General features: G+C 42.3%; 3 protein-coding genes and 2 long non-coding RNA genes across 7 annotated transcripts; 3 read left to right on the forward strand and 2 right to left on the reverse strand.

Moving 5' to 3' along the window:
- The first annotated feature begins 348 nt into the window (after positions 1-348).
- On the forward strand, positions 349-25910 carry LOC110986494 (unhealthy ribosome biogenesis protein 2 homolog). 3 transcript variants are annotated; one of them, XR_015426734.1, is made up of 27 exons: positions 349-480; positions 2677-2827; positions 3573-3699; positions 4950-5069; positions 6626-6772; positions 6909-7054; positions 8506-8650; positions 8924-8988; positions 9219-9471; positions 10354-10436; positions 11220-11412; positions 11534-11628; positions 12133-12466; positions 13235-13465; positions 14459-14578; positions 14724-15058; positions 15557-15758; positions 17060-17329; positions 17526-17657; positions 17988-18627; positions 19080-19165; positions 19789-19920; positions 20732-20845; positions 21085-21270; positions 22204-22315; positions 23624-23735; positions 24288-24324. XR_015426734.1 is itself a non-coding variant. In XM_087142292.1 (27 exons), exons 1-27 carry the CDS (start codon positions 447-449, stop codon positions 24441-24443), a joined length of 4710 nt encoding a protein of 1569 aa, XP_086998418.1. In that variant the 5' UTR covers positions 351-446; the 3' UTR covers positions 24444-25910. The 3 variants fall into 3 exon arrangements, 2 of the variants coding, with proteins under 2 accessions (XP_086998418.1, XP_086998419.1); XM_087142292.1 differs by having other exon boundaries at positions 351-480; positions 22204-22304; positions 24288-25910; XM_087142293.1 differs by lacking the exon at positions 349-480 and adding an exon at positions 1105-1220 and having other exon boundaries at positions 22204-22304; positions 24288-25910.
- Positions 19789-22210, reverse strand: LOC110986496 (uncharacterized). The gene is made up of 4 exons (XR_015426735.1): positions 21394-22210; positions 21068-21276; positions 20619-20827; positions 19789-19927 (listed from the first exon to the last, which is right to left on the reverse strand). It is a non-coding gene; the product is annotated as an uncharacterized LOC110986496 (long non-coding RNA).
- Positions 25911-31803: 5893 nt separating the features above from the next.
- LOC147797602 (uncharacterized) lies at positions 31804-35130 on the reverse strand. The gene is made up of 3 exons (XR_015426736.1): positions 34703-35130; positions 32896-33046; positions 31804-32267 (listed from the first exon to the last, which is right to left on the reverse strand). It is a non-coding gene; the product is annotated as an uncharacterized LOC147797602 (long non-coding RNA).
- Positions 35131-39778: 4648 nt separating this feature from the next.
- LOC147797603 (uncharacterized) lies at positions 39779-43551 on the forward strand. Its single transcript, XM_087142779.1, has 3 exons — positions 39779-39935; positions 42289-42463; positions 42963-43551. Exons 2-3 carry the CDS (start codon positions 42307-42309, stop codon positions 43031-43033), a joined length of 228 nt encoding a protein of 75 aa, XP_086998905.1. The 5' UTR covers positions 39779-39935; positions 42289-42306; the 3' UTR covers positions 43034-43551.
- A 6206-nt stretch (positions 43552-49757) lies between these two features.
- Positions 49758-55542, forward strand: LOC110986500 (uncharacterized). Its single transcript, XM_022248406.2, has 3 exons — positions 49758-49914; positions 53150-53307; positions 54689-55542. Exons 1-3 carry the CDS (start codon positions 49769-49771, stop codon positions 54754-54756), a joined length of 372 nt encoding a protein of 123 aa, XP_022104098.2. The 5' UTR covers positions 49758-49768; the 3' UTR covers positions 54757-55542.
- The last annotated feature ends 2905 nt before the right edge of the window (positions 55543-58447 follow it).

The raw sequence follows: 58447 nt of genomic DNA on the forward strand, positions 1-58447 counted from the left end.
TTTTCCGAGTTGATTTTTTCCGAAGTAACTTAATGGTAAAATATTACAAATTCGAACTTATTGCACGTTATTTTTCCTATTCAAGGGTTCTGGAAGCGCGCCATCATGGAGTCAACTTTCAAGCTCTGTTAATGTGCATGAGCGCACTTTGAAAATCGGTGCGCAAGTCTAAACTTGCGCAGTTTAAACTTGCGCAGGGTGTTTGGGCTCAACAATGCATGCCAATAAGCGAAGTCATCTGACCTTTGCCATTGTTATTTAAATGTATGCGAAATACAGCAACGTCACAAATAAACATATCAAACGGAGGTACATGTATTTTCAATGTGAGAGCAATTTAATACGGAAAAATGATTAAACGTAGCCTACTCTGCTAACAATGACGGTAATATAAGATCCAGTTGGAGTACTGCGTGGGACAGGTTGTGTCGCAGCATGGGTCGCAGATGGGGATCACATGGGCTGCAACGTTGGTGGCCGGTGAAGATTGCATCATGAAATTGTCGTTTTTGTTAAATTGAGATTCTTGATTTAAGTTTTCTTGTTCATTTTTTAATGGCAGTACATGTATGTTGTGGGACAAAACAAAGACAGACGATCTTAATATCCAAAATCACTTGTCCTTAATGCACTTGTCATAATGCGCCACTGACAGTTGATCACATCATGGAGGAATATAAACACAGTTCCTCCATGATCACATCATCACAGAGCAAGGACAGGGTCCACTCACATATCAGTGCAGCTTGGATGATGAACGTTGCGTATAAAATTATGCACGTGTACTTATGTACATGTACATTGTACATGTACATGTACAAATGTACAGTACATGTACAGTACATGTACGTTCTCTGCAGTTATCATCAGGGGGCGTAGCCGAAACATAATGCTTCGTGGGCGTTGTTTAAACTGAAGTGGCGTCATGGGGCGTTTAAGAAACGAGTGGATTAGGCTTAGGCTGCATCTGAATCTGTTGTCTAGAGCTAGGTCTAGGTCTTCGCTCCATTGGAAATGTGTGGAGACGCGGAGACAATAGACCTAGCCGTAGCTCAGGAAGCCCGTTTCGGACACAGCCTAAGCCTGATCCACCCGTTTCATAAATGCCTTAATACTGCTTCATGAATACTCAATAACTACGCATGTACCTGTTGAGTATTCATTAGATAAATCATCTTATTAGCTTTGTCCCGGCCCCAACATGGCGATCCCCTACGCAGGTATGATTGTCACACGTGGAGTTTGTGTCGTGTGTTCCTCTGTGGTTGATCATGGTCATGATGGTGTTGGAATTTGCGTGTGATCGTTATCCTGTTTTGTACGCAGCTTGGGTACAATTTAAAGATTTTCGATGACAATGTTGGCCTAAAAAATGAAGATCTAACGTTGGAGTCTAGTGGCAGTGGCCAGCATAGCTCTGTACGGCCGTAGTGCACATGATTGATACATAATGTACCAGTGTGTACGTGTCTGTCATGCCTATTGCTGAGTGGTACTGCATTCGGCATGCCATGTGCACAGTGGTACTGTAGAAACTAGAAAGGCACTGTGGGAAGGGAAACGAGGCTTGAATTGAAATTACTTGAATCACACAATTGAATGTCTGTAATTTTCATAAAAACCAGAATATTTTTGGTTCCTAACGGAGGCCCTGAATCCCACGCTGCTAATAATAATATTACAACATAAGTCAACTTTTTCTGTGAAAATATTGAGGCACTCACTGAGAAAACACTGTAAAAAATTTACAGAGCATTAGGGTTAGAGCATGTTGGGTACTGAATGTTGGGAGTGAAAACGGCACCTCCATGTGCTTTGTTGGCCGTTTTCTTTAGACAGAGTCATACTGAGTATCTGCTTTTTGAATCCATTCTCTGAAGTAAACTACTGGCGACACAAATCCACTTTTTCAATCCAGTTTTCTAGTGAGATCAATCTTGAGCATGTTGAGCTTTTGTAGCTCTTGAAAACCATGTAATGTGGTATTTTATAACTTAAGAACAACTATTTTTTTAAATCTGAGCTTTTATGCTAGAAGTCCTCTACCTGATGACGATTGCACCTTACTGTACACTATGTGTCACATGGTACATCGTACACATGCTGTGGGCTGATGGCCAAGCCGCATGTACATGTAGCCCCACACGTCAATTTGATCGTTTTCGGAGGTGGGGGGGGAATCTTGTTTTTATCGTATGGCGATCCTAGATGTGTGACTGGACTGATACTTGCAGGATGCACCAGGTGCAGCCAGAAATGAGATGACAGAACCCACTCGGTCTTCCTTGTTTGCAGCACTGCTACACTGCTGCAGAACTGACCATGCGCATTAATGAGCACAAGTTCACTGGTAGACTTCAAAGCATCACACATTCGCGTAGAACAGTGCAGCACTGTGTAGCACTGAGTTTGTGCACAAGTTTACGGTGTAGCACTTTTTTGCTACAAGCCGTGGCCCCTTCCTCGTTTCCTCGAGCTCCTGTTGAAATGTGAACTTCAATTTTCAAAGGTTCAACTTTACATTTTAAGCCTTAAGTCTTGTTTTGACCCGTACTTTAATAATGTGTGGTACTGTCATTTTCAAAGGTGTTGATGGTGTGTTGACGTTAACGGTACGACTGTACTTGACATGGTTGGAGCGACTGGACAGAGTAAATGTTTTTCTTTTTCTTTCAGGGGTTCATCATAAGTTGAAAGATGCTGACACACCCTGGGAGACTAAAGTTGACCTGGCCAGGTTTGCTTGGGTGTCGCCCAGGTGCATCCTGCCCAACAAAGAGCAGGTGCTGATGGATTGGGCTGCCAACTCACTATCCAATGCAAGCAAGTACGGGCTTGTCCGAATTATTTGGCCACGACTTGAACTCATGCACCGACACATGAAAGTAGCTGCAGCCACTTCCCATTGAGTCATGTGTAATTGCCACAGCCAAGCCATTCCAGCATGGTTTATAAATGGTGATGTTGAAGCATCGGTACCAAGTATAGTTGGGATGACCCCAACTTTTATGCTGCAGTTTGCGAGCCCACGTTTGGTATAGCGTACCCAGCTATAGCAATTGCCATTGCCATGCATGTTATGCACGTTGGCAACACGTGCTACCTTAGTGCACCTTTTGTTACAAGGATGAGATATCTAATCAATATGTAGTTTTATGAATTCTACCAAGGGTGAGCCCCTAAACACTTGAAAAGGTTGAGAAATGTTTTTTTTCCTTTGGGCAGCCTAACTACAGCACTGTTTAGTTGGCACAATCCCAAATACTTGTACTGATTATGCATGTAGTTGGGGCTCAACACTCGGTACTGCAGTAATGGAGGCACTATGCACAGCTTACTTCATTAGTGGGAAATATCGGAAACCAGATTCCAAGGTTACCCATACAAGTAGATGTACCTGTGTAGGAGTCTGAAGTTGAGGAGTATGTAGGAGGCTTAAATATTTGATAAACATATATATTTTGAAGGTGTGTCGAGTTTGTTTAATACAAGAACAGTTGTAAATATAAGTACAATTTTCAAGTTTTGCTTTTGGTGAATACTTGTCACTTTTGGTGTTATTTTTCCTCAAGGCTCAGTGTTCCTGACCTTACAGTCCCCAGACTGTGGCAGTTTCTTGGAGATGCGCTGCGGAGCAAACGACTGAAGACCATGGGCAGCCGTGCGGAAGCCTTGTCTCTTAGGCCAAGTCTGTTCCCAGTAAGTGGAGCGAGAAATGATATTTGACATGGTTTCAGCACTAAAGTCATGCCGCTGACAGTTGCATGAATTCTGTTATCCAGCCCTATCACAGAGCCTTCCGAATCCAAAACGTTCCAAGGATCAGGGAAGTTTGGGCCAAGTAGACACAAGGTACCATCACTGTAAATGCAGTCCCTCTGAGTTGATGCATGCAATGGCACCCAAGTTCCATGCAGGTTTAAACATGTTCCCAGAATTGCAATTAATTTTTCCCAGAGGTGCATGTAATATGGGCGTTTCACAATAGTGTGCCACCAAGAGTTTCCGGTGCATTGGCCAATCGCAATGTGCGAAATGTGTTGACCCTTTCCAAATCCGCATTGCTGGTCGACATATCCCAACGTGTCAACCCATTCAAATGCGCATTGTGTACAGTGGCAACCGTATTGCAAACTCCAGGTGGCGCACCTTTGTGAAATGCCCGTATTGCATGCCCGAATCCTCCTGTAAATTTGTTAAATAAATTAAATAGATTATCTCGGTTACATATAATCTCTTGAAGTGACTTCATTTGTAGGCTAAGGTGAAACAATACTAGATGATCCCTGACTGCCTTTATGAAGACACCTGGCTTCAAGGGGCTCCCTAGCCTTGGTCCTAAGTCCTAGTTTCAGCTGGGGCCGCAGACGTGGCACTAGTGTGGAAAATGAAACCCTTGGAAGAATCCAAGAGTGCATATTTCCAGATAACATGATTAAAATTCAGAAAAACTGTACATGTGAATGGAGTTTGTTATCCCTTGAAAGTTCAAGTACAAAGAATGTGGCATTGGGTCACAAGTTCTTTGGGGGATTTTAGAAGATTCAGATTAGTTTTAGGTACATGGGTGTCACAAGGGGAGCAGGAAGGGTAACAGCCCCTTACCTCCTGAAAACAATAAGTAAACATATAAAAAAAGAAGGGGGAAAAATGAAAAGGAAATTTTAGAAACTGAAAAAAGAGATGAAAGGGGATCAAACTCAACGATTTTCTTGTTTACTGGGCCAAAAAATCCAACTTGACCCTCTTCCACTATTCCGGGTATCGCTGATGAGTTCTTTGCCCCCAACCCTGGAAATTTCCCTTCCTCAAAGTGTGCTTCCCCCCCCCTTGAAAAATCCTAGTGATGCCCATGTCAAGAGAATGTTTCCAGGGACTTGAAACGATTTGGTGTTTCTTGGATGAGTGACTCTCTTAATGGTACAGCTTTATGTTCAATTCTGTTCCAGGTGATCCTGAGGTGCCTACGACTGAAGGACGTCAATGTTGAACTCGTCATCGGATGTTGCCACTCCCTTGTGGCACACCCATCCTTGGGGCGCATCATCACTGGCACCTTAGACCACCAGGTACGTCCATCGTGGGCTGTTCCTAACACTCTTGTATCTGCATAAATCCCAGTGGTAGAGTCAAGGCCTGTTAAGACATCTCAAGACAGTGCTTGACCAGTGCAAGACCTCTAGTTAAATCAAACGTCATTCAAATGAGCTGCAGCAAAACCATTGATTTGTCATTATTCCCCTATTATTTTTGGTTTGTCTTGTGATGACTGATCTCTTACCCAGTCATGTGATGGTCTTGATTTACAAAACTGCTAAAATCTACCTGGAGATTTTAAAAGATTTTGCTAGGTAAAGTTTCAATACAACGAATATGCCATGGAGCACTGAAGTGAATGTGTCATCTTTTTGTCAGCTGCAAAGATAATGGTTCACTACCAAAGTCACTGATCCCTGTGCTTCTGCAATGGGTGTTTCAGCCACCTGGCCAGTGTGCAGAACCTACACCACTCTATTACTGTGCGGAATATCCGAATATTAAAATATTATTTTCCAAATTTGAACATTCAAATGCAAAATTCATGAAAGGGAAGGGAGAATTTTTTTTGTTTTAAATGAAAACAATTGCACTGTGAAGGCTTATTTCACGCCGATTCAAATGAAAAGAAACTGAAATCTTAGGACTCAAAAAGGAATAGAAATTTTTAACAGGGTGAGAAGTATTGTTCATCTTTTAAATCTTGCTAAATCATGGCTGGAGATACTCCTAGACGTGAGAAGCTATTATATTGATCATAATGTACAATTGTGTGCATTATTGCAAGTGATTTTTGTACATGTTTAATCATCAACAGTCGGCTGGTTTGTAAGACCGAACATTCGAACGAATATTCGAATAGTGAATTATTCAAATTGCTTAGCCCTACCATGGCAACTGAAGACTCACTTCATTTCTCCATTGAGCCCCTTGGCCATCAAGAAATCCCATTTTTCCAGTAACACCTAATGGTAAAATTGAGGTACCATGACCCCACCTCTCATTTGAACCGCTCACATTTTTAGGATTTTTCAAAAGGCCTGCCTCCATTATGAACATGAACAAAGAAACCGAGTCATTACATTAAATTATTGGACTGTTCCTCGTCCTCCCTGTGGACATACATGTAGGCCTACTTTGAAACTAAAGGCTTGTGCATAAATGCACATGGGCCCAGCAGGCTTCACTTTGGAGAGTGAGTTTGCACTTTGTAATTTAATATACATATAGAGCTCTAGAGACCTCTATTGTGGGGGCAGCCATCTTGCTTTTCTACCATTCAAACCAATATAACCAAACTGATCTCGGCTGGAAGGGAAAATAATCTGTTCCCTTTTATCACTATGTGAAGTTGTATTGCTTTTGCCAATCTGTCTACAGGGAACAAGACAAACATGGAGTATCATGATAAAGGTCTATAGTCAGACTCAGTAATTCCCGTGTACATGTATGTGCAGCCAGTGATCACACCCAAAGTCATTGGCAAACAGGGATCACTCTTAGAAAGAATCCTTTATTTTTCATATAAATCAAACAATTAACACATGTGTGGCTTCTTTGTTAATCTTTCTTTGTTTCACACCAACAGGTGCAGTTTCTGTCTGCAGTGATCTCCCTGCTGACCGAGTTCTTGAGGACAGGGCATGGCAGCATTCCTGCCTTGTTGAATTCGCTGGTCCAGAGGGCCTTTGCAAGTTTTGCTGTACTACAGCGACAGCAGCCCATCCCTAGAAAGGTGCCCGCCACTCGCTCAATATCACATGCTGTTATGACTTCAGAATTTATTTTAATTAAGGAAAAGTGCCTGCTTTTTTCCGTTGCCAACCAAACTTTTTGCTATATTACTTTTGTTCTTGTGTAAAAATGAATAGGTTTTCACCATCGTCTACGAGAGACTACTGGGACCATTATTGATGCTGAATCACACCATCTCAAGTGTCGACGAACCAATAAATGAGTCGTTTAATGACACATTAAAATGTATTCAAGATCTTGTAGCAAGCGGGCTTTTCAACAGGTTAGTAGGTTACAGTCTCTTCTCTTGGACTAATAGTCTACAAAAAGGTAATATCTGTTGTTGGTTGTTTATGAGAAATATGTAGGGCACCATTGATGGTCAGTCATTGCCAATTTATATGGTAATTTATACATAAAAATGAAATATCAAAGGAAAGTTTTCACAACTTTTCTTGAAATCTGGGGTTGCTACATTATGAAGCTTTGACACCGATTTGTGTTTTGCTTACTCATGTACGCATGGTGTAAGATTGTTTCTAGTTCTTAAAACTGGCTGCTGGCTTACTGCTGTATATTGTAATAAGTGAGATGTTGATGGCAAAGGTCTAACAGCGCCGAGAAGGGGAACTCTGCCAAATAGGTGTAATCACCATGGTAGCCATTTGAGCAGCGCAGTGGATGTTACTGCACAGGTGCAGACACGCACATGCTTTCCAGGTGTGCGCGCCTGGCACAGCGCGTGTGTCTGTGCATTAGCGTCCAGGAGTAGGCGTATTGCTTGCTCAAATGGTGCTTAGGTGATTACAACGCTTTATGGGTATTCACGTTGAAGTTCTCGATTTTGTGCCACTCTGCGGCGCTATATGATCTTTGGTTGACAGCCAACAATGCAGTCAACCTCAATTCAATCTTTGATTTACCAAATAGTTGGTTAGACCCGTCCAACCATTGTCAATCTACATCACGTAATCAGAACCATGTTGAACCACAAGTAATCATAGTTTGTGATTTGACTACTCGTGAATTGACACATGAGGCTGCATCTGAAATCAACCTGCAGAGCTGTGTGGCTCCATCTGTCGACGGCTTGTGCCTATCGTTATTTGCTACTGGTCAAGACCGAAGCTTGCTTCCCCTTGGCACATTTGGTATGGCCAAGCTTTCCAACAGAGGGTTTGCATGGCTGCCGTTCTGCTGGCCAGTGCTTTTGTTCCACTGGGTATGCACACAGGAGGTTTTGCTGTTGAATGAAAGAACTGCCCTGCAAGATGGCTACCATGTAAAGCCTCTATTGGGGCCCTGTCCACCAGAACACTGTTAAGAAAGACATCGGGAAACACTTCACTCAAAGCTGGGTAGCTTAGTCCCACATCACAAATTCTTCATTCATAACACACAACCCCCCCATCACTAGAGACTGCCGTTGCTATCTTTTATACGCTGTCATTGGATAGATTTTCGATTGACTAGTCAGGAGAAGCATATTCATATAGGTATGGTATGTGTACACACAATTAGGACAGATTGATCATTACATGAGACTACCCACAATACTTAGCATTTCACTCACATTATTTGTAACTTTGGTATTAGCCAGTGCCCATACCCATGATTAGGAGGGCGCACTGGTCCAACTGAAGACAATCCAGATGCCAGACATATGCCTTCCTCTATTCCACTTTCTTTTTCCTTACAAGGAGCCATTCTTTTGTTGTGTATTGTGCATTACAGAGACTTTGTGGAAGGTCACACTAAGTATCTGAGGTCGGTGCCAGGTCAGGTGGTCACCGAGAAGCGGATGGAAGTGCGGCTGTTACTTGAGTGTATCTCCTCCCTCTGGAAAAACATGGCTGCAAAAATTAGCACCAAGGAAGAGGTAATCAAAGTTTACTTTCTAGTGGTCCTGTTTGTTTCATATGGCTCGGGATCTCGATAAGTGATCCTGCATTGGTTCTCTGACACCAGAACCTGCTTAATGGATGGTGCAACCGGCATTGGGACCAATGGTCGAGATCCAGGTTCCTTTGAAACAAACAGTCCCAACATTTTGTGGTAAGTGGAAAATTTTTGCAACTTGTTTATCATGTTCACATTTGGAATGAGATATTTTTTTTTAAAGATTCTCTCGTTCTTAACCTCTTCATTTCAGGAAAATGTTTCCCTGAGCTATGTGACCGGTATGCCTGTTGTGTTCAGAGCATTTCTTAGTCAGAAGTAAGTTAACGTGTTTATTATTAAAATAGACATACGCATGTGCAAACACTGACCGTTGACACTCGTTATATAGTGTAACTATTCTCCATGATCGCAAGAATGTTCTATTTTATCATGGTGAAATGGTTAGAAAGAGGCCAGGGATTACCTCAGCAATTGTTAAAGTGTCCATGATAGATTAACAGTGTCAGTGCTTTCCTTGATCTTGAACTATTTTGTTTTTCACAAAGATACCCAAGTGATGTCACATTTGCCATGTTCTGCAAACTCTGTTGCATCATGGGTATTATGCCAGCTAAGGAGCATGATGGGAAGGCCATGACTGGAGTTGACAGTCAACAAACAACCTCAGGTGGTGTCGCAGACAGGGTGTCAGGAAAGATGTTCTCAGAGCTGGAAAAGAGTCTGTCTGACAAGTGGACTGCGGGCCAGCCAGCCCTCGGCAAACTCCTCAAAGTTCTCCTGGAAAAACGTATTTACGAGGTTAGATTTGTGCTCAGGCCTATGTTTCGCTTTTCGTCGCTGCGACAATTCTCGCTTGGATACTTAACACCCTTCACATGTTATAAGCACCGACTCATAAAAACTCCCTTTTAGTTCAATATTTACTCTGCAGTGTTTGACTTTTTTAATCATACTGTTTTTTTTGTCATTGGGGGACACATTTGTATAGGTATGCTTCATTTGTGTGCACATGTAATATTGTGCAGGCCCCAATCAATACCATAAACCCATTTCTGCTAAAATTCAGCAGAAAGAAAAAGTTATCCGAAGTTGCTGTTAATTGTTGGAGTTACGTGTAAGTAGTAGTTAGTACCAACAGCAGGAAGCAAGACGGACTACATAATTGTGTAGTGTGAAGGGTCATGTCTACTAACCAGCATGATACATGGTGCCGCATAATCCGCTGTGTTACGCATTGTTACATTACAATTAGGGATTGTCTTTGAGAATCTGCCCAGAGTTAAAGTGCTCCCTCACCTGTAAAGGAAAGACAGCTTGGTGGGAAGTGTTCCAATCAATCTGCTGCATGCACACGGTGCACACGCAACGACCATACACTCAAACAGAAATTGATTTCGCATGCTCATCATGTTCCATGAGTAATGTGACAAACCCCAATTCCCACCAAAGGACTTTTTTGGCTTCGTAAAATACACCCTCTGTCATTCCTGTCTGGAGCGGATACCCGATTGGGAATAGACGCATTTACCATCCAGTGCTATGTAGCAAATTGGCCTCATCATCCACACATGGAACCTACACCAGATCAACCTGAAAATGTTACTCAAAACCAGACGCTGATTTTTCAATTTTCGTTCTGTAACTGTTCAGTAACCAGGCTATCAACTGTTCTCTCCCCAGGTTGCCACTGATAACATGTCTGGTAAGACCCAGTTCAGTTGGCTCCATTCCCTCATCGGCAGACTCGTCAACTATGCTGATAGGTATTTCTTACATACGAACAAAAACTCTCTGAATTTTTTGTGTTCAAAACTATTAATACAAGTTTCACAATATTTCTGCCACATCTCAATGGGACAGGAATCATTTATTTTTGAAGAATTAACATAATCAAAGACTATGTGTGGTTGTATGTAAAAGTAGAAAAAGATGTATCTCGTTGACAGCTCCTGCCCCTTCTTAATCTTAATGCCAAGGGTTATTTTGTTTGGCAGCCTCTCAAATACGACAGCAAACAGCTGTCAAAGTGACAAGCATGCAGAGGGCAACAGTATTGCAGTAGGCTATAAACCATAGACAAAGAATGGCATTTCACTGGACATCTTCAATATGGCCCCTTTCATGGCAGAAAGCCACTGTGTTCGGTTTGGTGTGGAAGGACTGTCATGGAGCAGTTGCTCCGTACAATAGTCATTACAGTACTTACCACCAGTGTTGGGGTCCACGACAAGTTACCATTGATAGCATTACCAAGGATGCCAGATGAACCTACATCAAGCCAAAATGGCCCCAGAGTAAGTCTTTTAAACCTGCCAGCCAACATTAGACTGAGAGATTGTTTTGTGGAGAGAAATATAATTGGCCACTCATTGCAAAATGTGCTGCAGCTGTTGACAACCTAATTGAATAAAGTCCCTCAGAGTTTTACACTTTGCAACTTGCTGCCCATCTAGCAGGGCTCCGGATTAGGAAATTCCAGTTGCGCTTCTGGTTATATCTGTTGGATAAAATTTAACGCCAAAACGTCAACCATTTCTTATTCACAGTTCTCATCCAGCGTGGTACGTCAGTCTCAGCACAGCACTGGACATGAACCACCTCTTGCTGGAAGACCGACTGACGTCAGTCTTGAAGGAGGCCCTCTGTTGTTCCGATCAGGCCATCCTTGCGTCAACCACTCAACAGGAGAGGGACATTTTCCTGAAGAAGTTGCTGGCCACCTACACCAAACTGAGACAGGTTGGATTCTGAGCTTCAATTTTCTACCCATTTTGGAAGCACTTATTATGTGAAATGTGCAGTTTTATTGTACAAATTCCCGCTTCTAGCTGTGTAACCTTTTCTTTTTCGTCTTTGGCAGTTTGATCGGGTTATCTCTGCCATGATGGAAGTCTGCAGGACGTTGGCAGCAGCTGATGCAGAAGTGTTTGTGTATCCAACACAGTTTACTGCTGGGTAGGTACACTATAATTTGGTAACCAGAATTGGAAGCCATTACTGCGATGGCACCATGCTCATTGAGAGGTGGCACGGTACGCGCGCATTGCATGCCTCTTTGACTAATAGGGTGTCATGATTTACCAAAAGCCTGCTTCCGTCAAGCTTTAGCAAGCGTGCGAGTGCAGGGCCACCATAGTTATGGCATCTCCCAGGAGCAGTCTGTAGGGTTGTCTGGTCCATGCTTTGCACTCTCAGACAAGCTCGTTGGGACAGCAAGTCTAATCAAGAACTCTAGTAAGCCTTACTTCAGTCTAGCATCCAAGGCATGCTAATTCATGGTGGTTGGACTTGTCTAGTGGGCTGCTTGAGATCGGTCAATGGTACGGTTGTACCGCTGGTATTGGCGTACGAGTAATGAGCGTTTATGAGTGGTGATTGAGAACAATGATATCAGTTTACAGATAAAGCTGTAGTTTTCAGTTTGTGATATTCTGTTTCTTTCCTGCTGTTTTCCGGCAGTTTTTCAGAGAGTGTCCAGTTGTTACCCCCTGGGCTTACCCTGGACATCTGGAAACAGTTCCTGGATGAATTCCTCACCAACTACCTGCCAGAAATCACCCAGGATGCCCCGACTCACCCCTCTCCACCCCCACGCAAAAGGTCCAAGCCTGGCAACAGAAGGTCGGAGGTGAACCTGACAGCCATCACGGCGACTTTCAACCTTTTCCTGCGGAGCGTGCGATTGGTGGATGGAAGCCTGACCGTTCCATTACTGAAGCGGGTGGAGGAGCTGATGAGTGAAACCAAAGATGGAGTGCTTGCACCCCTGTTGCATTTCTGCAAGGAATCACAGGTAATGCACGTGTACACCTCAGATATTTTGTTTGGGATCTTATAGACGAATCTGGTGAAAATAATTAGAAGCCTTTACTGCAGAGCCATCCAGTTTTCACTCAGCTGATACGCATGTGTCACATTCCTCCCCGACCAATTGGGTGTCGTGACTTGCCAGAATGCTCATGCTTACTCAAGTTACAACGAGTGCGAGAGTTTGATGGCCCTTCAGGAATGCCATCTCCTTGGAGCTGTCTATATTAATGTTGTGAAATTACATGACATATGTTGGTTATTGACTATTAGTTAATGATTATTGGTTATCTCTAATATTGCCCCGATTGCGCCCACTGTGATGGGCAGTGTGTTCACGCTACGTTTGCACCTTCAAGACCTGCACCGGCAGTGCATTATACATTACTGCCATGTGAGCGCGAGCCAGAATCTCATGTAAATGGCACGGACATGCTTGGTCGTGCTAGCGCCCTCTTGTGGTGGAGCGCATAAAGTTGTTTTTGCCACACTACACACTGTATTTGTTCTTTCTTATGTTTTCCCTTTAAATGTTATGGTCAAATGCTTTGTTCTTAGTTAAAAGCAACCCAACAGGTGTAAATGGTCGCTCTAGATCACTAGATCTTGCGAGGGATGAACCCACCACACTATAAGCAGTGAATATTTGTGAGTCCAGTGGCAAGGATGATCACAGAGAATAGTATGTTCCACTTGTCATATAACGATGCAGCATTATACCGGTAACACTAATTTTGGTTGTAACCTTCTCCAGCCTTCAATTGGTCAGGTCCATGCCACCCTTCTCCTGTGTTACGTGTGGGGGGAGTTGCACCTTCTCTTGGGCCAACACACCAACTACCACGACAGGCACACGTTCTCGGCCGTGGTAGGCGAGGCGTTGACGTTTGGGGATTTCTCATTTGTGCATACCTACGGAACCTCCGCGGAATGGTCACACGTGTGTCGGCTGTTTGCTGAAAAGGAAAAGATAGCCCTGCTGCAGGTATTGGATGATGACCCACACGTCGTACTCTTTTAGCAGCATCTCTAGGCCTGTCTACTGATGACATCGATCTTTGTTTACGCATGCACTTTCCGACGAAGCCAGTGACGGTCCACGGTCTACTAAATAAGCACTATTGGAAAGTACATGCGTAATGCAAAATGTGGCGTCATCAGTACAGGGATATATGGAAACATGGCCCCTGTGCACAGGGAGGCCCTCGTTGATTACAGAGAGACAGGCTTGGGTTGACACTCGAGATCCATACAGGTAGACATCAATTGTGGCTTAGCGTAACAAACTGAGTCACAAGTTCCCAGAACGATTTTGAGTGAAAGGCCTTCCAGCAAATCTTGCACCGTGTAAATCAACACGAACCCTCAACATTTACAACCCATATATTGTCAATTTTCTTTGGTATGCCGAACCGGGTGACCCATCAAAACAAAGAACTCGTTTTGCTCTTTCTTGTGCAATGTAAAACAGGATTCCATGTATTGAAAATATGGCCCTGGCGCTCATTTTGTCAGATCCAGTCACTAATAGTTTTTGCACCACTCAATCATATTTTCCTTCATCCTTTCCTGTTGTAACTAAAAGGTACCACTCTCCCATAAACTAAGCCCAGGCACTTACTGCTGAGGACAGGAAGAAGGTTCTCATCCTTTGTGTGCCTATCCTCTGTGGTAAAGTAAAATGTACAAATAAGGCAAGCCCGGTATTTTGCATGATCAGTCAAATAAAACTGGTATAACTCGAGATAACTTTTTGCCAGTTTCATTCTTACGAAATGACAGGACAAAATGTTTTTTAATGTGGTCAGAATAAATTCTTTGACACCAGAAAGAACGTTTGTTTAAAATTAAAAACAATTACAATTTACGACATTTTGAAAATACAACGTAGCAAAGAGCACTTTACGCGACCATTCAGATAATTGTGATAAATGAATCGTGGTATCTGAACTTTTGTCTGACTTTCTGTTTTTTGCAGGTTTCCCTCGCTGTCCAGCAAGCACGTGCCTTGCTGCTCTACAGTGAGATAGGGTCTGATGTGGCACGACAATCTCTTATTGCCATGGCAACAGCAGCTTGCGACAAAGCCACAGAAAGTGTAAGTGAACATTCAGGACGTTTTTTTTTCTGCTCAGGAATGTAGTTCGAAAAGAAACAAGAATAACGTGTTCATTTTACAGAGTTTGTTCGTAATTTTGGGTTTGACTGTAATTTTTCCCTTATTTTTTTTATATCTTCTTTAGAAACCGAGCTCATCAAGAAAATCAATACTCATGGTTCTGCTGGAGAATCTCCCCTTTCTCCTGCCCTTTCTCCCCACTCACCAAATCACCACCCTTGCTAGTCTCCTCTGCCAAGTGCTGATGACCTGCGGTACAGACTCGAGGCTTGCTGGTAGTCTCCAAGACCAGCAGAAGCTTTTGTCTAACACTCACAGTGACATGAACCAAGATATGGAGTTGCACAGAATGTGTGAGGAATTTGTTGAAAGCGAATTCTTCATGGAGTCTAGGCAGCTTCAGATAGCCCTGGTGACCTCGGTGTTAGGTCAACTGTCAAAGGTCATTGGGTCACTGAGGTAAGTCTGTAGTGTTCGGACTCTGATACATTTTTCTGAAAGGTTTTGGAAAATGAGCATGATATGTGTAGGGATCAGAACACTGAGTTCTTATGTAAAGACACAATATTTCCCATCAAAAAATTTGCATGTTTATCTTATTCTGACCATGGAAATGCACACAAAATCGTTGTCATTCCTTCATCATCCTTGGACCTTGATGGAATATGGTCGGAGCATACTTCCAACAGATTTTAAGTGACAATCTGACTAAATGCATTTGAATGCTCTACATTGATCGTTACCCTTGGAATGACCTCAGAGAGATGGATTATTGCATTACAGCTTCTTAATTTAGCACTTGTGAAACAGCCTGTGAATTTACTTCTGACTTACTAGATACTGCCGTGGAATTCTCTGAGTTGACGTAATTGCTAGTTTTTTCTTGACTTTTTGAAAAGTGCATTTGTGATGAATGACACATAATTTTCCCCCCGCTTTTTCCACTCTGTTATTCAGTGTCGGCCCCGCTTGTGCAAGAATTCTTCTTGCATTGGCCGAGGCAGATGTCACGATTACCTGTGATGAGGGAGACACAGTAACGAAGAAATTGAGAGAAATCACCTTGGACTGTAACAAGTTGCTCTCTAGCGCTAAGAGGGGCAAGCCAGCTTACCATGGCAAGCCTAGCATTTGGAGATCATTGGAAGATGTGTTGAAGGTAGAAACGAGTGGTCTTAACCCATTGGGCTCTCTTGGACTAAGCTTGAAGGATTTTGGAAATTTTCATCTAGTGCTCCTAATGTTGTAATCTGATGACCCATGCTGTGTGCATGTTTTGTGGACATGGCGCAGCATGTGTTCCTGTCTTGGTAGAACTTTGTCAGAGTAGCTTGTGAATATTGTCATTTACATGATAAAATAGAAGCAGGGCACGCGAAATCTGAGACCAATAAAACTCAGTCTTCAAACCTCCACAGGGTTGTCTGAGGGGCTTGACCAACTTGTAAACAGCAATAGGTCAGTGCTGGGGAACCAGTGTGAAGGACATCTTTTAGCCAGTTGCCCTTCTGTGACTTTTCTACGCTAAAGCAATTTACTTCACAATGCCTGCATGACCTTTTTTTCATTCATGTCTCTTGCACGCTTGCGTCGCTTTGAGAAATTTCTTATCTTAACCACAGATTGATAAAGCTGCTTATCACACTGACTGTGCAAGGTAAAATTGCTCCTACATAAAGCAAATAGTAGGAATACATGAGGCGTCATTTGGTTGGAGTGAAGGCAGGTGTATTTTGACTTGTAAAAGGTCTCAGGCTCAGGTACATGTAAGTCTCTGTGACAGTGATGTGAACTTTAAGGGAAGTGGATAGTCCCTCTTGAAATATATATGAGTAATTCCAGAAATTAGTGGTCCATTTTATGTGTGTCCCTGTCACATCTGATGTATGATTTTATAAGTTCGGAACACATTTTCAAATTTCCAAGAGTGATGAATTAATGCAAATTACCTGCCAAACAAATAGCAATAGTTTGAAATCAATTCCGGGAATATTTCGTTGTCACGTAACAGAGGTCAGATGTAACAGGGACACAAAAATGTCACACTTTTGGACCATTAATTCTGGAATAACCCATGTATGCATACCGGTACATGTACCTGGGTAACCTCCAAAGTTCCAAATGAAAAATCAAGAAAAGCAAACATGAAGATGCATTCAAATGGCATACAACCCAAAATATTCAACAACCTGTGGACATAAACGTGAAACTTGTTTTTGCTTCCATGTAGCCCACATGGTGTAGAATTTAAAAATATCCCCACTAATGCTGCTTAAAATCTCTCCTTTTCTCTCTCTAAACAGTTCCTGAGTTACTTATATTGGTGTTTACGAGTATTAAGCTTCAGGATTTGGAACCAGACCCTGGTACTATTTATCCCATACATCGGTCTCTCAGCTTGGATGAACAGCCCCAACATCACCACTCACAAACCAAACCCTACATTTGTTTACTCTGCAGGTTTTGTGCTACTTGCCCCTCCAGCACCTGCTGCCTAACAACAAGATCAGATGCATGCTGGGACTGCTCACCACCGACTGCGCCCTCACCGTTGCTTCCCCGAAGGAGGCCCCGGGTTCTCCCTACCTGTCAGCCGTGTTGCTGTGCCGACAGCTACAGACAGCCATTTTGAAAAGCATCGCCAACAAGGCCGAATTTCTCACGGGCCTTGATGTCTGGAGTATTCTCTCTTCAGTGACCAAATCATTCATTGATTCCAACAAGAAGAAGGTGCACGCTTATAACAGTTGATAGGAGCCATTAAAAAGTACAGTTCATTCCAAAACTTATATATCAGGGTAGTCCTTAATTAAAAACAAGGTTTGACAGCATTCGGTTAAAGTGGCCATTGCGTGTTGGTATGAATTTTCAGGCAATGAAAGACTAGCCTGCCTTTGTCTGACTGTATCCTTTGATATCTTTTTAGATGAGCAGGAAAAGTGTTGAAGAGGTTGATGGCATATTGAACGACATCACAGAAGAGCTGCTCACCTGTTGGCTGAAACGACTGCGGCAGCTGCCCAATCAGGAAACTTCTTTCAAAGATTACTCTCATATGGTATTAATATCTGTTCCTTGTGAAGGATTATGATTGGACAATAACTTTTATGTATAAGTTTTCACTATGCAGTTTTTCTTCATAGTGAAGCAGGGTGGTACAGATGGCTAGTGCATATGCGGGGGGCTAGCATGGTCCTGGGTTCGATTCCCAGCTTGTACCATTTATGAGTAGGATTATTTTTTTATTCTCCCCCATGCCGAGGACAGAAAAAAACTCAATTGTTGATTTTTAACCTTGTAAACTCCTATGTTTAGGTTATATTCCCTCACAATGCACTATTTACTGGTATTTTTCTGGGTTTCTTGAAAAATTTTGCCTTGATTTCAGATCAAGTCTAAGTTGGAGGATCTCAGCCGACACCTTTCCCACGCAAGGAACTCTCAGCAAGTCCTGTCTGCAAATATTCCACTTCTAACAGTCGCCACGGCTCTTCTGAGCTCCCTGATTGCCAGCAGGGGCTCACCTGGGTCCCCGGGGAGCAATTGGTCATATGACTTGGAACAACCAATCATAAAGATGCTCAACGGTGTGCTTGGGCGCAATCGGGGTGCAAGCACCTGCCCGAGATTGCTAACCTGTCTGGCGAATGTTGGGACAGTTCTCATGAAATTCACTCTGCGGACAGTCAGAACAGACAATCTGACCTCGACTGTGGAATCAGGAGCTGAATGGGATTCAGCTGCTAAAGAGGATACCATGGAAACAAGCGTTGTCATGGCACCTGATACCAAGGAGATGTGGACTGATGTCTTGAACCCCGTATTGCAGGAAATTTGTACGTGCCTTGGCTCAGCTGAGGAGAGCAACCTCATGATTTGTGCATGCCTGGCGTTCATGCAGACAAGCAGCCTTTTCATTGGTCTGTGTTGTGATGCGGGCACAGTGGGCATGGCTACCAGTGAGATGTGGCAGGCATTGGTGTCACTCATGGGGACCAGGGATCATTTGGGCAAGAGTATTATGGACGGTAATAGCTTTGTGTACCTCTGATAAACCTTTATTTGCAGTCGGTGTGTTTGTCAGATGTTTGGTTGGTTTGTCAGTTGGACGGTTGCTGTTAGTGTTATGTACATGTAATCTTATTTCTTTCCTCAGTTTACTTAGTCCATTTGTATCTAATTTTTAATTATTTAAATTTATCAAAACATTTCTATTTAGGATGATGGGATATTGCTTTTCAACTTTTTTTTTTCATTTTAGTTTGTTTCATTCATTCGCAAATTAAATTCACAAGTTAATCCCAAAAGATATTTCTTCAAGCTTTTGGCCATCTGTAGGCGTGGAAAACACCGTTTCAGATATGACCAAATTTCCTCATTTTCAATCTACTTTTTTTGCGTTCATTTGTCACTCCCTTAGTTTTACCAATAAAAATCATTTTCTAATGAGAATGCCGCGCATTGTTTTTTCCTTCTGCAGACATAAAGAGCACCCTTGTAGTTTTTATCCAGACCATGGACGTGGTTCAGTTCTGCTCATTGCTGAGCGATCTTCTGCAAGACTTGGTAATTTGTTCAGCGAAGCACCTGGACCTAATTTCACCGTTCTAATTAACCCCTGAATTTCTGACTATGCAGGCTCCGTTGCTTCCAAAGAGAAAAAATCAGTAAGCAGTATAAAAAACCCACCAAAAAGCATATTTAACTCCAGGGGAAGAGGTTGCCTGAGTGGGTGGAGTAATAATAGAAATCCTTTTGGGCTTCCAAATACCAGCACATCCGTGCTGTGAAGGAGCTCTCAACCAGCAGCGTGCTTTACTGCCACAGTTGGCACAGCTTTCCTGCTGATTGGTAAGCAGTGCTGTGAAATTGGGCGCCGGTCTGCTTGGCAGCGTGACAGGTGGACACATTACACCGTTCATTCGATAACAATCGCATTCGTCTTTTTCAAACTCCCCTCCCCCCTTCGCAATTGCCGTCATCATTCAAGTATTAGCTTTTATCAAAGAGGACTGAAGTACCCCTCTCCCTTTCCTTTCAAGTTGGTCTTGGGATACCCGTATCTCGTACAAGTGACAGCTGCTCTGATAGTGTTCATTGTTGTCGATTTAGTGTCCACACACCAATCTTTTGCCCATAATTGCATTGACGGATGGTTTGTTCATGCCCGTTTATCTTTTCTCTTCCAGTCACTCAAAGGGGAGCTGGATGCCGATAGCTGCTCACATCTGCGGGGTCCCTTGGTTGCTTGGCAACTGTTACCAACGAGCTGCGCTGCATCAGAGAAGGGCCAGGGTGCACTCGGTGACGTCATCCCTCAGGTGCGCCCTTTGACATTAGCCACCCCCCCCAAATAAAAAATAAAAGAGAAAGGAAAAATAAAAGTAGGAAAAGTGATGTAAATTACATCCCCCCCGGAAAGGGCTATGTCCCTCTTGTGGCGACTCTCTTGGTGTAGCCTTAGATTTGCCTCTGTTTAACAAACCATGAAAGAGCACAATGTAAGACAAAGCCATGTCCTGATCAACTGGCTGTGGCTAGAAGTACACACACATGTCAGTGGAATGTGGCCACAGCCACAAGTTTAACAAGTTTAACAAACCATGAAAGGGCAAAATGTAAGACAAAGCGGTGTCCCGATCAACTGGCTGTGGCTAGAAGTAGACACACATGTCAGTGGAATGTGGCCACAGCCACAAGTTTAACAAGTTTAACAAACCATGAAAGGGCAAAATGTAAGACAAAGCGGTGTCCCGATCAACTGGCTGTGGCTAGAAGTAGACACACATGTCAGTGGAATGTGGCCACAGCCACAAGCCAGTGGTCTCCATTTAATCCTTTGTTAATTCAAGCCTCCAGCCAGGAGTCAAAACTGTTTGTGTAGAAAATCATAATGACTCCGTTCGTGGTTGACCCAGGATTGGTCAAGATGTCATTATGGGGAGAGACGATGATCTAAAAAAGAATTTTTAAAATATTACAAAGCGAAAAGTAGAAGTACCTGTTGAGCTAGACTTACTTTGGATAGAGGATAGGGCTTGGGTATTGGTGGGGCACGTTGCCAGTCGTCCCCACGTTTATTTCATGAAGAGTGGGCCTATGGTTTCTTGGTTCCTTTCGGTTTTGGCACAGGTGATGTTGAACTTGCTGGAAGTGCTGAAGACTGCTGTAAAGGATTGGTCTGTTGGTGGCACTGTGGCCATTTCAGTTCTTCAAGCTGTGAACAGTCTTACAGGGCAAGGAAAGGTAGGAAAGGAGATGCTGAATTAACTAGAAACAATCATTCAGGTTTGACTGTAGAGGTATTTTAAAGCACTAGATCAAAATACTTGGGCCTGCAACTTGGGAGGTGCAATTTAAGACATCTTATTCTCCCTTCCCCGCCAAAAGTCAAGTTTCTATTCACAGATTGAGCCAAGGCACAACTTTCATGTTGTTTGTAATTATACAGTACCCCACTTTACTCACTTTTCATTCATTTCTAGTGCCTAGTGTCACCGGACGAGGCCATGCATGCCCAGTATTTCTGCCTGATGGTGCCCTTCTCCATGGTGACCGATGCCGAGTTCCCACTGGCCTTCAACACACTGTGCCAAGTTCTGAGAAGCCTTCTGATTGGCTACCCGAGGACCGTGATGAGTTCACTTGCCAGTTACCTCGCCTGTCTACAGCATATCCTAAGAAAGATGTGTTTTAAAATCAAATCGTAGCACATGTAGTGAAATAGATTAGCTACTTAAATGCTTGCATGTCATTATGCTTATTATTCCCCTATTTATTTGTAAACTACATACCGCTGGAGTGGGTTTGGAGAGAGTTTAGCATCCATCTCAAGCAGAAGCACTCCTTCATCAGTTGAAGAGAGCCGCATTAGCCGGGAGTGTTCAGTTGTTGGCAGCAATGCGACTTGGACGTGTGCATTCCCCAGTCGTTGGTGAACCAGCAAAGTTCAGTTCTCACCAAAAGGGTCTCTGTTGCTAAGAAAATAGCGCATACCCTCTCTTGGCCCAGCTCGAGGCCCATTGGATTGAGTAAAGAAAACATGAAAGCCAAACACTCGACAGAAATTTGAGTGATACCTGAAGTACAGACAGACTTTAGCAGATCAATAGTTGTCAAGAATGTGGCCAGGTCGCTTTTCCAACTGCTTATGCATGGGCAAGCCCAGATTTCATGTGCTCTTTTCACAGTAATTTGGGCCGAGAAATGTAAAAAAGTCTGTTGAATCCCCAATTTACACATTTCATTCTGATAAAAAGAATTACAAAGATGAGCAAAAAAATTTACTGGAGTGGGAGTTGAACCTGTGACGTCTGGCAAAGTCGGAATATGGTATGGCTCACAGGTTATGTTACGTTGTAAAGTTTTCACAGCTTGTCCTTGTTGAATAGAGTCCTCCAATTCAGGATTAGTATCTACAATTTGGAAGGCTATCAAATTCTGGAAAAAGCTACATGTAGTACGAAATCAAGCACCAATCCAACTTGCTTTGTGGCAAAATGCACTGTGCTGGTTTTTCTTGGCTACACGTTGGAAATCTTCACACGATTCTGATCGAATGGCACTTGGGCCATTCTCCTGTTTTCCCTTAACGTCAGTGTTCACATCTTCTAAAGGCTCTAATGCGTAGGGGCCAGCAGAGGCGCGACTGTGCTGATAGACTGAGCGATCAGGACTTGTATATGTGTGCAGAGAACATGGAAAGGTTAGAGGAAGGTGGGTGGGGGAGGGGTCAGTCCTGTGTTGAAGTTGAGACCATAGTAAGACCAGTCACAAGACCAGACACAAGACCAGTCACAAGACCAGTCACAAGACCAGTCACAAGACCAGTCACAAGACCAGTCACAAGACCAGACACAAGACCAGACACAAGACCAGTCACAAGACCAGTCACAAGACCAGACACAAGACCAGACACAAGACCAGTCACAAGACCAGACACAAGATCAGACACAAGACCAGTCACAAGACCAGTCACAAGACCAGTCACAAGACCAGACACAAGACCAGTCACAAGACCAGTCACAAGACCAGACACAAGATCAGACACAAAACCCCAAACAAGACCAGACACAAAACCCCAAACAAGACCAGTCACAAGACCAGACACAAAACCCCAAACAAGACCAGACACAAGACCAGTCACAAGACCAGACACAAGACCAGTCACAAGACCAGACACAAGACCAGTCACAAGACCAGACACAAGACCAGTCACAAGACCAGACACAAGACCAGTCACAAGACCAGTCACAAGACCAGACACAAGATCAGACACAAAACCCCAAACAAGACCAGACACAAAACCCCAAACAAGACCAGACACAAGACCAGACACAAAACCCCAAACAAGACCAGACACAAGACCAGTCACAAGACCAGTCACAAGCCTATTCACAAAGCCAGATTCAAGACCAGACACAAAACCAGTCACAACACTAAACACAAGACCAGACATAACACCAGTCAAATGAACAATCACAAGTTACAGGCTGGACGGCAATGAAAGGATGCTTTCTTTGCAGTTCATATGAATAGCTTGTGACTTGAATTCGGGCTGGAGGTACTTCTATTGGTCCTGTGTTCTTTTGGGGTCTTGTGATGGTCTTAAAAGGTGTCAACCTCAACACTGGGTAAGTCGATGCTACTGATCCACCATTTTTATACACTGCCACATAGCACGTTAGTGACAAAGAACTGCTTGGCAATGAAATAATCCCCAGTTTCTCATCAGAAAAGTTCCACGAAGGGTGCAGCTTTGGTTTTTGGGGGGCTTTCTGTCCAATGTATTTAACTTTGCCTCCAATGTAGTTTGGAGGCTCTAAATTGAATAATAGTGAGGTATACAGCCCTCTGCTTCTGCCAACAAGTATCAGCCTTTGAACACTCGTGTTGGAGAATTTGGAGATATTTAAATCACTGGTCAAAAATGCCATCCAGACTAGTGGAACTCCACGATGATCCCCTCCCCATCATTTCTCATCTCTTTTTCAAGGTAACAATGAATTCTTACTTTTATGGCAGGTTGCTGACGCAGCTCGCCAGCCACAAGAATGAGATCAAACAGCTCGCCGTCTTTCTGGTCTCGGATTACATCGCTGAGCTGGAGCAGGGAACGCTGCTTCCGTTCTTCAAAGTAAGCCCTCAAGTAAAGTCCCGGCTTAAAAATTCACCTCTTTCTGCTGTTCAGAGTGAACGTTTGGTCGATGATGAGTGCTTTAGACCCCCTCCCTGAAGAAAGTGGTTCCCCCTCTCCCGGCTATTTGCATGGCAGAGATGCCGCAGAATGACGCATTGTGATCAAGCTGAATAGGTCCCCCAAATGTATGTTTGTGGTTACTTATCGTAACCAAGAAATCACAAGGAACCTTGATTTGTTTCTTACAAATGGTTAATCAAAACAAAACCCCTTATGATAGGTCCTGGAACCCAATTTTTGTATTATTTTGAAGCTGGTTGACGTCAGAGAAGTGCCTTGTCTTTCATGTTTGTATTCATAACAATATCTGTACTTCTCAATGAATGAATACACAGAGCTAACACCAATCGCGGCATTAAATCTGACATGCACTTCTTAAAAAAAGTGATCACCATTCGTTAAAATTAACACCATATTCATCTCAGTTTTCCAGTAAATAGAACAATTTGTTTTTCTGTATTTCTTTTCTTTTTTGGTTGGTCCAACCAGAAAGCTTTGGTGACTGGTGTCTACAATCTCCTGGACGTATGTGATGAGAGAGCAGTAGATTATCTCAATGCCAACTTGCCCCGCAATCTCAAGGAAATCTTCAAGACATTCTACTCGGACTTCCAAAAATATTATAGATATTCAGGAAAAATTTGACTTTTCACGGAAAAGCAAAGCTACAGAGTGTCTATGTCATTTGTTTAGTTTTTGGACATTCACTATCATCTTAACAGTTTGTTTGCTAAAAGCGATTGACATAAAGCTATTCTAAAAGATAAAAACTGATTCCTGAAGAGAAAAATGAAATTGTTTAAAAGTATATCTTTGGGTGAGATTAAACAGTTTCTGAAAACTGTTTCCAAACCAGGTGGATAGAGTTGATATGTTTGATTCCAAATTTGCAAAATGCACTTTCATTTACTTTCTTCGTTTCAAATTCTTATAAGGATTCACATTATGGAAGTATGCAGCTGATAATCATAGCCGTTTAAGGTTTACATTAAAAACAGTCTGCAAAAATAAAAACCTGGAAATACGAACCTAATAACTTTTTTCAGTACCGTACACATGCATGTATGGTGAGGCAGTGTGGTCACTAGTGCACGTCCAGATTCTTTGTACTCCAAGGGACTGACCAGAAGACCCTCCTGTGGTCACTCAGGTCCATTGGGGGATGAAATAGACGTGCACTAGTAACTGAATTATGCCAGTCCATCCTGGTCACTCACCGGCCCATGGGGGTATAGACGTGCACTAGAAATTGAGTTTTGCATATGTGTTTCACCACATAACCGTCTCCAAATTTCAAATAAGAAGCAACACCATCAGGCTTTGTAATTGAACTGTTTTTAAACTCAACAAATTAACTTTTAAGCGTTTCATTAACAAGTAGTTCATCAGTAAAGGAACTCCAATACCTTAACGAGATTCAGGTTTCGAGTTGTTCTTCGCCCTTCACATCCTCAGAGGGCCATGTAACCTCAAATTTTTAACAACGGTATCTTTTGTCATGCTATGCTGAAACATATGTTGTTTTAAGCCTGATTTAGCCATCCCTGGTGTAGAACAAATCTAATTATTCAATTGCAATTGATGTAGAAATAAATGTAACAACATGTCATTCCCGTAAGGCCTGAGGAGCATGAAGCGTGTTAACCTCACTGCTCTATATTTAGGGCGAATCAGCGAACTGAAGCCCGTTTGTTTGATGGATTTATGAGATGATCTCGGATTCTGCCTGGTAAAACCAAATATTTTTGTACCTAATTATTTTGTGGGATGGTGAATGAAATATAATACTGAAAAATTAGATTAATTTCAACGTCTTTGGCGATTTCTTGGTCACGCCTGAAACTTGACCAAGGCATGTTAACTTGGCAGTGATAATGATACTTTTGAAAATCGACATTTTTTAGAATCTTGATCATGAAGCAGGCAGGCTCGGCGGTTTGGTCCTCAAGTCCTGAAGGACGTGGTTAGGCCCTTATCATATCCTCAACTTTGGGGAGTACATGTGGTAAAGATACAGTGTGGTTATTAAGTGGTACTCGGGAATTTTGACGTATTTGTCGTGGTAACTTCTTAATCAAGTAAAAGAACACTAGTTTTGTGTTTAGATAACTAAAAATACTGTTCCTATTGAGAGAGTTGATTTGTTGAAGTACTGTAGTGTGAAAAGATGATGGTACTTTCAAAACCATTCAGTGACACTCCGTTTCTCGTGACTTTCAGTAACTCCTGGTTGGCGTATGTAAAAAATTTGGCCTTTTTATGTCCGAGAATTGGATTATGAGCGGACATAAGAACATCACCAATTGTTCAGCTTTTTTGTCGGTGTCTAGGAAAGAGTTATAGCGCCCTCCTCTGTTCAAGTGTGATGTGGAAGACAGGCACAATATAGACATGGCAGACATCGCAGTCGTTGTGGAGTGTCCTTATTTTGTTAAGCTTTAGAACCCATAACATGGTGTCAGAAGTGAACTGATATATTGAGAAAATATCAGAGACTTGATTGAGCTTAACTTAGTGGTGGAGTAGCCAGCCTTTAACCGAGAACAAGAGAGGTTTTTTCGGGGGTAAGTCAACAACACTTCCGAAATTACAGTGTCATGTGCGATAGTACATGAGCATTGCTACGTAGGTGCATGCATTCTCGACACACGCATATTGAATAACGACATAAACGACTTTGCATGATGGCGGCTTATCAAATTCCACCGCCGGAGGCCATGAACTGTAAAGGGAGCGATCTTGCCAATAACTGGAACTTTTTCAGAGAAAGTTTTGAGGACTATTGCAAAGCAGTAGAACTAGATAAAAAGGATGAAACAATCCAAGTGGCTACTCTGAAAAGTGTGATGGGAAAAGAGTGCAAGAATATTCTGAAGCAGCTTCAGCTCACAGATGACGAGATGAAAAGCCACAAAACAATTCTCGATAAGCTACAGGCACATTTTGCACCAAGCAGAAATGTACTGTATGAGAGATATCAGTTTCATACTGCTGATCAACAGCCGAATGAGACCATAGATCAGTATGTCATTCGCTTACGGCAGTTAGCAGAGAAATGCAAATTTGGTCAGCTAGAAACAGAGATGATCCGAGACCGGCTTGTTCTTGGAACTAGAGATAAAGCAGCAAGAGCGAGGCTCTTCAGAGAAAAAGAATGTGATCTGAAGAGAGCGATTGAAGCCCTCAGAATCAGTGAGCTGACACAAGAACAGCTCAAGCAGATTGATGTGCCACAAACAGAAACCGTGCATGCCGTAAAGAAACGAGAGAGCACAAAAGCAAAGAGCGCCAACAAATCAAAGCCTAAAGACCCCAAGAAGCCCAAGACACTGAAATCTTGTAAATACTGTGGATCTTCACATGAGTGGGACAAGAAGAAATGTCCTGCCTATGGAAAGAAATGTGGAAAGTGTGGAAAAATGAACCACTTCCAGTCAGTATGCAGATGGAGAGAAACACAGAAAAGATTGCACGTAATGCAAGAAGTATCATCAGAAAGTGATACAGACGAGTCTATTTTTGGTGTGCAACTACTTGGGGCTATCAGCAGCGGCCACAAAGTGCTTACGGTTCCGCTGACATTCAGTTCAGAGCCTGGCGAGATAAGCATTCAGTGCCAGATTGACACAGGGGCAACTTGCAACGTGATGTCATTTGACACCCTGTGTGACGTCAAGCAGACAAAAAAGCCTCACATGAAAAAGTCATCAGCCAGATTGAAATTGTACGATGACAGTGTCATCAATGTCAAAGGAGAATGTGACCTGACATGTCACTATAAAGGTGTCCAGAGGAATCTTAACTTCAAGATAGTTGATTCCAGTCAGCCTCCCCTACTGTCACGACAGACATGTACAAAGATGGGCCTCATAAGCGTACATGTTGACAGTGCAGTCAATAGCATGCAGCATGACACGGTGCCCTTGACAGAGGTTGACATTGTGTCTGAGTTTAGTGATGTATTTGAAGGGTTAGGATGCCTAGCAGGGGAGTACCACATCGACATTGATCCTGCTGTGCGACCGGTGCAGAATGCACCACGTCGTGTTCCGGTTGCCATGAAAGATAAGCTGTATGACAAGATACGTGAGCTAGAGAAACGAGGCATCATAGCAAAAGTTTCCCAGCCTACAGCATGGATCAGTAGCCTAGTGGTTGTTGAGAAACCGGGCAAAATGCGCGTTTGCTTAGATCCACGAGAGCTAAATAAAGCTATCAAACGTCCTAAATACCCGATGCCAACACTTGACGAGATATTGCCCTCTCTCGCTAATGCAAAGGTCTTTACAGTCTTAGATGCAAAGGAAGGATTTCATCAAGTCAAACTTGATGAAGAGAGCTCCTTCCTGACAACTTTCTGGACCCCATTCGGCAGATACCGTTATCTGAGAATGCCGTTTGGAATAGCATCAGCACCAGAAGAATACCAGCGACGACAGATAGAGATATTGCAGGGGCTGGCTGGCACAGCAGTCATCGCTGATGATATTCTAGTGTACGGCTGTGATGTAGCAGAACATGACAGAAATTTGAGGACACTGCTGCACCGTGCACGTCAAGCAAACCTGAAACTCAACCGAAAGAAGATTAGACTACGACTGGATGAGGTGACATACATGGGTCAAGTTTTGACCTCAAAAGGAGTCCGCCCAGACCCGAGGAAGGTAGAGGCAATAAAAAACTTGCAGCGACCAGACTCCAAGAAAGCAGTCCAGCGTCTGTTAGGATGTGTCAACTACCTATCACGGTACTTGCCAAGGCTTGCTGATGTAAGCGAGCCACTCAGAAAGTTGACAGAACAGAGTACAATCTTCACATGGCAGTCACAACAGGAAGAGTCCTTTCAGCAGATAAAGGACATGATTGCCAGTGCTCCAATACTCAGGTACTACGACTTGAAGGAAGAAGTCACAATACAGTGTGACGCATCAGAGAAAGGGCTTGGAACAACTCTTCTTCAGAATGGGCAACCAGTTGCATTTGCCTCCCGGTCCCTCACCTCTGCAGAGCAGAATTATGCACAGATAGAGAAAGAGTGCCTAGCCATAGTCTTCTCGTGTGAGAGATTTGACCAGTATTTGCATGGCAGAGAGCTGGTCAAAGTGAACACCGACCATAAGCCGTTGGTGCCAATCTTCACAAAGCCAATACATAAAGCTCCCAAGAGGCTCCAACGCATGCTTCTGAGATTACAGAAGTACAACTTGAATGTGCAGTACCTGCCAGGAAGCCGGATGTATATCGCTGATATGCTAAGCCGGGCTTCCCTGAAGAGCACAGATAGGAGTTGCTTGTCAGAATATCAGATGTTCCAGCTGAGACAGGAAGAGCAACTCCAGTCAGAGATTGAAGTCATCAACCAATCCAGCTATTTATGCATGAAAGATAGCACACAGCTGCAAATCAAGAAGGCCACACAGTCTGATTCAGTTCTTCAAGTGTTGAAGAATGTAGTTCTGGACGGATGGCCAGAGCAGAGAAATGAAGTACCCATATGCATTCGTGAGTACTTTGGTTTCAGAGAAGAAATCACCGTTCAGGATGGTGTTCTCTACAAAGGGATGAGGGTCATTGTACCCAAGTCTATGCACAGCATGATGCTTACCAGAATCCATTCAAGCCATCTGGGTGTAGAAGCATGCCTACGAAGAGCCAGAGAAGTGCTATACTGGCCAGGGATGGCAAGTCAGATCAAAGACAGGGTCAACCAGTGCCAGCCTTGTAATGAGTTCATGAACAAGCAACAGAAAGAGCCGATGATGTCATATGAAATTCCCAATCGGGCATGGAGCGTAGTCAGTCAAGATCTCTTCCACTACAGGCATGCTGATTACCTGATTACAGTTGACCACTACAGCGATTACTGGGAGTTAGACAAGCTCGATGACACCAGATCAGAAACCATAGTCGAGTGCACCAAGAAGCATTTCTCACGATTCGGTATACCCAGCAAGGTAATTACTGACAACGGGCCTCAGTTCATTGCTGTGGATTATGAGGAATTCAGCAGAGAATGGGAGTTTGAGCATGTTACGTCTTCTCCCTACCACAGTCAGAGTAATGGCAAAGCAGAGTCAGCAGTGAAGATTGCCAAGAACATTATCAAGAAAGTGACCAAAGCTAAAGAAGATCTTCATCTTGCAATTCTAGATTGGCGTAACACACCTGATTCCAGTGGCAGCAGTCCAGTGCAGAAATTGATGTCTAAACGGGCGAGAACACTGTTGCCAACACCTGAAGCATATCTGAAACCAAACATCGTCCAAGGTGTGCCAGACAATATCCAACTTCGAAAGCAGAAGGCCAAACACCAATATGATAAATCTGCAAAGCCACTACCGGCACTGCAGATTGGACAACCAGTCAGAATTCAGCCAACCAGCAAGACCACATCATGGCAACCTGGAAAATGTGTTGCCAGTGACGGTTCCCGTTCCTATCTCATCGAGCTAGACAGTGGACAAGTGCTTAGACGTAACAGAAAGCACTTGCGGGCATCAACTCAACAGTCGGAGAAAAGTTCTTCAGCGACAACCCCAGTCCAGCCAGACTCAGTCTCTACCTCAACCCCACCATCAGATAAACCAACAGTCCTATCTGAACCAGCCAAGCCAGTGAAAACGACCACAGATCCAGACCGACCCAAGACAAATCCACCAAGCAGCCAACAGATCTCTTTGAAGTCCACGCGAACTCGATCCAACATCAAACCACCATCTAGATTCAAGGATTTTGTAGTTTGAACGTGACAATGAACTCTAAATTCTGTCATGCAGATTTTCACCAAACAAGGAGTGATTGCACACAAAAGGACACTTCCATTGTGATTAAGTTTTTCAGAGGACAATTTTAATGTTTAACCTGGTTTAATTTCCAAACCTCTCATTCTCATACAAACTTACACTTAGGTGCATCATAATAACAGTTAAGTCAAATCAGGCATTTTAAAATTTTACATCCAAATGTGGAAGCCTTTGGCTTTAATCCAAGTAAAAGCAGTTCACTTAACTTTATTATCATTACAGGTGTCTGGAGACTAAAGATTCTTTCTTTTCCAAAGTTCTATTTCTTTTTTTAGAAAGTCAAGTTTACGAAGAAAGAAAGATGATTTTTTTTGTTTCTCTTTTGTGCAAGTTGTTAAAGGTAAGCTTTACCAAGTTTGTTAATTGTTCATGTTTGAAAAAAACAAAAGGAGGGAGATGTCTAGGAAAGAGTTATAGCGCCCTCCTCTGTTCAAGTGTGATGTGGAAGACAGGCACAATATAGACATGGCAGACATCGCAGTCGTTGTGGAGTGTCCTTATTTTGTTAAGCTTTAGAACCCATAACAGTCGGTTGACTGGTGGTGCGAGTAGAGGACTGTTTTTTGAATCCCCTTGGTAGCAATAGCATGATCGTCCCTTCGTATGGGACTCATCATCAGTTGCATTATGGGTGATTCCAGAGATGGAATCATTCGAATTCGCAGGTGGTTAGGGATAGAGTTTGTGAGCCAATGGCATCCATTTTTTGTTGTTATAAGCAAGCCCTTGGATTTCGGTTTGTTTTTTCAGTGAGGGAGAGCAGTATATTGAGTGTTGCCTCATATTCTGGTGTTCAAAGAAGCCCGAGTCTGTGGGGATTGGGCTGGGCTCTCACTAGTTTTTCTCGGATGTTTGGGCTTCAAAGCAATGAATGGAGGTTTCAGAAGGATTTCTGAGGATGGAGCATTGCTTTGAATGTGGTGCTCTTGTCTGTTTATTGTTTGATGTAGATCACATTGGTATGGGTTGTAGGTGGTAACGAAGACTTGTTTGTTTTGATGTGGGCGGTTCATTGCATCCATTGTATTATTTATCAGCCTTGGTGTTCGGCATGAATTTGGTGGCTTCCAAGTATTCTTCCAGTGTTGCACGAGGTGTTGATTTTGGATGCCGGATTGATTGAAAGGAAAGGATGGATTTTAGATCGTTTTTATGCATTTGGAATGCAATACTTTGTCTTTGATTAAAAGTGTCATGTCACTTATAAGGGTGGTGCGGTTTGGTTTAGCAGGGTGGGAATAAAGTGGAGACCTTTCCCTAAAGCGAAGATAACACCAACATCATCAAGTACTAGATAAAAAGAATTGCCTAACACGATGGATTCTTGGTCTTAATGTTTAGTTTATTTAACAACGGGCAAACGAAAAGTTAGCACGCGTCTATTGATGCGTTGGCCCAATGGGACTTGCCACGACGTAAAGGATACAGCGTCTTCGTCGCTAAGGACATCGGAGTCAATTTTAAGTAGAAAACTTAAAGTGACAAGTCACAGAAGACCGAGAAAAAATAATAGAGATGCGATCATATACTTGCGATTTGACTCTATGGACGTCTTGGGCGGCGTGTACACGTCCTTCCCGTACCATGCATCATCCAGCAGCCTAGTATTCCTCCTTCCTACGCCGCCCTCCAACCCCCAGGTCCGTAGGCTGCCCCCCGCTCGCTTCTGATTTCGGCAAATAAATGCATTTTAATAATTCTATTCATACAATTTCATGTTATGCTCTTAAGCACATTATAATAGGCCTGGGTATAAAATAATGCCAAAAGTTCCACTTTTGGGTTTGACGACCTCCTCCCCCGCCTCTGGTCAGGCAACGGGCCTGCCCCAACCCCTACCCCAACTCCTCTGTTAACACCAGACGTCGTGCACAACCAGATGTACACGATGATATGATGTGGTTTTATTAGTGCATGACTGTATGATATGCAACACTAGTGTGAACATACTCAGGAGTCGGCACACACGTACACTAACAGCGAGAATATACATGTACATGTTACTCAAGATAAAACGGTATTGTTCATCAAGGGCGATGAAGTCTGCGCTTGTTCTGCGTACTTTCGTTTACAGCAAACGGCTGATAACAGTATACCGGTACGGACTGCAAGATTTCAGGCCTTGAAAAATCCTGCTGCTTCGTCTCATTTTAAAATGAAAGAGTTCTGTTGCAATGATCGACGTCTCTGATCTTTGGCAGAACAGACTCAACTGAAAATAAAATGAAAGTTCTTTTCTAAATAAAAGTTTGATCCGTCTAAAATTTGTTTTTTATTCTTAAAAGAATTCTCACCTTCCCTCCCCAAGAGAAGGATAGTAGCTTTCCTTAGATGCAGGTGCTGTCAATAAAAAAGGCCACATATCTCGGGCAGCTCAGTCCCCTGTTCCTGCTGGAGACACCCGCCACCGATGATGTCCATGAAAGGCAGATGGGAAGTGGATGGCTGTTTAGTTGAAAGCAAAGAATTTGCTTTATTGTTAAAAGAAAGACTATATATCAACCAAAATGTCATAAAAAAGAATATTACATTATAACGATAGTTGTAAATCCGGGGGGGTGTAGAATAATAATAGTAATAACATATAAATATAAAGATGCTTCAAGACGTGCATACAAAGTACATTGTACAATAAACACAATAGAAACAGAGCAATCCATAGAAATTAAACAGTATGATACTTAAGATAATAACTACAATTATAAACATTAAGTTACATGCGACATCTAAAACCACACAAGTATAAATTTAATCCTTCAATGAATCTGAAAATGCCGCTCTAACAGTTTTCAATTTACGCTGAAGTCATTCAGGTCTCAATCTCCCTGACACTTCTGTCCAATATATTCCAACATTTTGTCGCTACTACAGAAAAGGCTCGCTCTCCAAAACTTTGCAATCTGTTTTCTTTTACAACTTAATCTAGTTTGATCAGATGATGATCGTGTGTTCAAACTGACTGTTTTGAGTAAATCTTGAAGATATCTGGAAGCAAGTCCATTTAAACACAAGAAGGCAGTTTATATACTCAAAAATCTGTAACTTATGGGAAGCCAATGTAGTTTAAACAAAATTGTAGTAATATGTTAAGTTTTCTTTGTACCTGATAAAAGTCTAATAGCACAATTTTGAACCATGTTGTAATGGATTAAGAGTGGATTAAGGCAACCCAGCAAACAATGAATTACAATAGTCGATACGGGACATCACTAACATAACAACTAACATCTTTAAAGTAGGATAATTAACGTATCGTTTGATTATGCTGATATTATGTAAATGATAGAAAGCATTTCTAGATATTATTCGAATATGATCCCGCATATCCAAATCATGGTCCATAAAAACAAAAAGATGCTTCAATTTGTCAACTGTTTTAATTTGGTAATCCCCAACATGTGTATAAACTAGTGGATTTTCTTTCAAAGTCACAGGAGTTCCAAAAACGGGGTTAACGCGGTGCACTGTCGATGTCGGTTTTTCTTTTACTTAAAAGAGCGAATGTGCCCACTCTTCATTTTCGTCTATCAATGTACACAGGCGCATTACGTCGTGTTAATTCCTGCGAATTAAGCGTCTGGCAGTTACACCATAGCGTTCAATGTCTGTCATAAGTCTCCATCTGCTGCCGTTGGGGGTGGGATCTATGAAATTTTGTAGGCCCAGCCTCCATTTCCTGTCTCGAGAATTATCTGGGAACTGGTTACATGTTTCTGTCAATCACATAGAAATTCTCAGCATCGTATCCTCTTAATAATATTCATATTATTTGAGCCATGGAGTATGGCGAGCAGAGTTAGCATTTAATCCCGCAAAAGAGATCTCCATTTCAAGACATGCAAAGTGAACATTTAATCGTGAAATAGAGACATCTCCGTTGGTAATCGACGTCTCTCTCTTGTGAATAGACACAGATTGTTAAAAGAGGTATCTGTGATAGAAATAAAGAGATCTGTAAATATGATAGAGATGTGTCTTATATCGGACAAAATGTCAACTTGGCACGCCATAAGCCAGAATATTGGACCTTGAGGAAGCCGAATCTGCAACGTTAGGGAGTCAATACTGAAGACAATATTGAGATTGGGACTGTAAACTTACGTCACGTGGTCGATAGATGGGACATCTTCTTGATTTCCTGAACATTCATTGCGCAAGTTCGTTGGGAGATTATAGGGCCTAATATGACAGACGAACGATGCTTCCGCGCCATAGAAAATCATCCAGATTCCAGCCCCCTCTTTGACGTGGAAAAACGTTGCGCAGGCAACTGGCCGGAATCACAACCCCGAACGTCACCCACAAGACTTCACGTTGACTTGGTTCACTGCAGCGAATTCGCCCGCCCACTTGTATAAAGCATGACGATGGTTCCTGTTTCCGCTTTAAACATTAAAAAAAAAAGTCCAATGTCTTTTACCGTTCGGTTTTTCTGGCTTGCATATCTGCAGACTGGGCTTGGAATCTTTGCCCAGTTTCCCCGAGCGTGTGTCGTTTTACAACCATTCCCGTCCCTGGAAGTCTTTACATATTACTGAAATTTGTTATCCTTACGGGCAATTTAACCTGCCACACTTCCAAAGCATTCCTATTCATTAAACCTTTAACTGATATGCCATGTTTTGTTTCAGTAAATTTCGATTAAAAACAGTAACATCTGCTCAGCAATGAAGAGAAACTCGTCGGACTTATAACAATTAATTTCTACCTCTCAATTGATTTACAAAATTCAAGTACGCAATTTTTCCCAGTGCAAACGAGGGAGCGCTTGCTTTTTTTTCTCTCAAAACAAGTGTGCATACTTCCTCATAAACAAAGGCTAAACAGATCAAAATGTCATCAAGCCAGTTATTAAGTCGCACCGTAATAGGTCAGCCATAAACATTAATCATCGCCTCATGTAACGGCTTTATTACCTTTTTGATGGATCTTTCCACTGTAATGCCATCTGGTACGAATTTCCGTAGGTATCAGTCTGCAGCAGAGGGCGCCACCAATCGACCAACATCCCCTACCTTCAACCACACGCTTCTGCTTCACGACTGCTGCTAGTTGGTTTGTTTTCCGCCAGATGGATTTAATTGGCCGAGGCTGGTTCCCAGCCGTATTACAATGCGAAGGCAAGTGGCCATTGACTATATGGAAATAGCATAAGATGCCCATTCCATTTTCGATGCAGCACACGCTTGTCCGTCAGTTTTCCAACGGTCAACACAATCAAAGTCTGTTGTGCAAAAACTGAAGATTATCATGTGAAAACACAGAGAAAAATTAAAATATCTTTTTTGCCTTGTAAAAGTAAAGGGAAATATGCGGCTGGTAGGCCTACACGTGAATACTGACGACAATACCCGAAAATCAACGAGGGATTTGGAAAATCTGGGCCAACCGTGGAAAATTTAAGATAACGGGAGGAATATGTTTCACATTGCAATGTTATCGTTGCGGCTACTGGACCTCCATGATCTTTTAAGGTAGCTGAAATCTTTTGATCCAGGAACCAGACTATACAGGATTTAGCCGTAAGCCAGCAGCTTCCTTGAATATCAAAGCCCAACGCCGCCGAGGAATTCGGATGCGGGCTATAACAGTGTCTGGCACTAACGAATTGGGACAAGGGAAGATTTCATCGGGTAATAATTACAATTAATTTCTGCATATCATCCAGCTGTGTCCCTTTATGAAAAAAATTGATCGAATTGATGGCAGAACTCATTGTAGCACCACCAAAAGCCTTTCGGGTTGACGAACTACACGGTAAGGCTTTCATCGCCCTCTACAGTGGACTTGGGTCAGAGTTCCAATTTGGCAGAGGTGTAATGGATCACCCTCCCCCCAACTTATGCCGTTGGGCTCGTTCCCCCTCCTGCAGTCGAAGTTTTGGCTGTCTCCTCATACCTTCACAGACTGAATGTCATCGTACGCTCTCCCCCATGCCACTCTTCCTGTTCAGGGTCTTTTCAGGAAATTTAAACGATCTTTTCAAGAGGTGGTGTTCCTTTCACTCTCGATCTCCGCTTTCAATTTGAATCGAAACTCTGTGTGCTGTGTGTTACAAAACGACCGAAAATATGCAATGTCCATACTCGTGCCTGAGAAAAATGAGTCTGGTTCAATAGTTCATTCCTAAGCCCGATTTACTCTTCAGAATTACGAGAGTCGCTGAAAAAATAAAGGGAATGTAGGTTTGGGGGAAAAGGCTTTAGTTTATCTGTTCGACTTATTTCGTATGTATTCAACTCAGCTTGTAATAAAATGCCTAACCCAGCAATAATATAAAGTGCTCCAATCAACCCAGCGTTACTTCTTCATCAATTGTCGTGCCAGCACAAAATGCCGTTTTTCTACAAATAATCTCTTCGGATGTAAATTTCAACCCGTCAACGTGTCGTTCCTGCATGGTTTAAGTCACACTGTTTATTCGTTGGCATGGTTAACTCCAAGCTTTGGATTGGGAATTCCATCGATCATTTCCAACTGATCTACTGTACTTCTCGACGAAGATAGCTTCTGTAATAGTTCGACATTTTTTGTCAATGACAATATAATCATGGCGAGACATGAAAGACATTTTTAAGATATGGTGAAGCTTACCCTATCTTACAAGTGCATTTCTCATGATATTGAGTTTGCCACTTCTTCTATCATATTTCTTTTTACTTAACATCATATAAAAATATGAAACCGAGGATTCGTAGAGAGATAAAAAACCGTAGGAGAGATCAAACAATTTTGACAAGTGCTTTAAATGCAAATAATATTATATAATTATGAAATGAGCCAAAAGGGTAACAAAGGAAATAACACTGCAACGACTTCAAAATCTACATCGGAGCTCGGTCATCTGATGTGAATTTACAATGTTGTATTTCCGATTTGCGAAATATGGGAGACAGATTTTTTTCACACTGTACAGATAAGGTTATTTACGGCGAAAACACTTAGTCTAGATCGAGTTGATTGCGATTATTTGACGCTACTATCGGTTGATCTCGACCTTTTGTAATTGTATCGCCTAAAGTACATTTCCCGCTTTTCGTGGGCACATTCCCCGTGTTGATGTTTAAAGCAGATAGGCCCTACCAAATATCTTTCCGCGTGTTGATGTTTTAAAGCAGATAGGCCCTATTAAATATCTTTTTCGTATTTTTGGCAGCAAAGTGTTAAAACATATACATGTACTTCCTAACCCATGAGGATTACGGCATCTATCTTCAAAAATACGCCATGCACGTCTAGCAGTTGTTGTGATACTGATCTGTTTGCGGATTTCCGGAGCATGTTTGTATGTATTACACTCATTGGACCTGTCAGTAACAGGAATGTGTGCGTCATCGGAACAATGAACCGCCACACGCATGCGCAGTGAGCCTGTAGCGTGCCATTCTTGATTGCCCACTTGTCAGCTCTGGTAGAAGTTTTTCGTTCACTGTTGATGTCAAATTTAGCCTATGTTTCATTTTCATTGTTTTGCAGAAGCATTTACCATATCAGCCTGATATTAAATGTCGTTTTCTTTGCAACTTAGCCGTTTGGATAAACCGCTATCTGCGTAGTGTTAGACTGTGAAAGGTAGTGCAGTTTTGCGAAGAGCGTCTTTGCAAACTAATCTTGAAGGAGCCCTTGTCTCAAGAATGTAATACTTTAGGCAGTGCCCCCGTACACCACAGCTGTAATTAATAATCATCAACTTGATACACTGCCAAATTGCCAGTTTCTGGTCTCTCCCACCCAGCGATATTGCGTGCGGAATTATTGCGGAGTCGTGCCAGCACTGGGGGATTCAATCATTTTTTGCCCCTTGCTTCTGCTATGCGGGCAGGCTCGCCCGGTATTGAAATGTCGCTCACTAAGCCCCGTTCCACCTCTGTGGCGTCATTTCAAGTGGTCATGGGGTGTGGAGACGAGGACACTTATTATTAAATCGTAGCTGGAGTCCCGCCAATTGGCACCGGCCGCTGTGTTCACTGCCGCCTGTGCGTGAAGCCGTGTCCAATTAGAGCGAATGAGTCCGTGAAGGAGCACAGAGACCGATAATTAAATCCCTCAGAAAGATCAGTCTGACATTATTTTTTTCTCATCAGCAGCTTCGCTCGAAAGGATTTGTGACGGTTTAAGTGATTTTCTTCTGCGGCACCCTTACGGTCTGTGAACCTCGAAGAGATGCCAACTTAAGATAGCCGGCCAACCTGTTGCTAAACTTTAGGAGGAATGTACTAAGCAGAACAAACCAAATTGATAAATTGAATCATTGAAAAGAAGATGGAGGAAACCGTACAATGTACTTCCAACCTCTGAAGTGGTAGCTTTTTAGTCATTATGTTCTGAAGAATACGTATAAGTGAATACGTAAAAGTAGATAGAATATTAGATAACATTATATGGCACATCTGAAAAAAACTTTCTTTTGTATGAAAAATAAATATTCTAGGAAAATGCCGCCCTGCACTTTACATCATTTGTTGACCTTTTGGGCCGATAATACTTTCTGCAAAAGGGTGGAGCTGGAATTTCTTTTTGATACTTCAAACTGGGTTGCAGCTGGTAGACACTGGCTTCCAATTTCGGCAGCCGTAGCCAGCGAAAGTATCGGACACACCTGAAACTTGCAGCGACAATTCGAGTGGGTTGAACTTACGCATAGCAAAAGCGCAACTCCTTTGTTTACAATACACAGTAGGTCCGTCGACTCGTTTTCACTCTAAAAACAGCCTTTTAAACCTATTCCACGAATCTTCTTTTTCTCCACATTTCTAGGGCTGGTTATGCGGTTCAGGTGAACATTCCCTCTGAACATTAACTTAATCTGTCGCCGTATGTGTCAAACCTTAGTCCGAGTACACCTTTTCATTTTCATTGGAACCTCCAGTTTCGTCATCACAACCAAACAGATTACATCTTCAGAGTCATAAATCGTTGTACAGCCCAGTAAATCTGACGTTATTCTTTAGTTCGAAGGATATACCGGATGTATGTATACATTTCCTTCGCTGCATGTGAAATAACAGCCATTTTTATGCATTAATAGAGTGACAGCTCGAATCAGGATAAACCACGCCCCATATCAGCTTCAGGAGCCCTTGAACTTTGAAGCGTCAGGCTGCAATAAAACATGAATGTGGTTGGCCATCAGCGGTAATTGTGGTTATTACCAATTACTCCTTGGAAATGTTAAGAGATAACATGAGTCGGGCACACTTGGTTGCGCGTAGAGCGGAGGCACATATGGTCCCTTTTGCTCGAGAGCCTATATATAAATGTGTCGATTTCACTGCTACACACATTATCGACTTAACCCTCTTGCGGAAATCTCTTCCCTTCTCACAACAGAACGGTAAGTTCCTCCTCGTATTCACCCCTCACCTTACTTTTTAAAACTTGGATGGGGACAGAGCTTGCAACGATACTGACTCAATTTCTTCCGAGAGCTATGGCATGTGGAGAGCCTCCAGGGGGATTAATCACTATAACAGTTAAAGCAGCCTGCGTGTCACACGATTTAATTACACTATCCTCTGCTGCTTCATAAGTCTTAATACTGACCAGCCGGAACTGACAAGTGGTCAGGTCAATTTAGATTGTACTCTTAGCACCAGTTCAAGGATGTAGATGCCTTGGTTCGTGGTCATTCCACCATTCTGCTCTTAATTAATCTTTGGCTATTCTGAACTGTCCTCCCTGCTCTCAGGGACAAGGTCGGTTTGGCTTCACAACTCAATTTTATCTCATATAATTTACTTCCACAAACCGAAATTGGATTTTGCATTGATTCACTTGACATTTCAGGTCATCCAACTGCAGTTGGTACAATCTCTCCAGACATCCTGGTTTCTGACTTACCTAGAATAATTAGTCTATGATGGTGATAAGTGTACTCCCTGTTCCTTTCGAGACAGTGGCCAACGGCTGGTGTCTGGAGGGTTGTAGAACTAAGCTGAATCTGTACTGAAAGTAGCCGCGGGTTTATTTCAGCTGACAACGACAGGCCCTTCATACAGTCCATCTTTTTGGACAGTAAGAAAGCCAGCTCCAAAGGCTAAAAAGGGACCTCGGCCGGGCTACCTTACTGTATACGCAGTATGGAATGCTTGACATAATGCTGTTTGAGAATTAGTTATCTGAGATCTAAGTTTTGGTCCCCCCTCCAAATGTTACATTTACTCAGTTTAGGCCTAAGTATTTGTTTTATCTTCTCGTTTTAATAGAAACTTTATCATAGGTTAGGTGGAAATTTAAGTTTTTTACTGTTTGTGACATTATTATTGAGTGTGTGCTTGTAATATTAATTCAAATCGATATTTTGCCCATTAGTTAACATTCATATTGTTTTTCTGTAATGTTTCATGTTATGTTAGCTGTTATTGTTTTTGTACTTATTCTGTTCACACTACATATGTTTCGCACTTAAACCTATTTCCTGGCTTAGCAACGGCTGCAGTGACTCAAAATGCACCATCGAGAGTTAAGTGGTGTTTAGAAAACTTGGAAACGCGTTGGGGAGAATACAATGAATATTCATTTGAAAAATGGCCCAGCTAAATTTGTGTTCTCTGACAACTTGGTGTAGGTTACCGACGCGTGACGTCATTTTGAACCAGGAAAGGCAGTTGAAAAGAATGGAGTACATGTACGTGTGTGTTGCTTCACGCGCTGGTTATATCGCGCTTATGCCTTTTACACACATTTCGGACCAGAATTTAGGCCCCTCAGTATCACCTTTGTTGGAAGGCCAGTTTATTCACAGATTATTTCGATTGCTCACTCGTGTCTTGACAATTTCCCTACTCAAACTGTCCATCTCCGCAAGATGCGGTCCATTGACCTAGCCCTTGGTGGTTTGCAACAGCCTGGCTAGTCTCTGTTTTACTGTCTGTCATATACTTCAGTCTTTTCTTTCCCTCTCATAGCCAAGTCACATGTACATAAACCACTCTCGTTTGCCTACAATTTGTTTGGGCGGCCAGAGTTTACAGAAACACTTACCATTTCGTTATTTTTCGATTTTAGCTCAAATTTGTCCATAGGTTTGCCCCATTCATTTTAAAGAGTGCTGTATTTTCATTTAATATTAGTAATAGGGCCTACGTTTGTTGTTACCTGGCGTTTTGTTAGCTGCGTGAGATTTTCTGAACTTTGTGAATTACTCTTCTACTTTTGTACCGATGGCCAGCTTTAGTTTTAACAGCCACTTGTAGAAAATACACAACTATGATGTAACAAGAGCAGACCCAATATATCATACAGTAATCAATAAATCCCATTTTTGGGAAGCATGTTTTATACTGTTCCCTAAATATATCATACTCTATGTAATCTTTTGAAAGGGGTGGTGCCAGACTATTTGGTTCCGAACCTCACGTTCATTTTTTTAAATATTTCTTCAAACATTAAGATATAATTTACCACAAATTCCAAATTATTTGAAAAACAATTGAAGTTGCTGTTTTGTTTCGACGCATGGCTTTGGAAGATGAGAAGTGGTGAAATGCCACTTGGGTGCCATAGGTCTGTAAGCACCTACATATTATGTTCATTATTTTAATCTTCCCTTCCCTGTAACGTTTAAGGGCACTCCTTGACAATTAAATAAGGTATTTTTCACAAGGCTTGTAAATAAATACGCCAGCATTTTCCCTTGCTACACGGTATTATCCTGTGAAGTAATTGGAACTATGGTTTTCCTGCAGAAAAAGTGCAAACACAAAATGGCTGCCAAGATGTTCTTCGTGATCCTTGCTTTGGCCGTGCTGACTGCCTTCGTCATGGCCAGCGAAGAAGAGGATGACTTTGGGAATGACGCCCTCTTCGAAATGATGAAAAGAGGACGAAAGGGCCGGAAGAACCGGAAATCTCAGTACTTCAGTGAGTGGTCACTATATAGATATTCTCAGTATGGCAGAAAATACCACAGTGGTATCCGACGAATGCACCAACTACCTTAGCGTAGGTCCTGTCGGAAATTCGCCACTCCCGAGGCGCACAGTCCCAACTTTCCCCAGAACCCTGTACGTGCAGCAAACACCGAAAATCTTGACAAGCAACGAAATCACCGGATGTCGCTCTTTTCAGATAGAGATTTTTATGAGTGGCACGTATATGAGTTGTGCTGGTGCACCTACCTATCTGTTTTCTACCTGTAGTTTGACGTACGTTTATATAATTGTGAGTCCTCTGAAGTCCAGACAACTTATACTATTAAATCTACATTCACAAAAGTTAAGCTTCACAGTTATTCTTTCGTTTGCTGCAAACAGTTTTATACCGTACATTGAGAGACGTATCATAACACGACTGTTCCTTTTAGCAGCAAGTATCAAATTTTGTAATGTTCATTTCTTTTTATTGTTCCTTTCTTTTTTAGACTGTTTGGATGAATATCAGAACGTTTGCATCTGCGACGCAAACAAGGGAGGTGCAGCCGTCACCTGCTAGTCCCTCGTACCTCCTACCATCTGAAGCGGTCGAACATTAACGAAATATGTACTTGAGCATCCAAAAAGCACTGTCCTCTTTAATGTTTTAAAGTTAATCGATTTTGTCCTCGAATTTAATTTATTCAAGCATCGTAATACCTTAACAGTATCAAAATTTCAATTGGCTGATTGCCGTTCTGACTTCAAGCATTCTAACATCACGGGTTATGGAGTAATTGTAGATAATTCAAATTCAGTCTCATGTAAGCATTGAGCCCCCAAAGGCTTTTGTACCAAAGAAGTAGCTTCTTACGGATACCTCCATGCAAGACAGACTCTCCTCACTGTGAACATTATCCTTGACTACGACACTGGTATTGGCGATGAACTTATTTTCCTCCGCCTATTCTCTCTGAATCTGAATGAAGGTTTCTGCTGTGACAAACATGTTACAAATACCAAATATGGATTAAATATGTCTTAATGATCTTTTATTGAAATGAAATAAACTTGTTTGTTAGAATGAGCAGCAATATAGGCCGGAGTGGTTTTGTGCTGCATTTTTGTGTGTTTGCCATTGGTGTAGCTCGCGGAAAATGCACTATTCAAAGTGCCTTCAGACACCGACGCAGAACCTAACTCATTACTTTGTACACTGTAAAATCTCGGGTGTTACATTAATACTCCAAGTGTTATCAGAGGACTACGCCAACAATTTTCAGTGGTTTTAATATTTTAGGTGTTATTTCAATACTTTAGGTTTACCTTAACACCCTCCACATGTAACACTTGTAGGTGTTCAAAGTAACACCAGCGGTGTTAAAGAACCTCCTTATGGTGTGGGCATCTGATAACACCAAAAGTGTTGTTTTAAACACCACAACTTTTGCAGTGTAGGGGGGGTCAAAAACCTCACCTTATTGAATCCTATCGCCCACCTGAGACAGATTATTCCAACCGGCATCAACTGAACAACTAGTCTTCACATAATCAGGCCTTCGACGTACCAGTTTCTGATTGGTCATCATCTGCAATCAAACCGGGTGGTAATGAGGCTAGGCTCCTTACTGCTCAACATCTGGGGAGCCGGACAAGAAATATCATAGATCTTACCAGCATTTGTCATTTGCCAAGTTGACTTCACTTTGTGTAAACTCCTTAATGCATTCGATTGAAAATGGAATATCTCTGTTATAGGAACTGCATCAATTCACCCCAGCTTGTGACAAACCATTCTTTAGGTCCTTTGGTTCTTCGTGTTTTGTTCCCTTTCCGTGGAATAGTATTTTGATCAATTTTCTCCTTCACTTGCATGGAAATAATTTTGGATAACTGATTACGTCATTTCTAGTGTCTTGGGATTGCTGGACTGCATGCTACCGTCAGCATGTAAAGCTGTAGAAATTAGATTTGCATCAATTTTGATTTCTGGCGGATTTTCTTTTAGTACTGTTTACTTTGAAATTCACGTATCCCCAAAAGTAAAGATCGAATGACTTCGCAATAAGGAAAAGAATTTTCCTTAAAATCTGGTCTGAAACTATCGATTATGAACCTGCTAAGTATTGCAGTTTAGGCATTTGGCAACTTCAAATCTCCAGAAATTGCCTTTTATGCCATACCAACAATTAAAAATTCCCAAGTTTAATTCTAACCCAAGGGAGGGTAAAAACTTCAGCTATCCAAGCGAAGTGTTGTGTTAACTCAGTGGGGGGGGGTAATGGTTAGTTTCCGGTTTATTTTATACCCACAAAAATAGGTAACCATTTACCTTTTGATCAAAACAAACCAGAAATTAATTTCAACCACCATAATTGGTTTGACAAAACCCCAAATTTTGGGTAGTAGCAGTTTGCACCCTTCCTTGCGTTTGAGTTAGCCTAGGCAATTTTCAGTGCATGATGTTATCACAAGGAGACAAGCGACCACAAGTTTCTAAAGTTCCACGTTCATTTTACAAACTTTTCCAGTGTTGAAGCTGCATTTTATTCTTTCCAAATAAGAAAACACAACGCAAAGAAAATGGGCATATATATACCGCGTAACAAACCTCAGTGTCTCGTGACGTTTAAGTCGTTCAAAATGGATGGTAGAAGCTGGGGGATACTTGTCAACGCCTAACCTCCTTCTATTGTCGGGAATATATACCAACGATTAATAATTATTGGGGAAATGATTACCTAAATTTGTATCCAATAAAACACAAAAGTTGAACTCTTGATACTAACAGTGACAACCTGGTCACTCTATTAAAATTCTTTGAATAAATCTGGGTTTCCTTTCTTTCCATCTTTTTCCCCGGCTGAACATTCTCGATGGCTTTTATTTCAACTTGTCACTTTGAATGTATATCCACCCTGACCCCAAGTTGTGCACAATTCCTTGATGTTATCATGTTCTCTCAGGTGTTGAATTAAAAGCACTTAAAACAATCCATACAAAATCAGTCGTACCATCCTTCATCCTGCTTTTTTGCGGCACGGGATAGAGCAAATTTGTTGAAATCACTTGCTTCCAGTACGAATTGGCTTTCAACGGTATCAATATTGTCCGCCGAGAAAGTATAGTGTTCAAGACGCACCGGTGACGTCATGAAATCCTCCAGCGCCCTCTTGCGTCAGATTTAAAAATGTTCTTTCCGTTGATGTCTGTGGCAAAGTTGGCTCAAAACGCTTAAATTAACATTGGTTTATATGATGAACTTAATGCAGACAAGGCGCGTGTGAGATTTGAAGCTGATGTCACCATCACACTGGTAGAAATAAAATAAATAAAAGACATTTAATCCTTGAAAGGTGGTTAAAAGTCCATCCTGAGAGAAGCTATCTGAAACTGTGCTTCAAACGGTGAAATGAATGTTGGCGTTGACAAATATCGAAAAGAAAGTATCGTCAACTGTTTCTTGATACGCTGTGCTTTGTGTCAAGTGCTTATCTTAGTGCACGGCGTGGAGCAGAAACACGCACATATTACACGTATCACCGTGCACTGGTCCCGGTACCTACGCTATCTAACGAACCTTTTAACAGGTTGGAACGGGGCCAAAATATATTACAGTATAACCTGAATGATCAACTTCAGTGTCATTATGTGGGGTCGTGAGCAGAAGAAGCTTAAAAATCGTTCAGTCGGCCTGGCTTGTGCAATGCAGTGGAGGGGGGAATACGATTAGTGTTTCTGTGTTCTTGGTTCGAATCCCAGGTGATTGTTTTCATTTCTTTTTCAGGTTCTTTCCTGTTTCAAAAGATCTTTTGGAAAGGGTTTCACATTTTCCGCCCAATTTATAGCCTTGAAATTTATTTTATGATTGGCTTATTAGTTTGTTTCGAGTACAAAAGTTCATTGACTTCTTTTTACATCTTGGCCCTGTTCCAAACAAGGGCATTTTTCTGTAAAACCTTGAGCGGTGGGTAGATGCATCACAGGGAAAGCCAGCAAGGCCGAATTAGGCCTTTTAATCACCTTTAACAGCGCGAATACCACCACCAAGTCACGCACAAAGAAAATCTACACTTTGCAGACATCTGACAGTAAATAATCTGTTCCTTCAATCCACTACAATAAAAATCACTGAATTCACCGTTTGAATTTGAGTTACGTGGTCCACCGGTAAGAACACTATTCCGTGCACTCCAATTGCAGGCACCTTTGGAGGAATTTCCTGTCACCCACCCCCACAAAAGGTTACAAGTTTGGAGAGTTTACTTGTAATCATTGGCGTATGTTTGTATTAATAAGAAAAACCTTGGAAGAAACATACTGAAATAATTATTAAACGTTGCTTTTCAGAGATTATAAACTTTGTTTGAGGATAAAACATTTCCATTTGGTCTATTTTATTTAAGTGAAAAAATCAAAGCAGACAAATGAAACATCAAAAGTTATGAACTCTGCGCCTTCAGTGGACAGAGCGTATACCTCAGTGTCGAATCATAAAGTGAACTTTGTATATCAAATGCTCTTTTGCTGCGAAAAAAATAATACATTCATTAATTTGTATTAGTGTCAGTCCTTTCATTGAGGATTAAATCCAAAAATAAATAACGTGAACAGCTTCAACTAATTCGTGTTCAGCGTATCAAACTCAATAAAAAGTTATACCGTAAGACCTGTGAAGATTTATTTGGATTGTATGTCTTATGGATGTTTTTAGACGTCATAATGGCGTTCGAAACATAACCATTTTCTGTGATTCACATAAAACTGGTAGTAGCTGCAGAAAAATAATAAACATTGGCATGACAAAACTTTGAATATATTTATATATTAATTAAAACATTGAATACAAAATCTGCAATGGACTTGCAGCTAACATATTTTCCATGCAACGACTCACGATGACGTGACAAGCCAAATTTATGCACGTACTTCAAGAATTCATGTCTGAAATAAGACGTCTTGAACCTAGCCAGAGGGATGTGCGCCACATAGTCACTTTGGGTGATTCCCTCAGATGTTACTTGCACATTGGTTGATTTCGGGCATTTCGGGCATGTCGAAAATTGAAGTTGTCTTGACGTAATACACAGTCAGCTCTATGGGATTGAACAGCGCCTGATCAGTGTCTGGGCCTGGATGGAGAGTATATCCGCAACTGTCACAGAACTCTAAAAAAGGACGTAAAACAGCGCTCATTTTCCAAGACAGTGATCACTGCAACTCGTCGTTTGAGCCACCTTACTTTTCGTATTTCTTGTTTCTCGAGGCTTACTGGCATGGTCGCAAATCCCAGGTGATTGGGATATTTTCCCCCTTTTTCTTTGACCTGGGAAATGAGCTTTTGCCCCACCCCCCAACTTTTTCGTGGTGCGAATAACTAAAGCAGATTGTAAAGAATGTTACGGACTTCCCAACAACCAACTTTATTTAGTAGATCTCATAAAGGGAAAGCAATAAAAGTTAAAATAAAAAAATGAATTTGCTGTAAGTTTCTGCAGAAATGTAATACGTATTACAGATATACATCTGTATCATGAACATCGCCACCTTGTGTCAAATGTGTTAGCAACCACCGTTCCTTAATGAGACCGGGCAAGTCATCCCCTACAACTCTCCATCCACTCAATCCGACACGAATTTACGCTACTGCTTACTGGTAGTCACATCACCAGGTTTTTGGGGGAAGACCTTCAAAAGTATCCATTTAGCTCGAAAAATGTAGAATTTATTTGAAGGCTCTTTTGTTCCCATTGGTTTGGTACCAAGTGGATGATGCCTGTGGTCACGCGCATGATTGAGCAGGGAGCATCTGAATTTACCTTGTCCTAATTGCTTTGCAAGTGGTAGATGGCACCATATAGGTTAAATAAAAGTACATGCAGTGTCTGTCGAAACAACTGAATTTTTCAAACCACATGGAAATAAAGCAACACTGCCAAAAACTGTCCAATATTCGCCCCAGTGCTGTAGGATAAACCCCCATCAGAAGGAAATTGTGCGAGTTGAGGTCCAAGGATTTGGTCTTCCCACTGAGAGGGGTGATTCACAGTGAGGTGTAACCCCTTACTGTGATCCTATCAGCCACCTCAGGGTGAGGAAGTGGCCCATCTTGGGCACATGCACCACGCCCTATCGAAAATAGGGTGAGAGTAAAACGGACCTGTTATCCACCATGAGTAGAACACCCCTCATCGCTTGAGAAGAGCCATAATGGTGGGGAGCTATCCTTGGTGGTAGCGACGCGCCTGTAATGCCAGCATTCCATATTCGTTTGTGAACTAGCGAAGTGCAGTTCCAACCAAATGAGCCACTGTTGCCTGGAAAATTGCGCCCTCTTTGGTCGAGCTTGGGGCTTGATCATAACCAACCATGTATGAACTAATCTAAACATGTGCTTAAAGGGACGGCAATTTCCCAGAGTAAACCCAACTTTGTCCAATTCAGATTATACCTGATCAATTAGCCGTGACCAAAGCGTGAAATGAAGGAAAACATCAGGGCTTTTCACGTAGATTGCATATAAACCGGGATGATTTTTTACACTGCAAAAACAATACTTAGAGTTTAAACACTTCTTGTAGGCCTACCCACTTTCTAACAAGTTTTACCCACGACATGTTTATTGAAAAGCAGCCTTTGGAATGTATTTCAATAATAAACACCTTTCCATGGTAGACGTTCAGCTTTATGAAACCCGCTTAGCATTTAAGCACATTCCTAAACACAATTCAGCGTAAATGTCTAACCAGGTCGTGGGTGAAATTTGTTAAAAAGAGGATACATGTGTACAGTGTAGTTATACAAGTCATGTATGTTGATCAAATAAACCTATATCTCCTGATCCCCCTTGAGGTTATACTGTTTGTTGCCAAACCTAACTAGAAAAATAACTGGCGGCCAGGGGATATATAGCCTTTTTATATCGCAAAATATCTTAAAAAGTGGTTCATGCTTCGTGCAAACACAAACGAAAGTATGGGAGGTCAGATGAAAATATTTGTGGTGCAAATTCGCGAAAGTTGGACACATTTCAACTCGAAGGAAATATTGTTGTTGTTCGTGACGTCAAATTCGCTTTGCTTTCACTTCGCCTTTTGTATGAACCGGCCTTTATACATTCTGTGAAAGCCATGCAGTGTTTACCTCTTTTAATCCACAAGGCATTATGCTTTGGAATTGAGACGTCTCGTTGCGCAGCACACGATACAGTGGATGCACAGGCGAATCTGACGACGTGCTTGGTTAAGTTCGATTCTGTAATGATTATCATCACCGAAGCAGAAAGTGACATATTGCCCTCTGAAGGGCCAGACACATGTCAAGTGGACATCGGTTGGACTTCCCACTTGAAGTAGCCCATTGGAACCCTATAAAAGCTCGAGCGGGGCCTACTGTACGGCAAACGCAGCGTCAACTCACAGACCACTCGCTGAACTTTTGCGTCCACGCACCCACACAACGGTAAGTCTTCACTTCTTTCTTTGTGATTTCAGTATTGGGCATCAAAAGGAGCCGCCTACGCCACTGAATACTTCGAGTGCTTCTTTAAATTGACGAAAAAGACAAATGCAACAACACTGAAATGCTCATATGTTAACTTCACTTGTTCTGTCTCCTTATGACCATATCAAGTCAGCTAACCTCGGTTCAAGGGGTTTTAAGCTGAGTTACGATAAAAACAAGCTCCCCCATGTCCGTCTCCAGTGAGAGATCGACAGAGAGCTGGATAGCTTTGCAGATATTTTGGTTTAAGGCATTTCCTGGTGGTAATGCACCGCACGTCACAAAGCTCAGTTTTGAGGCTTTTTCGGAAATCTGTCTAAATTTAACTGTTGTACAGAAGCATTTTATCTTCGTTTCTGCTTTTATCTCACAACCTCTCAGTTTCATTGAATCCTAAAGCCTTTCAGGCTCATGTTCTAATTTTTTGATGATTTCTTAACATCCAGCATTGGTTTTCTTCTTGACTCAACGATTCTAGCTAAACGGAAAATTTTGCCAGAAGTTTAGGAACATCTGCACAATGCGCTGATGCAAAAGTGGCATCAAACGCAGACGATATGTTGAAGACAGGAATCAACATGTACATGTATTGTTTTAAAATAAGGGAATAAAATTAGGTGCAAGGCCGGTCTCAAAGGTGCGTTTAAAACTGGCTCTGGAGAATGGACGCGACTAATGCCCGAGCTGCAGAAAAAACGGTCAAGTTGCACGTTGAATTGAGAGACCGTCCGAGGTATTCATAAATACGGGCTAAAAAAACGTTTGCCACTGTTAAAACATATGCGGTGCTCAACTTTGTGTCATTGTGGTCAAACATCGAACGCGTAACAATTATTTACGGAATAAATTCTATTCCAATAACACCATCTGCTGACTACAGTAGGCCTAATAGTTATCCACCATTTTTCACGGACTATAGGCCTATGGCTTCCTACGCTGTTTAGATTTAATGACATCCACGTATGCCTCTTTCTGCCGTCAAAGTAACACTGCTAGTTTCTCGGTAGGAGTGCGGATGTAAAGAAAGGCGGGGCATTCCATCATATGAATGATGAGAAAGAACTCCCAACCTCTGCAAGAAGTTTATGAATCAATGAGATCTACTGAGAGGCATTACTTCGGGAGGATGGCACTGGGGCATGTGCATCCCTCCCCTATTACCAAAGTTCAGTGCCCCTTGCTTCCCCCATGCTCAGCTTGAAAGTTTGAAATGCACACAACCTTAGCTCAAGCAAGGGTTCGTCGGCTTTCGATACCCCTGGTAAAAAAAAAAGTGCACCGTTTGTTCTCCCCTAAAACGCGCTCCAGTTAGGATCTCATAGCAATCTACACAGTCTGCATGGCTTGCAGCGATCTTGATATTTTTTACCTCCCACGCCCTTTATCTAACATTTATTCAAATGTTTCTCATTATTTGCAACCACATTTCTTACATCTGCACTCCTGCAGAGGACTCTGCAGTTCTACTTAAACGGCAGAAAGAGGGTTTTGCTGCGTCGTCGCAAAAAAAAACAAGTTTGTCTCGTTTATTTCCAAATACAAGCTATGGCTGTGGAAACAAATCAGTAAGATCGATTGGAAATATTTATGTGGCACGGTACTGAATGCTTGTATCTATCATTTTCAAAATCCTAATTTTGCTTTTTCATCTACACATGTTTTCACCGTCTTGATTTGGCACCTTTGTTTCATTTGCTCTCCTGATTTATTGCCAATAGTGTGCCTGTTCTTCTGACAAAGGTTTCAGTCTGTTTGACTACAATGTGGGGTACTCTCTACCTCTCCAGAGGTTTCGGTTACTTCTTCCGTTTTCAATCGTGCAATTGCTACTGCGTTTGATTGAACTCTTACGTGACACATCACACACAAGTTACCTCACCAGGTTACTCATTACGCCTCACTAGGCAATTCCAATATGCCTCACACGGTAAACTTGAACACGCCCAACTCTAATTTATTACCGAAGTGCATGCGCATCATTTTTTGACGGTTAAACTCGGTCCGAGCGGTTTAATTGTAGCTTGGCCTCTGGCAGAGTTCATAACGCTGTGCAACACCATTGGGAAAAGGTTACTTATTCAAGAGTGGATAACCTGAAGTATTCACGCCACTAGGCACGTAAAGAATTCGGGGTACAATGCGTACTTGCGTAGTCTTTCAAAATGTCGGTAAAACAAAATGTCTACACCTTCGTATATTGCCTCTACACCCCTTCCACTTTCTTTGGAACTACAACTTCTGGGTCGCCTATTATGTAAATAGTGAACATGCACGTGCTCGTTGGACTTAAATGAAAATTCTCCAGTTGCAGTCAGGGCCAGAATTTAGAGGGTTTGACATTAAAGCGTGACTGTGTGTACCATCGCCACATTCACTGGTCTATCACCACATCTGTGGTGTTTACAGACAACAAGCAATATCCGACAAATTATCATACCACTAATTCTCAGCCGAAAGGGGACAGCCTACTATCAAGACTGTTTTCACACTAATCCGGACCCAGTGAGTCCCAAGCTGGACCAAGAGAGGACGCCAATGTCCCGACAACGGAGGCTCCTTTGGAGGGAACTGCATTTCGCTGTTCTGGACTATTACGAAATTACACTCATGACGGAGAGGGGTGTCACTGATCTTGGAAAAAAATATGTGGTCCGAGTTGCACATGCCATCTCTGTCGCAAGTGGGGATGTCACTCACAGTGAGAGGACATCACTGGCTATTTCTCAAGAAGGACTGCATCTTCTGTACGTCATCAGACCTAAAAGGAGTGGAACAGGCTATTTCTGGACATGTTTTCCGAGATTTTTTTTATCAACATGAATGGCTTATCTACATGTATGACTTGTATGCAGCGTATCGAACTTTTGAAGTGGGGGTGGCGAATTCAAAAGCGGATGCGGCTCGGGCTTATTCAACATGATGTTGGGGGAGGCAAAAGCCGTACCCACGGTCACGACATCCTTGCTTTTATTTGCTGATATTGGTTCTTAGAGTTTGATGGTAATATTTGATAAATAAATATACCGATTAATTTCTTCCCTTCTAATTTACGACACTATTCTTTATAAAAGGAAAAAAATCCGTCGGGGGAGGTATGTAGCCCCCTCCGTCCCCTGTTGGATACGCCACTGCTTTGGTGGCAAGTAAAGATATCATTCATTTGAACTCAATTCAGTATTTGTTGCTCTGACAGAGAACAAAGCAAAATGGCTGCCAAGGTGTTCTTTGTGATCTTCGCTCTGGCCGTGCTGACTGCATTCGTCATGGCCCAATATAATGATGACTTTGAGGGCTTAGAGGACGACGCCCTCGTTGAGATGGTAAAAAGGGGCAAGAAGGCTGCCTACCACCGTGAGTATCTGCAAACGATTCAGGACTTTTGAAATCATGCCAACATAAATGTTTGGACTATGCAGATATATCCTACCGATATGAAAGTGGAAGGTCTGTTTGTCTTGTTGATTTTTAATGGTGGTGGGTGGTTAAGACTTTTGCGCTAAAACTGCCTTCGCATCGATTTCCTGAGCATATGAGAAAGCCTTTGATTTGAGGAGCTTTGTAAAATCGAATTTTCTACCCGATTATTTCTCGGATTTATGGAGAGCGCTGGCTAAACCGTTTCATTTGGTGAAATTTGAAATCTTGTCATAGAATCCGCTTCCGACTGGGTGGGAGGCAACGAAAGGAAGTATTGCGTTGCCATAAGATGGAAAAAAATCAGTAGAGTGGGTCTGCGGGCAGGAATTTGTGAGAGTACACTGTACTACTTTCTAGGATGTGAAATCAGTACATAATAAAAAGGATGTCCAGTTGCCTTTGTTATGCAAAGCACTTTCATTTGGTTGGGGACTGAACTTTGCTGGTCTACGAACGACTATAGAATACACGCGTTACCGTCGCATCACTACCAACTAGATGAATAATCGTTACCAACGTGGCTCTTTTCAACCAATGAGGTGGTGTTTCTGCTCGAGGCGGACTGTTGCTCGTTTCTGATAGTCAACAACGGTTGACCATGATAAACCTTTCCCTTGTCGTGCGTCGGTAGTTTCAGCCAACCGAATCGTTGGCAGCGCCATTGTTGCGATATCTAAACCAAAACCCAAGCCCCTCAAGAATCTTTGTATTTCCCGAGCAAAATTATGAAATAAAATACTTGTGACAGAAGCAAACGGTTGTTCGGATCGGCTTTATGTGTGGCATTCGTGCAGAATGCATTGCATGTGTCTTGACTGTAGAAGCACGAGCAGCTCCACGTATTAAGGCCGGTTCATACATCGTGCAAGAGCGAAAGCGAACGTAAATTTGTGACGTCTGATGCAAAAGTCGCGTGGCAAATTCGTAAAAGTTGAACACGTTTCAACTCGAGCGAAATGTCGCTGCGGATTTCTTCGTGACGTCAAATTCGGTTCGCCTTCGCATTCGCTTGCAGTATGAACTGACCTTAAGACCCGGTTGTTTTCGTCGCTTTAACAAAAAGGCTCATATATGGTATGTCTGCAACAACGTACAAGGTTAAATGCATTTGCGGGTTCCAGCGATTTATAACGCAAAAGGGATGACCGCATTTCCTTCAGTCTAGCACCAATCGATGAATGCCTCAGTCAACTTGGGATCGAGGCCCCGTTCAACTCGGGAGAGACGTGGGCGGTGCTACTGTTGGTTCCTTATTTTCATCGAGTGCTTGAGTTTGCCTTGATTTGACATGTTTTTGTTTTCTCCCCCTTTGCAGATTGCATTGACAAGTACGGCAACCCTTGCCTCTGTAACAGGAAAGGTGTCCCTAAGGTGTGCCAGTAATCCACCAGACTTCACTCCCGACAGGCGAAACTTAATCCAAGAGTTTTGAGGGCTCTTACTGAATGCAGATGTCTGTTAATTCTCTAAGACGAAAATGTTGGTGAATGTAGTTGTTTCATCGCATCTTACTTGATAAATACTACCCTGTATTCACTTGGTTGACGTTCAACCTGTAAAGCCTTTTTCCAAAAGCTGATGTTTAATAGTGAGTTGTCAAACTGTTATCAGTCACATATCCGCATAAATACCGGTTTTACTAGAAATGTATGTGATCAGAACTCCGTACAATCCTCCGAACTCCACCTTGCACACGTCCTATTCACTGCGTACAAGGAAATTAACTTCTCTTAGAATCGTAACTTGTTTATGCAGGCACACCAAGGAAAAAACATAATGGGGGCCAGACGAAGCAAGCTTCGTTCCCTTAAGTATATTATCTCGCTGCATCATGTTGGTTACAACACTCTACCTTGCGCGAAAGGGAGAGAACACACAAGGGCAGCCCATGGGGACGAGGCTGCAGAGAGGCCTCGTCCGGTGTATGTTTTGTTTGATGTCTATGTACTGGACGCTGAGCTGGTGGTAGTTTATACATGCATTCCACGTGCGTGTTGGTTAACAAAAATCAGCTGGCAGGGTGACGTCACCCTACGTGCAATTTGGTCACAAAATATATGTTTAGCCTAAATCATATCCTTTCCAAACGGGGCGCCTCTGGTTTCCTTTGTAGTAAGTCTACCGTTGCTGTGAAATAAAGTCTTTTATTAGTATCAGCAGTAAATGTTCTGTCTTGTAATTAATTGTATCAGTTTGTGCTAGAGCTGAGCGTGTTCTCCTTGCTCACCGATCGGTGTGTGTGTGTCGGGGGGTGGTTATTGATGTTGAAAACAATGAACGGTGTTGGTTTTTACTACTTAATTTCTTCCTTCCAAAGCAAATATAAAGACGCCTAATGTAACCTCGTCTCATAGAAAGACCAAAAATGTTCCATTTAGAAATTTCTTAAAACCCCCCGCTTAAAAAAATTACCCATCCGAAATTTGGTCTTGGATTTGCCCTTGTCCATGTGTAGTCCACTAATACAAATTTAAAACAGGACACCCCTGAATGTTCCCAGTTGTATTTGGCTCTGTTGCAGACCCCCGCTAGAATACGGGTGATTCACAATAGGGTCTGCTCCTTTGACGTCATAGTCGTGTTTTCCCTACAAGTGGCTGCTAAAGGTATGGCAGGCCGTCGGTGTAAAAGTAAAAGAACAGATCACAAAGTGATAAAAATCCCACGCAGGCTGCCAGAACTCCAGATAACTATACACGTGGGGTTATTACTGAATACATAATTAGAAAAAAAACCCAAAACAACCCTATTTAACAATCAATGGGATAGTTGTACATTTTGAACGAATTGGGGGTGAAATCGAAAAAAAGGTGATACATCTGCAACTTTTGGCCGCTAATACAACTCAGGGACAATAATGAGAGTGGTCTATGATCCTCGGGCTGAACTTTAAAAGAGGGATCTTTTTTCTTAGCAACGGAGGCTATCAGCTGTCAGTTTTCCCGAGAGCCATTTATTCAGCTGTCACGTGCACGAAGGGTTGTTTGTGAATATCTCCTCCATAATAGAAAAAGAAAGCGCGCATGCGCAGAGGTAAACCAACCACAGACCCCAGAAGCTCGCTAGCTACGGTCCCTATGTGATAGGGACGGGGACCAGTCCAGTTCCCTGGGCCAGAACTGAACTTTGCTGGTTCATGAACAACTAGGAAACGCGCGCGTCACTGTCACAAAGTAAATATTCTCGAGCAGCATGGCTCTTTTCAACCTATGAGGGCAGCTTCTACTCAAGGCGGATATGGAACACCACCAAGAGGTTGCCACAGAAAGGTCATTTTTCAAGTTAACCGTCGGCAAAAACTTGGCAGACTCGTCCCGACTTGTGTTGGAGTGAATGTCGATGGGCATGCGGATTTTTAATTTTTTTATTTTTTTTTTTGATCGGGGTATTCCTTACCTCCGGAAAAACCATCACTCTGATTAATTAAGACCGATTCTCAACAACACTTTGAAATCCTTATCCCAGACAAGCAAACACTGGGAACAAACCAAGTGTCCCGCTCACAAAAACAGCTGACGAATAGAACTCTAGATATTTTTGGACCGTTTTCCAACAATGCGATTCGGTAAAAGGCGAACGTGTGAATCACCCTTACTCTTTTTCCAAATCCATCATGCTGCAATGCAGCCGGTATGGGACACTTTGCGCGCATCTGAAGAAAAGAATTCTTGTAGTCTTTCAGGATCGGTTAACAAAAGTTTAAATAATGCTTCCAGTTAACAGTGCCGTAGCGTTTGCTAAAGACCTTTCACAGAACGCGTTTACTAAACAATTGGGGTTTCACGTGTTGTAAAAACTCTGTTGAAAGTTACATTTGTCATTACAATAACAAAATACTCGACAACAGAGAATCTTTGTAAAAGTACTATTTGCGACAATACAGAGGTGCGTAGTGTAATTACAGCAGAAACCCAAACCATGCTTTAACATTGCATTTATCATGTACACTTAATTTCCTCTCTGACATCAATCTGCATGATTACCTGAGTGCGAATCTGCACATTGGCTGTGCTATCTGTGCCAAGCAAGCAAAGCTGTGAGACAGAGGTTGAACCCATGCAACTCCTGAAAGCTACTACTCGAACACATTCAGTATACGTTATGCACACTATACTCAAAGTAGGCCCACGTTGCAAAGGACATTATGGAGACATTTTTTCAAAGCACTTACAGGGGTCCCTCATTAAAAAAAAAAGATATTGGTCGCGGCACATGTACTTACCGCTGTCAGCAAATATGAGACCACTCCGATGTTTCCAGAGCTAACAGTTTTGTCTGTTTTAAACCAAGGGGTGAGACGCCCGTTTCGAATAGGAAAAGTTCCAGGGTAGAGAGTTCAGTTACGGTCCACGAATCAACATCCAGATACGACGCTTAAGTTAAAGCTCTTCAGACGTCTGAGATAAACATCCGTTGTTGAACTTTCCTGATACAACGCTCACCACGAACACTCCAGCAAACCTGCTCGACAAATGAAAAATTAAAATAATCCACAATTTCCACATTTGCTCCATGGCAACATAAAAAACTTCATTCCGTCTTGGTCAGAAATCAGCAGTGATCTCCTTCGTCTTCGTAACGTTCAGATTCAAGTTGTTGTCAGAGCAGCACACTTGTCAAAGCTGAATTTTATTATTTCCTCGTCATTCTTTGCAAGCCCAATAACAGTTTCATCATTGGCGTATTTTACAATTTACAACCATCAAATCAGGCAATACAATCATAAGTAGGCCTATACAAAATATGTAGCAATGGTGACAGAACGCACCCTTGGGGGGCACTGGCGTTTGTAATCTGAGTATTTGACTACTATTAGTGAGAAAATCATTAACCCAGCGACAGAGAGATGAGTTAATGTCAAGACCCACCAGCTTATTATACAGGTACTCCGTATCCAGAGCTTGGCGACGCAAGGGATCGTTTGTGTAGTTTGCGGCTTTTGTTTCTAATCCACTTAACTGGCATTAAAAAAAAATTTGATGGGCCTATTCCACTCCCCGGGAAAATGTCTGGATCCGCCCCGATGCATGTACCACCTCAAAAGGCCGCTTTGGTCGTAGATGTATGGACTATT

This window comes from Acanthaster planci, linkage group LG10, assembly GCF_054643075.1.
Source record: "Acanthaster planci isolate LZ-2023a linkage group LG10, COTS_SCS, whole genome shotgun sequence".
NCBI lineage: Eukaryota > Metazoa > Echinodermata > Asteroidea > Valvatida > Acanthasteridae > Acanthaster > Acanthaster planci.

Bases quoted from the DNA above. Each gene is read 5' to 3' on its own strand.
- LOC110986494 (XM_087142292.1), top strand. From the start codon at position 447: ATGGGGATCACATGGGCTGCAACGTTGGTGGCCG. The intron at 2,828-3,572 runs GTACGGGCTTGT...TTTTTCCTCAAG, and splicing joins TCACTATCCAATGCAAGCAA to GCTCAGTGTTCCTGACCTTA. The intron at 17,330-17,525 runs GTGCACGCTTAT...ATATCTTTTTAG, and splicing joins TTGATTCCAACAAGAAGAAG to ATGAGCAGGAAAAGTGTTGA.
- LOC147797603 (XM_087142779.1), top strand. From the start codon at position 42,307: ATGGCTGCCAAGATGTTCTTCGTGATCCTTGCTTTGGCCGTGCTGACT. The intron at 42,464-42,962 runs GTGAGTGGTCAC...TTTCTTTTTTAG, and splicing joins CCGGAAATCTCAGTACTTCA to ACTGTTTGGATGAATATCAG.
- LOC110986500 (XM_022248406.2), top strand. From the start codon at position 49,769: ATGTCAAGTGGACATCGGTTGGACTTCCCACTTGAAGTAGCCCATTGG. The intron at 49,915-53,149 runs GTAAGTCTTCAC...TTGCTCTGACAG, and splicing joins GTCCACGCACCCACACAACG to AGAACAAAGCAAAATGGCTG. The intron at 53,308-54,688 runs GTGAGTATCTGC...CCCCCTTTGCAG, and splicing joins CAAGAAGGCTGCCTACCACC to ATTGCATTGACAAGTACGGC.